This window comes from Theobroma cacao, chromosome 9 (assembly GCF_000208745.1).
Source record: "Theobroma cacao cultivar B97-61/B2 chromosome 9, Criollo_cocoa_genome_V2, whole genome shotgun sequence".
Lineage (NCBI taxonomy): Eukaryota > Viridiplantae > Streptophyta > Magnoliopsida > Malvales > Malvaceae > Theobroma > Theobroma cacao.
Genome location: NC_030858.1, coordinates 28,122,722 through 28,194,810, shown reverse-complemented (window position 1 = coordinate 28,194,810; position 72,089 = coordinate 28,122,722). Strand labels below are relative to the sequence as shown.

General features: G+C 32.6%; 6 protein-coding genes across 7 annotated transcripts in view; all 6 read left to right on the top strand.

The window, feature by feature from the left end:
- On the top strand, window positions 4,639-5,313 carry LOC108663282 (leucine-rich repeat extensin-like protein 5). The gene is made up of 2 exons (XM_018126880.1): window positions 4,639-4,807; window positions 5,138-5,313. Exons 1-2 carry the CDS (start codon window positions 4,639-4,641, stop codon window positions 5,311-5,313), a joined length of 345 nt encoding a protein of 114 aa, XP_017982369.1.
- LOC108663281 lies at window positions 21,174-22,729 on the top strand. Its single transcript, XM_018126879.1, has 3 exons — window positions 21,174-21,427; window positions 21,636-21,931; window positions 22,482-22,729. Exons 1-3 carry the CDS (start codon window positions 21,174-21,176, stop codon window positions 22,727-22,729), a joined length of 798 nt encoding a protein of 265 aa, XP_017982368.1.
- On the top strand, window positions 26,894-30,637 carry LOC18589767. Its single transcript, XM_007014884.2, has 7 exons — window positions 26,894-27,447; window positions 27,951-28,142; window positions 28,232-28,375; window positions 28,479-28,598; window positions 28,683-28,769; window positions 29,282-29,721; window positions 30,426-30,637. Coding segments are annotated over exons 1-7 (1,332 nt in total). The 5' UTR covers window positions 26,894-27,099; the 3' UTR covers window positions 30,427-30,637.
- On the top strand, window positions 45,622-51,585 carry LOC18589766. Its single transcript, XM_018128286.1, has 4 exons — window positions 45,622-46,473; window positions 48,649-48,932; window positions 49,926-50,153; window positions 50,794-51,585. Exons 1-4 carry the CDS (start codon window positions 46,050-46,052, stop codon window positions 51,301-51,303), a joined length of 1,446 nt encoding a protein of 481 aa, XP_017983775.1. The 5' UTR covers window positions 45,622-46,049; the 3' UTR covers window positions 51,304-51,585.
- Window positions 64,037-64,739, top strand: LOC18589763 (histone H3.2). Its single transcript, XM_007014880.2, has one exon. The coding sequence runs from the start codon at window positions 64,149-64,151 to the stop codon at window positions 64,557-64,559; it is 411 nt and encodes a 136-aa protein (XP_007014942.2). The 5' UTR covers window positions 64,037-64,148; the 3' UTR covers window positions 64,560-64,739.
- The window catches only part of LOC18589762, a 14,471-nt gene continuing 7,581 nt past the window's right edge, over window positions 65,200-72,089 (top strand). For both annotated transcript variants that reach the window (XM_007014879.2, XM_007014877.2), the window contains exons 1-9: window positions 65,200-65,351; window positions 65,440-65,539; window positions 65,651-65,704; window positions 65,816-65,868; window positions 66,870-66,903; window positions 67,864-67,954; window positions 69,146-69,237; window positions 70,179-70,253; window positions 71,591-71,682. In XM_007014879.2, the coding sequence (XP_007014941.2) occupies window positions 65,215-65,351; window positions 65,440-65,539; window positions 65,651-65,704; window positions 65,816-65,868; window positions 66,870-66,903; window positions 67,864-67,954; window positions 69,146-69,237; window positions 70,179-70,253; window positions 71,591-71,682 (728 nt within the window). In that variant the 5' untranslated portion in view covers window positions 65,200-65,214. The remainder of the gene's footprint in view (window positions 65,352-65,439; window positions 65,540-65,650; window positions 65,705-65,815; window positions 65,869-66,869; window positions 66,904-67,863; window positions 67,955-69,145; window positions 69,238-70,178; window positions 70,254-71,590; window positions 71,683-72,089) is intronic.

The window sequence follows — 72,089 nt, the reverse complement described above, 5'->3', positions numbered from 1 at the left end:
CCACTTAATCGACTAAGAAGGAAGTTAGTCAACTTAGTGCTTACTACCAAAAACTGGGATCAGAAAATAGAAATGGCTTAGTCAACTAAGAGCGCAGTTAGTTAACTAAAATTATTCTGTCAGAAAATTTGAATTGAGACTAGAAGACATATTAACGACCAAAACTGCCACCAAACTGTTTCCAACGTCAAAAACTGCCTAACACCTATCAGAGCTGATTTTTCAAGTATTTAAGAGGCTTCCAACGGTTAGAAAAGTAATCAAGGCTTTCAAGTCCAAAAAGAGCTCAAAAACCAGTAAAAACTCTCTACACTCTTACTGCACTTCACTCTTATCTTTGTATTTGAGATAAGCACTTCACTTTGTACCATTTAGATCAAGTAAATGATCATAGGTACACATTTATTTCTCTTCTCCTTGCATACTTAAAGTGTGCGAGACACTCTAAGGGATTTATTCAAGCTTGGATTGCTTGATTGAGTGTATAGGTTCTAACTTAGCCTAGAAAAGTTAGTTGTTGGGTTTTGGTTGATCCCGAAAAAAACCATTGTGAAAGGTTTTGGCTAAGCCTGGTAAAAGCCATTGTAAAAGCTTGGTGAAAGCTTGTGAATTTCTAACTAGGAAAACAAGTTAGAACATCCTTCAAAAGTAAGAAAAGTGTGTCAACCTCTAGACCACTAGAATTGCTGCACATTGATCTATTTGGGCCAATTAGTACAACTAATCTAGGAGAAAAATCATATGACTTTGTGATAGTTGATTATTACTCTAGGTATACGTGGGTCTACTTCCTTGGTCATAAGAATGATACACTACCAGCATTTATAAATCATTGTAGGAAGGTTGAAAATGAAAAATGACTGGTCATAGTTAGTATTAGAAGTGGTCATGGTGGTGAGTTTGAAGGAGATGAGTTTGAAAACTTTTGTAATGAAAAGGGGTTGGATCATAATTTTTCTACACCTAGAACACCCCAGCAAAATGGAGTTGTAGAAAGAAAAAATCGAACCTTAAAAGAGATGGCTCGAACTATGCTTTGTGAGAATAATTTATCAAAATATTTTTGGACAGAAGCTGTCAACCCAGCAGCATACAATTCTTAATAGAGTCTGAATTAGAGCCATGATATCAAAGACTCCATATGAACTTTACAAGGGTAGGAAATCAATCATCTCTCATCTTAGGAGTTTTGGTTGTAAATGTTTTGTATTGAACAATGAAAAATATTCTCTATGATAGTTTGATGCAAAGAGTGATGAGACAATTTTTTTAAGATATGCATTAAACTCAAAGGCCTATAGAGTTTTTAACAAAGGACCTTAACTGTTGAAGAATTGATCCATGTAGTTTTTGATGAATCAAATGCCTTGCAGAAGGAAATTCCTGGTAATGAAGATGATACGGATGATCTTGAAAGACAAATGGAATAAATGAATTTAGATGACAAGAAAAACAATGAAGAAAAGTCCCTAGGAAGAGAAACAGAACCTCCACCTTTAAAATTGAGCCTAAGAGCTTTGAAAAAGCAAAAAAAGAGGAAAGCTGGGTAATGGCCATGCAAGAGAAACTTGATCAATTCAAAAGAAATCGTGTGTGGTCATTAGTCTCTAGGCCTTTAAATCACCCTATTGTTGAGACAAAATGGGTGTTTAAAAATAAGGTAGATGAGCAGGGAAATGTTATTAGGAACAAAGCTAAGTTAGTGGCTCAAGGATATAACCAAGAGAAAGGAATTGACTATGATGAAACCTTTGCACCTGTTGCTAGGGTAGAAGCTATAAGATTGTTGCTTGTATTTGCTTGTTTTATGAACTTTAAATTGTTTCAAATGGATGTAAAAAGTGCATTTTTTAATGGTTTCATTCAAAAGGAAGTTTATGTTGAACAACCCCCCAAATTTGAGGACTATGAAAAACCAGATTATGTGTTCAAACTTCATAAAGCTTTGTATGGACTAAAACAAGCTCCAAGAGCTTGGTATGAAATACTCTCTAAGTTTTTAGTTGAAAAAGGTTATATTAGAGGGAGTATTGATACAACATTGTTTATTAAAAAATACTTAAATGATTTAATTGTTGTTCAAATCTATGTGGATGATATTATTTTTAGTGCAACTAATGAGGCTTTATGCAATAATTTTGCTAAAAAAATGCAGGGTGAATTTGAGATGAGCATGATGGGAGAGCTGAAATTCTTTCTTGGGCTCAAAATCAAACAAAGTAAGGAAGGAATTTTCATCAGCCAAGAAAGATACATTCAACACATGCTCAAAAAGTTTGACATGCTGAAGCTGAAATCAATTAGCACACTAATGAGTCCATCCACCAAACTTGAAGTTGATGAAAAGGGAAATGATGTTAATCAAAAGCTCTATAGAGGTATGATCGGATCACTATTTTATTTAATAGCCAACAAGCCTGATATCCAGTTCAGTGTATGTTTGTGTGCTCGTTTTCAATCTCAACCCAAGGAATCATACTTAACCGCTGTTAAAAGAATTTTTAGATACCTCTTAGATACACAAACTTTAGGGATATGGTATCCTAGAGAATCATCCTTTAATTTAGTTAGATATTCAGATGCAGATTTTGCTAGAAGCAAAACTGATAGAAAGAGCACTAGTGGAACCTGCCAGTTTCTAGGTAGTATGCTTATGTCATGGTCAAGTAAAAAACAAAATTCAGTTACTCTCTCTACAGCTGTAGCCGAATATATTTCTCTAGGTAGTTGTTGTGCTCAAATCTTGTAGATTAAACAACAACTAAAAGACTTTGGGGTAACAATGGATAACATACCAATATATTGTGATAATATAAGTGCAATCAACATTTCAAAAAATCTTGTACAACATTCTAGGACTAAACATATCGAGATTAGGGATCACTTTGTTAGAGATCATGTAGTGAAAGGTGATATTAAGATTGAGTTTGTCAATACTCTACAACAATTAGCTGACATGATCACGAAGCCTCTAAATGAGGAAAGATTTTGTGAGATTAGAAGAAATTTAGGAATGGTTAGTGTGCAGAAGCTTTAAGAAAAAATTTGAAATTTTCTCAAAAGACAATAGGCACTTAGTTGACTAAAAGAGTTACTTAATCAACTAAGAGCATTATATCTCTTTAAATAATAAGACTCAGTCATTTTAAGAAATGAGGAATTAAATAATGAAAAGAAACTGCCAACCGGGTGATGGAACAGAAAAGAAAAATCACTTCACTAAAAATAAAATTTAAGAGGGAAATTTTTAAATTTTAAAAGAAGAGGTTACTAAAAATATTTAAAGAGGGGGAGACAAATAGTTTTGATAGAATTCAACCTCACTTAACACATTCTCACTTCATTTTCTCTCATCTAAAATCAACCCTGCTGAAACAAAAATTCTTCCTTCTTAAACCCACAAAACCCTAAGCCATAAATCTCTCAAACCGAATGGCAAAATCATCACAGACTAAAAAAATTTTGGAAAAGAAAACAGGGTAAATGACCAGTGGAGGAAAGTAGACAAGTTGAATCTCAGAAGAAGAAAAAAAAGAGTATGTTCGCCTCTGAGGTCCAGAAATCTGAGAAAAAGCAGATCATGAAGGAATACAAAATAGAGAAGAAGAAGAAAAAAATGGTAAATCCTCCAAGAAAGGTAATATTCCGTTCTCCAAATTTAGGAATAAAGCCCATGAAGATAGATTCAAGAAAATAGACCAATTACATGTGAAAAATTCATAGATTGGAATAGCTTTAATGAAGCCCCTGAAATTCAGGTTATTTTATCAGATTATTTTGAAGAAATGAAACTGAAGGATTTTAGCACTTTTAAGAATCGAACCTATAATGCTAGTTTGGTGAAAAAATTTTATGCAAGCATAGCATTAGATAAGGGTGAACTTGAAGATTCTGATGATTATATTGATGATGGTCTGAATGTCTTTTTAAATGGAAAGGAATTTGTTGTGACTGTTGCTGATTTAGGAAATCTGCTTAAAATTTAAATTGAAGATGGTGACTATGAGATGCTTGAAACCTATGATCCCACTTTTTTGTGGGAGATAATTACAAGGAGGAAAGAAAAATATTCATCAAAAAGTAATGCTGGTTTGATTAAAAGTCCACAAATTAGAATTTTACATTATTTTATTGCTGTAAATATTTATGGAAGAGATGGTAGTTTTAGCTACATTAGTCTTCAGGACTTATGGTTAATGGAGCATGCCTTCAATGGTGCTCCACTAAATCTAAGCAGATTCATGATTGAAAGAATGAGAGGAGTCTGTCTACTAGAAAAAATAAATCTGCCTTATGGAAATATCATTACATCATTGGTACAAAAAAATGGAATTTGGAGCTCTAGATATGAATTGGATAAAGTAAAGAGTAGGGATCAAGCTATTTACCTTGAGAGTTTGCTTAAGATGGGGTATAAGCTTGATGGAGAAAAATTTATTAAAACCCCCAAAGTCACTCTAAAAAGAGAGTCTTCTCTCCCTGCTCAGTCAAAGGCAGCCCCTTCACAAATCTCAAATGAAATGGTTTTCAATCTACTCATGAGAATGGATGGAAAGCTTACTGACCAGGCTATGAGGATGTAGAAAATTGAAGAAAAATTGGCAAAACTGGAAAATGTGTTAAAGAAAAAAAGGAAAAATGCCTCTTGAACCTGCAACTGCAAACACCTCTGCCACTCTAAGCCCTGCACCAGCAGGACAGGATGTTGAAGGCTCTACCTTCCAGGGCAAGGGTCATGAACCTGAAGTTGATAAATCAAGGAAATCCCCCTCACCTAAGCCACAAAAGGAAGCAAAATCAGAACAAGGTACTGAAGTGCTTGGCTCACTTGGTGAAATTCCTCCATCCCATCATGAACCTCAACAAGAGTAGACAAAGGAAGTCTCAATAATGGATGTCTTTCACCAAATGGTTAGAGAAGAATAAGTTGAAAAGGAAGCAATTAAAGGGAAAGCACAAAAGTCAGTATCCCTAAGAAAATCCCCTGAACCAGCTTCAGTTACAAAGGAACAATTTAGGAAACGAAAAGAAAAAGCTACTACTGCTCCACAAGCCAAGTCTAAACCATTTGGTAAAGGCATGAAGACAATGGCAACCAAGACCAAATTCCTCAAGTGATGAAAATCCTCTAGAATAGCTGAAAAAGCTAGACCATCAGCTATCTCTTCTCCTCAAGACCCTCTTGAAATTCCTGATAAATCATCCCCTGAACCCTCACCACAGAAATCACCTCAAGAACCATCTCTTGAACCCCTTAATGTTTTCTATTGCACGGATGAATCTACCCCATCACCTTCTTCAGAAGATGATTGAGCGTCCTTAGGATTTGATGATGACAAAAAAGGGGAGAATTATGGTATAAAGTTTAGGGGAGAACTAGGGGCAATTTAGGAACAAAATAATGACTACTTTTTCTACTATTTTTTGTTCTGTTGTCAGTTGAACATTTGAATTTAACTTTGTGGTTTATGTTAATGTGTTGAAAATGGGATGCTGTTAAGCTGCTTATATTATTTGTTTGCTGATGGTTAAATCTGTTCTTGAGCTTGTTTGCTGTTGTTTTGAGATTTGGTACTGATATTGGGTGTTATGATGATAACCAATTTCTATCAATGATATTGTGAATGGAATGTGAATGGATTATGTTTGTGATTGTATATGGATGTTAATTATACTATATTTGTTGGATGATAAATGGCATAGATAAAATCTGGTAACAATATGTTGTTGACAGACACAGCTGAAATATTGATGATATTCTGTCAACCAGTCACCTATTGTTGATTACTTTATATGTCTGCATAAATATATTCTGAATGTATAATGTCATTGTCTGTATGACATGAATAAAAATTTACTGAAATGAATAAGTAAAATAAGCACACACTAAGGGGGAGCACTCACTTAGGGGGAGAAATTCTCATTTTTTTTGCAGAACTAAAAATATTAAATGGACACTATACTGTTAATCAATGAATGTTTTGTCATCATAAAAAAGGGGGAGATTGTTGGCTTCATTAGTTTTTGATGATAATAAAACATTCCCATTCATTTGTGTCTAAGATTTCTACTTGAGTGTGCGGGACAAGAATTGTATGCCAATGATAAATAAATTATTCCAAGGAACATATAAAAAATTATATGTATAAGAAACCACAATTGATCAACAAAACAGAAGCTCCTTAGTTGAATGATAAAGGGTTAGTCAGCTAAAATTCAAATCAGAAGTTGGCAGGTTGAAGAGGTTTGAGAAACAAAGAAAATTTAGTCGACCAAGAAGTAGGTTAGTCGACTAAGAGCCCACTGCAAGAAATTTGGACTTTAAGACAGAAACCACTTAATCGACTAAGAAGGAAGTTAGTCAACTTAGTGCTTACTACCAAAAACTGGGATCAGAAAACAGAAACGACTTAGTCAACTAAGAGCGCAGTTAGTTAACTAAAATTATTCTGTTAGAAAATTTGAATTAAGACTAGAAGACATATTAACGACCAAAACTGCCACCAAACTGTTTCCAACGTCAAAAACTGCCTAACACCTATCAGAGCTGATTTTCCAAGTATTTAAGAAGCTTCTAACGGTTAGAAAAGTAATCAAGGCTTCCAAGTCAAAAAAGAGCTCAAAAACCAGCAAAAACTCTCTACACTCTTACTGCACTTCACTCCTATCTTTGTATTTGAGATAAGCACTTCACTTTGTACCATTTAGATCAAGTAAATGATCATAGGTACACATTTATTTCTCTTCTCCTTGCATACTTAAAGTGTGCAAGACACTCTAAGGGATTTATTCAAGCTTGGATTGCTTGATTGAGTGTATAGGTTTTAACTTAGCCTAGAAAAGTTAGTTATTGGGTTTTGGTTGATCCCGGAAAAAACCATTGTGAAAGGTTTTGGCTAAGCCTGGTAAAAGCCATTGTAAAAGCTTGGTGAAAGCTTGTGAATTTCACCATTCATAGTGGATTGGTTTGGAAAATCCTTATTTGAACAATCAAGGTAGTGGATGTAGGTCTTGGACCGAACCACTATAAATTCTGGTGTGATTGTCTACTCTATTTTTAGTTTTTCATTTATCTTTATATCTCTCTTTTGTCTTGCATTTGTCCCCAATTAGAAGTTAATTCTTGTAAGAGTCAAAAAGTGCTATTCACCCCCCTCTAACACATTTACTTGGGACCAACAACAATATTTATTAACATAGATATTATTGAATTCATAAAGCAAGCATATTGGAAACCACCTTTAAAAAGATTGGTTAGGCACAAAAAAAGTGCACTAGTCAAAACAACTACCTTGTAAACACCTCAAACAAACTAGGCATTTTCCACTAAAACAAGTTCGAAAATATAGACAAACTTCATCAACACAAGCAATGGCATGTCAATGGTTCTAGCAATCACTTTGTACCTATTTAATTTGACAATGTAAGATAAGATTATTGAAATTTTCTAAATATTTTAATCACATTCTTGTTCAGTTTTTCATGTTATTGTATGACATATTGCAAAAGTGCTTAAATCAAATCAATAAATTGTTAGAAAAATCAAAGTAAAAAATTAATCTCTTTAGATAGTTAAGTAATACATCTTTTACACTATAGAACCATAACATATTATCTACAATAATACAAAATATTCTAAAAATGTTACGCTAAAAAAATGAAGAGTTTTTATGAAAAGTGTGTATTGTATAAATGTTCAAATCGAATCAACAGATTGTAAGAAAAAACAAAATAAAAAATTATACACTTTAAGCAATTATACTCTTTAGACCATTAAGCAATGCATTTTTTACTCTATAAAGAAAAAAGAAGATAATTTCAAATTTAAGCAATTAAGCAATGCCTTTTTTACTCTATAAGGAAATTTGGGTTTACTTTATAGGGAAAAAAATAATTTCAAAATTTTAAGCAATATTTTACTGCATAAGGAAATTTTGGTTTACTTTATAAAGAAAATTTTTTTCAAAATTTGGGCTTAGAAGGTATTGAACCCAAGCCTCCAAAATTTAACTTAAATGACTTACCACTATGTCAAGCCAAATCATTTAATTTGAATTAGAGTGGCAAACTTATATATTTACAATTTTATACCTATACAAATAAAAAAAAATTAAAAACTGACCCTTTTGCCTCCGCCACTGATCACATGGGAAAATTTGGCTTGATTGCACTATTGGCCATGGGCAATATGAATTTCAAAGGATTGGGTCCAAACTACTTTAAAAATGGAAAATATGTCTTTTCACTTTTATATTGTTGAGGATAACTTGGTTAGAATATGGATATCTATCATCTTTTTGGATGGAAAAAGACTCAAAGAAAATAGCAATAAAGCATAGCCAATGGCAATATTATATTTAAATAAATAAAATAAAAAAGATGATGTTCATGCAAGGCTGAATTTTGTCTCTCAAATGTTGCTATGAAGCCAATTAATGAAAAGAATTATGGAAAAGAATTAAAAGGATATCTTTGGAGTTTAACATATACATATATATGAGAAAAGAACTTGTAGCTTCTAATCAAATTTGTGCATGAAGAATAATGTTGCTATAATTCAAAACATCCAATTGATAAACCTTATAGCTAGGCTGTCTTTGTTGCAAATTTTGAGGATAATTAAGGAAGGCGAAAACATTATTATTAGTGAAATTAGTGAAGTAATTACATGATTAAGTTGTTTATTGTTTAAATTGATTTGAAGTAGTTTAAGTTATATGACCATGTTCTTGGGTTGTGATTATTATTTAATACTAATTATGATTCTGATAATAGTAATTATGTTACCATAGTAGTCTAAAAGAAAAAAAAATCCAATAAAAGTTGAATACTTTAAGATAAAACAATTAAACTGAATAATAATTTAATTAATAAGAAACAAAAATTGAAAGCCAAAGCATAAAGCAACTGCTAGCAACAGTGTGGAAGCCATCTGTTGCAAAGATAAGAAACAAGAAGAAAGAAATCAAGAGCAACCCCTATAAACAAGACGTAGAGGTAAATAACTCATAAATTGATATGGGTATTTAGATCCATCACTTTTATCACTTTTGAAAGTTAAATAATAATTTAGTTTATAATAAAGTTGAATATATTTAGTTATTCAATTCGATTCAATTTTTGAAGTAAACAAGTTTGCTAATTTGTTTTTTTTTTTTGGATTTTTAGTAGTAAACGGACCACATCATCTGTTTACACACCCATATATTTTTATGTTTCTTGAGATTAAAAAAAATTCATTTACTATTTATATTAGTAAATCAAAATTTGTATCTCATGTTAGAAGAAAAATCACAATCAGAGAGGGATAAGAACAACAGAGCAAGAAAAAGGAAAGAAGAATTCGAGAGAATAAGAGGGGTACATGACCTAGTAAAAGCTTATGTTTTTCACCATCATAAGAATAAAAGGTAGATTGGTTGAGAGAGAAACGTTATCAAGTTCAGACTTTAGAGAGTGGGTGCTTTCAACAAACAGAGAGAGTGGGTGTTTTCAATAAACAGAAGAAATTGTGAAAAAAAAACCATTTACCCATTATTTTGAGTCCCTGATAGTACCAATCAGTATCGTATTAAATTCTATTAATTTATAAAAAAACCATCTTCAATATGCTTACCGAGGCTGCTAAAGGAGATCGGAGAAGAGATGCCCACCTAGCCCGAATGAGAAAAACAAATCTGAGGAGAGATGCTGCTGACAGAGGTGGGTGCAAGACTCGGAGGTAGCTAGCGTCAGGGACTCTTGAAGTGGAGAAAATAGTGACCGTTCAACGAGAACTAGGCAAAAGATGTTTGAAAGGTGTGAAAAGGAGTGAAAGAACAGAGTGAAAAATGGGCTGTAGAATGAAAAAAAGGAAGAGGAGGTCTTAATTTTTTTTTCTTTTAGCTCCCGAGGCGAGCCCACACCAGCTTGGGACAACCCACTGATTAAATAGGCTGGCCCATTTAAGCCCGCTTCTAATATGGGCTTGCATTTTCATACCCTAACCCACCCCACCTTCAATAAAAAATGGGTCGACCCAATGGGCTAGGCCCATTTTGACAGGTCTAATCATGGTTGTGTATTCTCAAAGCTGAAGTTTGTGCAATTTTTATGGTGGAAAAGGATTCTTGATGTATTGTAGGAGATTAACATTTATGGGCACATTATTTATTGATGCATAATAACTGGCTGTTGACTTTTTTCATAAGCTTAATTAATTTATGTACACATTGATTTGCTTCGAATATGAATCACTTTCCTTTCTAGTAGTTAACTTGATGCAAGAGAATTGTCTTAGAATTGCTAAAGCCTAGCGGTTGTGCTTTTTAGCAAGCTTTTCCCTAATCCACCCCCTTTCTCTCTCTCTCTCTCTCTCTCTCTCTATATATATATATATATATATATATATATATTAGTTGTGTTCCTTAATGTGACCTTTTTTTGGTGCCATTCCTCCGAGGGTATGATCAATTGTTTCAAGTTAATTTAATCTCAACACTTTTTATTATGAGATTTTGTCTAACTCAGGCTCAATAAATAATGCATCACCATTTTTGTCTTTAGATAAACTTGGCGGGAAATTGATGGCTCGAGGCCCAAAATCAATACAATTCATGCTCTTATGATTATTAACATACACGAAGCTTGGCCCAACCATCTGGGCTCAGTCAATTTCGATTAATAAAATATATATAGACAACTGAAAGCTGCCAATAAGTAAATTAGTTAAGTGTTTGCCAAAACAATAGCCAGTCAACTGTGTTTATTGCAACACCTTCACAAAAATGATTAGGCAAAAGTATAAAAGCTCATTTGGAGGTTGAACCCACAAGCTCTTCATGCTTGGTATGGCATCCCAGTAAATAAAATGGAGTAATGTGTATAAGCATCCAAACATCATAATAACAAATTAAACTCAAGATAATTTCCAAGTCGTCTTGGGAATTTTCACAAAAAGTTGTGCAAATTTTAAGTCTAGAAAAATTTAAAAGAACATTGCATGCTAATTTAAGGAGTATGAATTGAGTTCATTGGAAGCTATACGCTCATTTGCGAATAATTGACTTCGTTAACAAAAATGATGGGTGTCAAAGACAACATAACCTTCACAAAGCTAAACATATTATTGATGAATTAACAAAGGAATGTGTACATAGAACTTTGGACATGTTACTAACTTTTGAGTGGTGGGTGTTTTGTTGAAGTTAATGCTTGCATGTACTAAGTAGACAAAAAGCCAAGTGGTAATCCACTTGGATATCATGCATATTAATACGTGTTTTGCTCAGTGTTAAATACCACTACATGGTGCTTTGCATGCTTATAATTAGATTATGTTTTACATTTGTATAATCACCTTGAACAAGTGTTTTAATATGTTAATTATGTGATTCCTTATGCCTATATATATATATATAGTAAATGATGAATGAAAATCAAGTGTGGTTGTCACCATAGCCACCACAAGTCTTTGTTTTTCCCTGTTTGTCATACCTAAAACAAAGGCTACATTACAACAACTGATAACTCTATAATATAGAGTTGTTTGAGCTTAATTTTTTATAATAATTTACCTTAGTTCTTGTAGTAATGCATAGAAATTAGTAAATTTTATTTAATTATTTTAATTAGTTATTTTAGATGAGTTAATCTAATCATGGCTAATTTTATGCTTAATTTGGTGTTAATGTGGTTAAGACAGGTTGTTATTAATTTATTTGTACTTTTGTAGGTGTTTGAAAGAAAAATTTTAGTAAAAGAAGGAGAGCATTTTAAAGGTGCAAACTTTCACTGCATATATTTCGGTTTTTTGACCATAAATCTCTCTACAAAGCTCCAAATGAATCAATTCTTGAACCATTGGAAAGACAAGTAAAAAGCTACAACTTTCATGTTTATCACTTCACCCAGTTCGACCTAAAAGATGGTTAAAAATCTTATCGAAGATGATGCACTGTAGCAGTTTTAGAGCAATTATGATTTCTGTTAATTAATTGGGTAAAGCGATGACTCACATAGTCTGATGAGGAAATCGTACCTGAAATTGACTTCTTTCTTCACCGAACTTGGCCTAACTTCAAAGCCTATAAAAACAACCTTTCGGAGGACTTAAAAAGGAGAAAGAAAAACACCAGATTGAAAGTTGAGAGTCAAGTCGCAAAGTCATTAAAGCTGAGAAGAATGTGAAGGACTCAAGAAGACTTGGAAGATCAATACTATGATTCTTGAGTTTTATCCTTTTGATTATTCTTTTATTTTCTTAGTTTATTTTTATTGTTTAAACTTTATTCAATGATGATATGTGACTTGATGGGGAACTAAATTGTTTATCTAAGATTATGATTGAACTCAATATATAGTCTGAATTATTTATCTCTCTTTTACTTATGTTTGATAGATTTAAGTTGTTTATTTTATTTTGTTCTTAATGCTTCTAAATGCTTAATCACCAATTAGATTGAATTGAAAACCTAAGTTAAACCTTGACAAAGGAGATTTAGGTAAACCTTGAATAGAATAGCGTATGATTGAATATACTTAGTTGATTAGTTGATTTGATTTGTATATAGGGTAGACATACACTTATAAGCCATACGTAGCCAGGATTAGAGCACAAACTTAATAAATTTTTTTTCAATTTAATTTGCATAGACATATAGTAAATTAATTGGGAGAGGTATTTTTATGAGAAACTCGACAGAGACTTGTAAATAATTTAGGACTTTAAGTTAGCAACTTAATCCATTAACCTGAGTTAAGGGTGAGAGAGAGAGAGAATAATCAGGTGAAGTATTGAGGGATCTTATAATCTTGGATTTGATAGTTAAGTGAGTTTTATTTACCATTTAATTTTAGTTTTAGTTTATTATTTTTAATTTTTCTTTTTTATTTTAATTATTTAGATAAAACTAGGGTGTTATAATTTTAGTAGTTAACAGTAGGAATGAAACAATTCTCTATGGGAACGATACTCTATTTCATTACTATATTACTTGTTAACGATACATGCACTTACGTGAAAAATCAACAACCATACACCAACTTTTTCTTAAATACAACATGATATCAGAACAGACCAATGATCTTTAAAGGACCTGTAAAAGCATAACTTACTTAAAAATCACTAGTACATGCAACCATATTCCAACTGTCTCTTAAATACAACATGGTATTAGAACATACCTCTCTAAAACAGAGGTTACTTTCAATAGCCATATACCTTTCTTTCTCTAAACTTTGAAATGGTATCAAAGTTGTTTTGAGTTCTTAAAGGACCATAATTAAAAGAAAAACTACCAAAAAACCTTCCAAACAATAGCCTACTCCTTAAGCATGGCAACTAGCAGTACTTTTTCTTATCAAACACCACTATTAAGGGAGTTTGAGGTTTTGAAGATGAAGCAGAATGAAGCTGTGAAGGACTATAGAGATAAAGCTCATGCATATAACAAATCAGATGAGGATATAGTAGAGAAAAGGGTCATGAAGAAGATTCTAATTAGTATACTAGAAAGATTGGAAGCTAAAATCTCATCTTTGGAAGAATCCAAGCAGGAACGACTCAATAACCTCAAAGGCCTAAAGCTAAATATTCAAATAAGGCCTTTTTTTTTTATTGTTGAATGCTTATTGTAGATAGCAACTGAAGCTCATGGCTTTATAAAGATACTCACATAACAGACTTCTACGTATTCTTTGAAGGAAATTGAAGTTAAGGAAGAAAAAACAAATAAGGAAAGAAAAAGTCAAAAGTGAATATTATAAATTGAAAAAAAAAATTGGTCTTATATATAGGAAAAAATTAGCTATTGGAGATCATTAAATACATATTAATATTAGTGTATGGAAAATAGGAGAAATAGTTAAGAATTAATAGCATTGTGGGAATTGAGAAGTGATAAAAATTTGAGATTTATTAGGCACATAATTAAGGAAGTGAAAGAATATGTCATTTTATTAATTATATTGACTTTTGCATATTCTAAATGGAAAATGAGATAAATAGTTAAGAATTAATAGGGGTGTGGGAAGTGAGAGAAAATAAACATTTGTTAGGCACTTAATCTAAGAAGTAAGAGAATATGTAGACATTTTATTGATTATCTTAATTTTTTAATATTTTTAATATAATTAGTTATGTTAATTTAAAATTATGAGGCTTAAAGCAAGGGCTTTAGAGGCTTTCTGGTATAACCGACCTTGAATCCAAGGAACTATCAAAGTTCACAATCTTCGAAGTGATGAATGCTTTTTAGACGTTTAAGCACAAGAGGTCAATTCAACAAAATGACGCAGTGGAGAATGCTTTAGCCATGAAACTCAAAGGTACAACAAGTTTTGATACTATAGAGAGAAAGAGCAACAATAAGAAAGATAATGGTGCTTTGCATTTTGAAACACCTTTGAACGAAAAAGGACATGCAATGAGTTTGGGCATGTGGAGAAAGTTTGTAAGAACAAACCTAAGACACATGAAAAGCCAACTTAAACAATTAAAAAGGCTGATGCAGCGGAAAAACATTTGATCATTGCTATGACCAAAGCCAAACTTCCAGCTTCTGATGAATGAGTTAATGTTTTGCAATGCTAGCATTAAAAAGAAGTGTTGATCATAACGCTTGCATGCACTTTTTGGTTGATTGCCACATGGTTACTGACCTGTTCAACATGCATTTGTTGAATGGTTCCCAAAAAACAAACACCTTTACATGGTGCCTTACATGTTTATTATTTATTCTATCATAACACTAGTATTACTACTTTGAACAAGTGTAATCTTTTATGTTAATATGTTTAAAGGTGTGTTTGTATAAATCAATGAAAGTAATGAAGAAGTAGTATGTGTGTGTGTGTTCTACACCCTCTGTTCTTCCTTATTTGCCATACCCTAAACAAAGGCTACATTACAACAACCATATATTAACTTTCTTTCAAGTATAACATGGTATCAAAGCATAATAGTGATCTTTAAGGGACTTATAAAAGCTTAACTCGCTTAAAAATCTCTCTCAAGCAAACCTTATTATCAAACCATCCAATTTACCATACAATAAGAATGAATGGAAATACTGAAAATACCTTGGTTGCAAAGGTTAAAGGCAAAGTCAATGGCGAGACTACATTAAAGAAGAGACCTGGTGAGTTAAAAAAGAAAGAGAAGAAAAGCTACCAGCTTGGCTAATCACAATTCAAAAGGAACAAGTTTCAGGTTTGTTCTCATTGCAAGAAAAAGAACCATGTAGAGATTAATTGTTGGCATAAGCTCACTACAAAGTACAAAATTTGCAACCAATTTGGCCATGCAAAGAAGGTCTGTGAAAACAAACCAAATACGCATGAAAAGATCACTCAATATATAGAGAAAGCTAAGAGTAGCAAATGAGCATCTATTCATGACATTGACCAAACCAAAGGTTGCATATGCAAGTCAGTGGCTATTAAATAGTAGTTGCTCCAACCATATGACTTCAAAGGTTGAGTTGTTTGTGGAACCTGATACACAGCATCGGTCGAATGTTCAGATTGGAAATGGGACTTCCTGCATGCAATAGGCAAAGGCACAACTAGCATTCGAACCCCCTCAAGCATCAGTTCTGAAGAATAGCTCGCTAATATAATGACCAAGTCACTAAGTACGTAAGCCAAAATTTGAATATCATAGGGATAAATTGACGGTCCTCAATGCAAGCATTAAAAGGAATGTTAAAGCTAATGCTTGCATGTACCCAGTGGAAGAAAAGCCAAGTGGCAATCCACCTAGATATCATGCATATCAGTGCGTGTTTGCTTAATGTTGAAGACTACTAAGTGGTCTTTGCATGCTTATAATTGGATCATGTTTTACACTTGTGTAATCACCTTGGACAAGTGTTTTAGTATGTTAATAATGTGTTGACTTATGCCTTTGTATATATAGTAAATGATGAATGAAAATCAAGTGTGGTTGTCACCATAGCCACCGCAAGCCTTTATTTTTCCTTATTTGCCATACCCAAAACAGATGTTGCATTATAGCAGCCATATGTCAACTTTCTCTCAAATATAACATGTTTCATTTTTTTCCTGGAACGTTTACTGCATATATGTTGTACAGGTTTTTGATTTCTAGCTTTGTGGGCTGCTTCGTAATTTTTCTTGTGTGGTTTATTGTTGCAGCAGGTGTAAGTAAGTTATGTGGGAGTCAGCTAATGTATGTTGGAACTTGAAGTTAGTTTTTTATGTCAATATATGCCATTTTAGCAGATTCTAAGTAATCTTAATCTGTTCATGCAAATGGCATTTACTACCATCGTGAGGTAATTTTTTTTACCTTTGAAAGTAATACAAAACCCAACTTTTCAAAAAAAAAAAAAAAAGGACGGGTGAGAGTGAGTAGAAGAAGAGGAGATAGGGTAAAAGGCTTGGGTGAGGTGAGAGATAGTTGGAGAGAGGTAAAAAAAATATTTTTATTTTTTTAATTATTTTTGCTAAAAAATTATTGTTTTAATAAAATTAATAATATTTATTTTTAAATCTCGCCAAATTTTAAATTTATTTTTGATTGAGAGGCGGTATAGAAATTATACATTATAAATGCATCAAATATAAACCCTTATTTTCATCCAAGTAAACATTTCAATTTACTTTTTCTCATCTAAAATTTCTCTAGCAACCCCAGCTTTTCACGATTCTAACAATGAACCTTAGATCAAAAGAAGTACAACAATCGAGATGCAATATATTTTGGCTCTTCTAATTTCCATAAGAAAATCTTGAATCATAAAGTCAAAAGGTTAATCATGGTTCATGATCGACACTAGTAATTTTGGGTTTTTGGCCGGTAGACTCTAGGCAACAAAGATTATTATTAGAGCATTGTTATATTTTATCCGTTGGAAGATTTGAAAAAAAAAAAAGTTGAAAAAGTTCAAGAAAGAAAAAGTTAAAAAATGTAAATGGATTTAATATTTTCATCTCAATTTGTTTAGCAATGGCTTGCCTTGAAGTTTGTTGAATGAAATGGATAAATACATTAAGGGCAATTAGAAAAGAAGGAAAGAAAAACAACTGCAACCCTAAAGAAATATAATTGCTTTATGAGAAATCCAAAATCAATAAGTCGTACAAAATTTTTAATATGAATATGCGTGTTTGAATGCAAGTAGGAAACAAATCAATTTGTACATAAGAATCCTAATCAATTTGGATTTGCTAATGCCACAATTTGTTGTTGTGGCTTGGGGGTGTTAGAGGCATCATACTTGTGCAACCAGTTCTTTTGATAGTTTAGTCCCTATCTCTTCTGTTTGCAATATTTCAATTTGTTTGAGCTCTATGTTAGTGTTAAAAAAAAAAATTAAGAATCTAGGGTTTCAAATCTATTGTTGTTAAGGGAATGAGATGAGAAGATTAAGCAAGGAAGAGTTGGAGAGAGATAAAAGAATTGTTTATCATTTTTTGAATTTTTAAAGAAAATTAGTAATATTTATTTTTAAATCTCTCAAAATTTTAAATTTATTTTTTAATGAGCTTGGCATCATCCAATGTCTTGACCGTGTATAAAAGATATACACAGTTAACGCATCAAATAGAAATCCTTTAATTTTATTGACTAATGAGATGGTATGTTTTTTTATTGACTGACAAGGAATAGCATATATACATTAACAACGTACCAAATATAAACTTAATGTCCATTTGGTTATCGGAAAATAACTTGTTGAGAGAAAATTTTTTTCGCATAAAATATTTTACAAGAAAATTTAATGTTTTTTATTGTTTGAATAAACTATCGAAAACATTTTCTATTATTTGGATCATCCTATGAAAAGTATAAATTTTGAATAACATTGTAAAAAATATTTTTTTGATTTTAAAAGATTAATATTATTCAATTAAATTTCTATAATAATAATAATAATTTCAAAATCATCTATATATTTATTTTTGTGCTCTAAAAGTTGTGAATTTATTAAGGATAAAAGTCTATTATCCATGGTACGAATTGAAGCTCACATTACGTTAGCCTACTAAGACACTACATCTCCACAACATTGAAAAGCAAATCCACTTAATCCCAAGAATTACAATTATAGGACTTCAAGAAGAAAAACACCACATTACACCACATTATTTACACCACCAGCATATAACAAAAAAAAAAACAGCTTATCAGCATAAACATCAGGAAAAAGAGAATTAACCCCCTCATGGTCAGGAAAAAAAATATTTCAGTCTTCTCCACTCTAAATTATGTACAAATTAATACAACATTTGAAAAATCCATCCAAAATCTGAAAGAAAAAATTGAAACCCATTAAAAAAGAAACAAAAGCCGGTGGACTTGTCTTTATCCAATCTTCAAACTCTGTTTTTCAATCTCTAATATTATAAGATACAAACAAAATCAATAACTCTAATATTATAAGATACAAACAAAATCAATAACTCAAATAGATAAGTCACCAATAAATTAATCAACAGATCCTTCTTTATATTTTTTTATTTTCTTTTGGGTCGATGGGTCTCCACTGATAAGGCTACCAACAACAAAGCTTCAATTGTTGCAACTTGTTAGTTTATGATAGAAGGCTATCTTGGTGATGGAAAGGAAATGGAGATTTGCTGGCAAGAAAGTGTAAATATAGAAAGGGAGACCATTAAGGGAGGAAGGAGGTTGTAGAGGTTTAGCTGGAATTGTGGTTTGTGGGGATTGCTGATAAAGGAGGTCGACAAAGGAAAAGGTTCAACATAAAGAGGAACGATAAGGGTACGGGATGTCACAGTCTACAAACCCGTGACCAGTCCAATCTGACACTGCCGACCCAGCAGCACGCATGTCTGCTGCCTAGCCCACAAGCACGATTGGGGCAGGGAATTCATTGAGAACTGCAAGCAAGCAGCTCGCAGAATAGGGGTTCCAAACAGTCCCAACAACAGGGTGGCCGGGCCACAACAGCGGCACACAAGCCAGCAGACAGCATACCCTGAAATAGTTCAACCAGCATGGCCAGCCAATACGACAGGCTGAGCTAGCACAGCCACACGACACGCACATTCCACAGATCCGCATGCCAGCTGCACCAGCAAATTTGGGCCACACAATCCAAGCAGCGCAAGGCCTTGTAATAGGGGTCAGTGCGCACACAGGTCGCACACATTTCAACCTAGCAGGAGGAGGCTGAGCGCACATCAACCCAGCACCATCAAGCAGAGCAAAAGAAGCCCACATGATCCTCGCAGCGCAAGCAGCTCACGCACGGAACAGCAACGCGCATGGGCTACATGACAACAACAGTGCAAACGGGCAGCACACTCTCAATGCTCACGCTCCAGAAGGGCTGCACACGGGCAGTGTACTACATAGCCCAATGGCAGGAGGCTGCGCATCACTGGGGCTCGCACATGCCGAGTGTCCATTAGCAGTGGGTGCAGGCCAATTCCACATGAGCGTCGCGCACCAAGCCAGCCAGTTTAGGAGCCGCTTGTCCATAGAGTCCGACCCCAAGGAAAACCACGCCTTAGCAGGCATCACTTTGGAGGACTTGACACGGACACCAGTTAGGTCACCCAGGAGCAGCACCCTAAAGTGCGCTTCGCCAAACCACAATCGCACAGGGCCATGGAGCTTTGCAGAGATATGGGCCACCCATAAACAGGTCATTCACACTAGACCAGCAGAGTGTTCCAGCAGCCCGGCATGCACTAGCAGGCAGTAGTAGTAGCCCGCACGCTTAGCACATAGAAGCATAGTGCTGCCGACTTGGCAGCTAAGCAAGTTTCTTGGGTTTTTAGAATACTTGTCAATTTTCCTTACTTGTGAGGATACTTGCTTACCAAGTAAACCTAGTTTTAGGACTTGCCTTTCATGCAATTTTAAATTACTTGTACACCAAGTTTAGGTCAAGTAGACTATTATAAATAGCACCTTAGAAAGTTTTTGTAAGGCATTAAATTGTCGAGTCATATCATCAGTAATCTACTTTGTGCTTAAATTCTAGGTATTTTATTTTTCTTTCATTTGAGTAATAATATTTATTTATTCTTCTCAATTTCTTTCTTTATATTTGTTTACTTTACGTTTCCGCGTCGTTCATCAAGAAACCTTGTTTAGGCTTGCTTGGTCTTACAAACACAAGACAGCAGCATCACACAGAACTTGGCTAAACTTCCAAGCCCGTGACACGAGACAGGGGAGAGGAAGGAAAAGGTAAGGATAAAGAAGGAAAGAGTGAGTTAGTTTTTCAACCAAGAAAATTGTCTACGCTCTTCAAAGGCGTGAGACAATTTACAAAGTCAATTGGTTATTTTTAATTGATATGCAAATTTTTTTCCTTCTTGAAATTATTTGATATAATATGTTTAAAAATTCTTAATTTATTCAAAAAAATTCAAATAAATCATTATATTTTTATTGTGTTTAATTAAGGTTTTATACTTTTATTTTGAACTAAATAAACGCTTGTATTTTTATTTTGAGTTAAATAAACTCTTATCACTAATAATTGACTAAGTTAAAATATCATTAGTCATTTTATATTGCGTTGCGCTAACATGACATACTAACATATTATAATTGATAATGATATGATATACTAACATATCATAATTGATGATAATATGACATGTTAATTTGGTATAATAGCATGATCATATAACATTTTCACCCTCGACATGTGAATATAAAATGACAAATGACATTTTGATTAATGATAATTAGTCAATTGTTATGCATAAATGAATGTGTCCATTGAATCTCCCAACCCTTCAAGTTCCATTCATAATCAATGTATATATTTATGTTGGTTCATCAATATCCACATCTATGTAAGGCTTTGTACTTGATGAAAAATACACAATCAATAATAATCAGAAATAGCTAGAAATGAACTAGAAGTTCTTATCTCATGAGAAATAAACCAAAAGTTTTTTTCTCAATTCTTTTCTAAATTCTTCTCTCAATTATTTTTTTAGTATATCTTTCTTTATATTTTATATCACGTTATTAGCACGAGTCTCTAAAGGTGATGAGAAGGTATTGTTTTTTCAATTAGATTTTTAGTTTTTTTGTATGGTCTAATCAGCCTGAAATCGATTACAAATTTAGAATATATCTTTGTCCCCCTAAAGTGGTGATAGACTGTCTCCCTAAAGTGGTGATAGACCTCTGAGAACCCCAATCTAAGGGTCCAAATTTTTTTGTATGTAGTATTATGGTAAATATCGAAAAGCTCAAGTTCCACATCCTAGAAGTGAGTGGAAACAATTATTTGTCCTGGTACCTTGATGTTGAGATGCATCTTCAAAGGCAAGGTCTTGCTAATGCAATTATTATATATGGAAACGCAAATGACAAAGATAAAGCGAATGCTTTGATTTTTATTCATCGTCATTTGCATGAGAGCTTGAAAACTCAATATTTATCTGTCCGAGATCCTCAAATACTGTGGACGAGATTGAAAGAGAGGTATGATCATACAAAGATTATTATTCTCCCTCAAGCACAATATGATTCGTAATATCTCAGGCTGCAAGACTTTAGATCAGTGTCTGATTATAACTCAATCTTATTTGATATAGTTTCTCGGGTAGAGTTATGTGGTGTTAAGCTCACTAAATCAGAGCTATTAAAGAAAACTTTCTCTACTTTTCATGCTTCAAATATTGTATTGCAGCAGCAATACCGGTAGCTATCAATTTAAGACGTACTCGGAGTTGATTTCTGTCCTCTTGACTGCCAAGCAAACTAATGAACTATTGCTCAAAAATCATGATCTTAGACCTGCTAGCTCAAAAGCATTGCTTGAAGCAAATGCTAGCTTTGGTAAAAGTACTGGCAGATTTAATGGCCGTGACCACAGGCTAGTGCATAACCCACGAAATGGTGGCAGAAGATATAAGCACCCCAGGCAAATTAATCTTGACTTGAATCATGATAACGGCAAGAAGCCTAAGAATGAGCATGATGAAAGTATTTGCTATCGTTGCTGCATGACTGGACATTGGTCACGTACCTGTCGTATGCTAAAGCATTTTGTTGATTTATATTAAGCATCCCTAGAAGATAAGGGAAAGCGAGTTGAAACTCATGCCATTAAAAATGTTATGACCAATGTTGAGGTAAATAATACCTCTGTTGAAGTGACTCTTCCTGTTCCTATAGAAGCAAAAACATTGTTGGATGTCTCTAATTTTTTCGAGGACCCTGAAAAGGCATAAGATTGGTGAGAGTCAGCTCAGACTTTGGATCTAAGAATTTTTAATGTTATTTTCAATGTATTACTTTTGCTTGATTGTTTATAAATAAAATTATTATCCCATAATTGATTTGTGAATTTTTGACACATAAAGTTGTTAATACAATTGACACTTGAAGTTGTCAATAAAAGTGCAAATGGGAACCATCGAGAAAAAGAAAGAAGTCTGTTTGCTTGATAGTGCAACAACACTTACCATTCTTTGTGATAAGCATTTTTTCTCGAGTATGACATTATGTAAGGTAAATGTCCATACAATATCAGGTCCTGTTGGGATTATTGATGGCTTAGGGAATGCCACAATCGTTCTACCAAATGGCACCACTTTGCATATTGAGGATGCATTGTTGAGCAGTAGATCGAAGAAGAATCTACTTAGTTACAAAGATGTACGCCGTACTGGGCACCATCTTGAGACAATTGATGAGCAAAATAAAGAATTTCTTTGCATCACCTCTTATAAGATGGGCCAGAAGACCATCCATGAGAAGTTGGAAGCTTCAACTAAATGATTGTATTATGTCCCTATTACAGCTATTATGTCCTGGAGACTAGTAAATCCCAATGAGTTTGGCCTTTGGCATGATCGTCTAGGTCACCCGGGAGCTACGATGATGCGTAGGATAATCCAAAATACTAAATGACACCTTCTAAAGGATAAAAAGGTTTTGTTGTCCAAGGATTATACTTGAAAAATATGTTCACAAGGAAAGTTCATTACTAAACCTTCTATGACAAAGGTTAATCTTGAATCCCCTTCATTCTTGCAAAGAATCCAAGGTGATATTTGTGGATCAATACAACCAACAAGTGGACCTTTTCGATATTTTATGGTATTAGTGGATGCATCCTATAACTGGTCCCATGTTTGTCTATTATCTACACGTAACGTTACTTTTGCACGCTTACTTGCACAGATTATAAAGCTCCGAGCACATTTTCCTAATTATCCAATTAAGAGCATAAGGATGGATAATGCTAGTGAATATACATCAAAGAGCTTTGATGCGTACTGTATTTCATTAGGAATCGAGGTTGAGCACCCAGTTCCATATGTTCATACTTAGAACGGATTGGCAGAATCCTTGTTAAAACGCATCCAAATTTAGCTCGTACTCTATTATTGAGAATAAATCTCAATTATACAGAGTGGGGTCATGTTGTTTTGCATGTGGCGGCACTAATTAGATTATGCCCCACTGTTAGTCTCCTGCATTCTTCCATGCAGTTGGTTTTTGGTTATGAATCAGATATTTCACATTTACACACCTTTGGTTGCGCTGTGTAGGTGCCTGTAGCATAGCCAAAAAGGACTAAAATGGGTCCCCAACACTGTTTGGCCATTTATGTTGGGTTTGATTCACCATCCATTATTTGGTTCGTGCAACCATCAACAGGTGATCTTTTCATCGCCAGATTCATAGATTGTCATTTCGATGAGACTGTGTTTCCATCAATTGGGATAACTAAGGCTTCTATGGCTAAGAAGCAGAAACCAATTGAGATTTTCTCCTGATATGAGAAAAAATTATCCCATTAGACCCAAGAACTCCTGAATGTAAAAATTAGGTGCAGCGTATAATCCATTTACAGGATATTGCCAATAGACTTCCTGATGCATTTAATGATGTTGCCAAGGTCATGAAGTCTCATATTCCAATGGTGAATGCTCCAGCTAGGATTGTTGTTCTTGAAGAACAAGTTGAAATAGATTAAAATGGTCTACACTTGAAGAGAAAGATCAATAGGATCAAAAGAAACTATTCCTCGAAAACAAAAGGGGAAGAATCACGAATCCGCTTCAGAAGAGCCCATTGCCCCTAAAGAGGCACGAATTGTTTCAGAAGAGCCCATTGCCTTTAAAAAGGCACGAATTGCTCCAGATGAGCTTATTGCCCCTGAAAAGGCACAACCCCATGAAAAGATCACTGACCCTAGGAATACTAAGATTTTCATTACATATTGTAATGAGATTTGAGATCGAAATGAGATAATCATCAATGATGCTTTTGCATTCTCAGTTGCTTATGAGATTATGAACGATGATTATGAGCAACGATCTATTATTGAATGTCGTCGAAGGCAAGATTGGCATAAGTGGGAGGAAGCAATCCAGGTTGAATTGGCTTCCTTAGCTAAACGAGAGGTTTTTGGGCCTTAGCTCAAACCCCATACAATGTAAAGCCTGTTGGATATAAAAGGGTCTTTGTCCAAAAACGAAATGAGAAAAACGAGGTCGTGAGGTATAAAGCCCGACTCATTGCCCAATGTTTCTCTTAAAGACCTAGGATTGATTATGATGAGACATATTCACCTATAATGGATATGATTACTTTTCGTTTCCTTATTAGCCTAGCAGTTTCTAAAAAACTGGAAATGCGTCTTATGGACATTGTGACGGCATATCTATATGGATCATTAGACTCTGATATTTATATGAAAATTTTCGAGGGATTAAAAATGCTTGAAGCATACATTCCCCGTAACTTATTCTCATTAAAGTTGCAAAGATCTTTGTATGGGTTAAAACAATTCGGTCGCATGTGGAATCAACGCTTAAGCGAGTACCTAATTAAGGAAAGGTACAAGAATGATCCTATCTACCCATGCTTGTTTATTAAGAAATCAGAAATCGGATTTGCTATAATAGCAGTTTATGTCGACGATATGAATTTGATTTGAACTCTAGAAGAGTTATCTAAAACTGCTGAATACTTGAAACGTGAATTTGAAGTTAAAGATTTGGGTAAAACCAAAGTTTGTCTTGGTCTAGAGCTTGAGCATAAAGCAAATGGAATACTTGTCCATCAGTCAGCATATATTGAGATTGCTTAGATGTTTTAACATAGTCAAGGCTCACCCATTGAGCACCCCTATGGTTGTAAGGTCTCTTGATCCCCAAAAAGACCCATTTCATCTTAGAGAATCTGATGAGGAAATACTTGGTCCTCAAGTACCATATCTCAATGCTATTGGGTCTTTGACATACTTGGCATAATGTACGAGACCAAATATTGCTTTTGCAGTAAATTTGTTGGCCCGTTTTAGTTCTGAGCCAACCCGAAAACATAGGAATGGGATAAAACATATCTTCCGTTTTCTCCGAGGAACCATAGATTTAGGGTTATATTATTCTAAGGATTCCATTAACTCTAGTTTCGTTGGATATGCTGATGCAGGATATAAATTTGATCCGCACAAAGCTCGCTCTCAAACCGGTTATTTATTTTGCTATAACAACACCGTCATTTCTTAACGCTCTACTAAGCAATTGCTAGTAGCTACATCCTCCAACCACTCTAAGATTATCGCTCTATATGAAGCTGGAAGAGAGTGTGTTTGGTTAAGATCTGTTATAGCACATATTCATAATTCTTGTTGTTTAACACTAGTTATAAATTCTCCCACTATAATTTATGAAGATAATGTTGCTTGTGTTGCACAAGTTATGGGGGAATATATTAAAGAAGATAGGACCAAGCATATCTCAATGAAATTTTTCTATACTCACGAACTTCAAGAAAGTCGACAAGTTGACGTTGAACAGATTCACTCTTCCGATAATCTTGCAAATCTTTTTACCAAATCATTGCCAACGTCAACATTTGAGAAATTAGTATATGGCATTGGAATGCGACGAGTTAATAGGATGCAAGATTAATTTGCCCTTGAAGCGACAAAGTATCAAATGCCCCAAAAGTGGCAAAATGGCTCAATTGAGAGGGAGTAGATTATGGACTATCAATTGTACTATTTGTCCCTTATGTCCGATTTTTGTCCTACTAGGTTTTTTCGGCTTAAGGTTTTTAACGAGGTAGTTTGAAGAATGTCATGTGAAGCCCTTGAAATGGTGCTTCATTTAAGAGGGAGAAATTATTAAGTGCTCTGTATTTTTTCCTTTTGTCTAGTTTTTGTCCCATTGGGTTTCTCGGTTTAAGGTTTTTAATGAGGCAGAATTTTAAAGCATTGTTTTCATGTTTTCATGATACAATGGACATTCAAAGGAGAGTGTTACGAATAAATGAATATGTCCATTGAATCTCCTAACCCTTTAAGTTCCATTTATAATCAATGTATGTATTTATGATGGTTCATCAATATCCACATCTATGTAACCTTATAAATAAGGCTTTGTACTTGATGAAAAATAGACAATCAATAATAATAAAAAATAGTGAGAAATGAACCAGAAGTTCTTCTCTCATGAGAAATAAACTAGAAGTTTTTTCTCAATTCTTCTCTAAATTCTTCTCTCAATTATTTTCTTAGTATATCTTTCTTTATATTTTATATCATTAATCATTATTTATAAGGTCTTGTTTGACCTAAAATAAAAATATAGAGATTTAATTGAATGTATAAAAGAATAAAGATTTATTTAAATTTTTTTTAATAATTTAAACATTTTTTTGAACATTATACCAAATTATTTTCAATCTTCCCAACACTCGAAATGGCTGAAAATATTTTCTGAAAACCATTTTCACTTACACCAATAAGACCCTTAAAAAGAAAAAAAAAAGGTTCTTTGATATTTGAATTTGAAGATTTTTTAATGGTAATAGCAAAAAAAATGACAAAAAAGAAGAAAGCAAATTTGTATTCTACACTTGTCGCAATCTGAAAAGGCCAACAGGGCAGTCTAACGTTCACCTTCCCCTTCCAGATCAAAAACTCTTGGCTTTCCCTCTCATATCAAAAACATTTGAAATTCCAATTCACAAATAAGAAAACAAAAACCTCACAATAAATTCTTACTAAAAAGGACCGAAATCAAAATTATTTCCAAAATTCAAATTCCAGTCTTATACTAGCAATTGACAAAATCAATCAAATTCTTACAATCCAAACGATCCTCTTCTTCTTTGTGTGGCCACTGGGGATGGAAGAAGCCGACTCAACTGACATGGCACCTCCATCTCTGGTGTCTCTTTCCCCATTCTCTCCTTGTCCACGCCGTCTTTCCACCAACTTCTTGCAGCCGAGCCGGCCGGTTGTTTCTTCGGCTAGGCAACTGGCTTGGGTGTCTCTCCAGGGGCGCCTCATCAACGCTGAGGAAGCCAGCTCGGCTCGTGCTATAGGAGGCGGCTTCAGTCGAGACGAGGAGGTGGCCTGGGAGCTCTTTAGCCCCATTGAAAGGTTCTTGATCGTGGCGGTGATCGGCGTTGCAACTGCCGAGTCTAAGAAGAATCGGCTGTTATGCCAACTCAAAAATTCGATCGAGCTAAGGGTTTGTTTTCTGCTTTGATTTTAGTTTCTCTTTAAATATAGTTAAGTTTAGTTTTACAGTGTGCTACGTAAAAATTCTATAATAATTCTTACGGACTCGAGTGTGTGAGAATTGAGATCATTACTCAATTGGGTTTTTATTTATTTTCTGTGGAGTTGTAATGTTCAATTAATTCAAATCATTTGTTAATCTAATGAAGTTTATTCTGTTGTGTATGATATAGAAAACGTTTATATTGCTATTCTGTTTTTGTGATTACATCATCGCTCTATTAAAGGTACTATCAGTTACTAATATATTTGCTCATGTTATTTGCCTTGTAACCTGTTTTTGCCTTGTAACCATGGTTAACACTTAAAAAATTCAAATTTAGAGCTCTCCGACTCAAATATTTGCTGCCTATCGCGTATAAATTTTTTAAAATCCAAACTTTTTGTGCGCGATCTTGTGTGCAGAATTGTCATGAACCAAACTGATTTAATTTTCTATAAATGGATTTACAGGATCAGGTGCTTTCAAGCATGCAGCAGAAGGTAGACAATCTGTGCGAACAGCTGAATACCGCTGGGAAGCAGCAGGGAACAGGGGCCAAAACCAATGTAGAATCACCATTGAATGAAAATTTTGGCTCTGGGAGTATTAAGTTTGTTGATTGTGGCTGTTGGATTTGCGATCAACATCGTGAGCAATTCAAAGTAAGAATCTGATTTATGGCAGTTGCAAAATAATTACCTTCTTTCATCACCTGATTGAACGGATTTTAATTTCCCTTGTTTATTGTCAGGGTAACTCCATTATGAAGACGTCTGGTGGGGATGAGACACTCCAGTATAAAATGGCATTGTCAAATGAGACAGAACAAGAGGAGCGCCGCATGTCTGATTTGTCTGACTGGGCTTCAAGCGTCACATCTGCAGCTGAAATCCAGGTGATGGAGGATTTATGTCATTTGGAGTGCCAAATTTGATTTATGATCATTGACAATGGCTTCAAGTTTCCTTTAGTTTGATGTTGTGCATACTCTTTTGCAGTTTAGCAACCTTGCAATAGAACAAGATATATTCAATCTTAAGAGGGAGTGTGAAGAGAAGGATGCGGTCATAAAGGAGCTAACCACTTTTGTCCAGTCATCCAATTTGGCTAATTCAGAGGTAATGTTCCATTTGTGTTCACGATTTTGGTGTGCTATACTTCGTCCTTCATCTACTTTGAGTGTAAACTTTTCCTAATAACAGAGGATATCAGAGTTGGAGGACATCATACGGAGGAAGAACACAATAATTACAAGATTGAAGAAGGACATGGTGGTTCTAGAACAAAAAGTGAGTAGTTGTTAGCAGCTATATTTTTTAAGTTTAGGGAATAAATTGAAAATAACTAAACTGATCTGAGAAGATATTCAGCAATTTACTTTTTCCATTTTTTCCTTCTAACCAGGGCAATTCTTTCTTTCATCAAGTTATATAGAACGATGCAATCAACTTTATAGATTAATCTTTGATTAAAAATATCGAATTATCATTTTTGGTGCATAATATGGAAATTAAGGATATGAATCAGTTTTTGCACGTATGGAAAGAAAAGATTCATGAGCAATTGTGAATTTTCAGAAAAATTGTAAAAATTATGGCTAGTCTTTATAATGTTCACGTATCATTCAAGTATTAATGGCTTATATGCAACAATTTCTGGATTATGATTAGCTTGTCTCAATGGCATTCTTGTATGATTGATGTATTAGTGGATCAAATGCATCAAATGTCTGACTCAATATAATTCATATGATGTCCATGGTTGTGGTTTCCTGGACTCGGATCATACATTTTTACTACAGGTTGTCCACCTGACAAGGCTTCAGAGACCTTCCTCTACCTCAAGCTCAAACTGTTGGCAAATTCCAGTCATGACAGATAACCTCCTTTACGACATGGATAGTACTACTAGCCCTTCATCTTCTGATTCAGATTGCTCGCCAGAGAATCATTCACAAGCTCCAGTTCCTAAAGTTGAGGAAGGTACTTTCCAGAATGGTGACTTTGTTTTAAAGAGAGAGCACAAATCAGCACCTGGAAAAGTTTCAAGCTCTTTTATGGGACAATCCGAATGGCATTCAAATTCTCGACCAGCTACTCCTCTGAAAGAAATATCAATAAATCACAAGCCGAGTGCATCGTCAGCGCAAAGGCATGTATCGGCTAGTCGAGATTCAAACAGGATTAGGAGGCAAACTCAAAGTGCATCCCAAAATCCTACCCGAAAGAAAAGATGGGCTTAGTAAGTATTTTGCAATTGATGGTTTAGAACCTGTTAGTTCCAATTTGACATTTTGGATGGAACACAAGCCCAGCTAACCTGGACTGGTTAGCCTGGTGATCCAGCCACCAACTAGGACGAGGCTTCTATGTGGACTATACATGAATTTGACCCGGTCAAAAATCAGTTGGCCCACTAAGTTTTGAACCAATCCAAATGGACCGTAAACCCTTTATAATTTCTTTTAACCTTGCTTTGATTTACCTACATGCGTTGATGATTTTTTTTTTTTTAATTCTTTTTTATTAAAAATTTCTGTTATTTAGATGCACTTTCAGCTGTGTTGTTGATACTTTTATTTCGATAATTTATTATTACATCTTAATGTTGCTAGAATTTTATTATAATATTGAAAAGAATTTCCCAATCTGGGTTTTAAAACTATGGTTTCAAATAGTATTAATTTTATCAAAAAATTAATAGTGAATTACTAATTGAAAGCCTAGCATTTCCTGTAACTCCAATATTTGTACGACTGTTATATACTTGTTTTGGCGGTTAGTAGAAATTGGCCAAATGAATGAGCTTCAGAACTTTAATATGGATATGTTTCGATTTTCACTGCAGTCACAGAAATCAAAACTTTGTAGTATTTGTTTTAAGATGGATAATAGTTTTGTAAATTTACCATGTTCTGAATTTATTTATTATACCTTTTCTTTTAGGTTGCTGCATTCAATGCCTCTGTAGAGGATATATGCCCAATTCAGATTGATGTGTTGGAGATATATTATACACCAGTACATATCTAAATGTTCAGAAAAGTTCTGCTGTATATGTTCATTGTTGTTACCATTTGTAAGTCCTATGAATTTTGGAAGCGTAGTAAGTTGAATTCAGTATATCTTAAAGAGTATATTTGATGGTTGTTTCCTGGTTATTCTCATACAGAAATGTAGTTATGTAGTTATTCTATCATCTGGTTAGATTTTAAGAATTTTAGAACCATAGCATGCTGAATTGGGTGCATAGTTATCTTTGAGAAAATTAAAAATTGTCCATAAATGAACATTTTCGGGTGATTTTTGTGTTTGATAAATGTCTTGGCATTTTTTAAGACATCTTATGAAAAATTAAACTATTTCCTTGTGTTTGCTCATGGCTATTTCATTATCCAAAGAAGTGAAGTTTATAATCTTACATGTTTCTGCTGCACTGTTGCATTTCGTACCTATTTCGCCATTGGAGAATTACCCATGTCAAAGTCCATGATTGGATTGCCAAAGTTAAAGGTAAATGGACAGGTACTGCTATGAGCTTAGCTGATTACTATTTGAGATGATCTTAGGTGGGTAAAATCAAAATTTGTTCTTTCAAATGGATCAAAAGGATCAACACATCAAGGTCATGGTTAACAAAAAGCTCCACTTGATAGAAAAGGAAGAATCAATTTTTTTGGTCTAAGCTCACGAAGGTAACATGATTTTGTTTTTCAAATCTGTGCTCTTTGAAAATCAAAATTTTTATCAAAAGATTTATTTCAAATCACAATCAATTTTTTACACTTTCTAGGCTCATCATGTATGGCATTTTGATAGACATCAAGACCAGCTTTAAAAACTTAAAATTTACATGGTTATTTTGGAAGAGAAAGATTAAAAATTCAACATTGATTTTCTGACAAATCTTGGATCTTACATTCTTGGATATTTTGAGGGTCTTCAATGCATTTTAGTTGCTTTGAAATGATATCTTTCTTGTGCTTCTTGTTACAACCTCAGTCAAAATCATGAATAATTTCATAAGTTTTCATATTTACTCTAGATTGCTCTTACAGGCTTTCACCCTAAAGTTCCATTTTTCTCTTTTTTTTTTGTCAATTTTTTTTTTATTTCATTGACCGTTCCATTATACATTTTGAAAAAATTCAAACTATTTTCAAAATGGATCGATGGATTCAAATGGGTAATCTTGGTAAAGAAAAGAAGAAAAAGCCTTGTTTTCAATATAAGATTGTTTCTTTTTTTTTTCCTCAAAGAAAGCTCTTCCATTTAAACATCCACACTGGATCAAAATAAACTTTTTTAAGCATGTAATACAAGTTAAGATTAAGGGTTATGAAGAATGGATAAAATGGCCTAAAAATGTACATAACGGTGATCAATTCAGAAATTATGTGGAAATCTTTTGAGACATTTGTCCTTTTGATTTTCAAAGCATGCCTTTCCATCAATTTTTTTCTTTTTCTTTTTTTATTTTTTTCATCACTTTTTCATCATTATCTTTTTTTTTTTTACATTTTTCATTTTGATGGATTGAGTTCAAAAAACCTTTAAAATTCAAATTATTTTACATTTGTCTTTTCATATAGGGTGTTTCCTTTCTTAAAATGAGATCTTATTCTCCATGCTTTTTGATAAGATTTTTCTACATATATTTGCCCCCTAATGTGAGAGATTATTCTTAAATGAAGAGCAATTTAAAAAAAGTTCAATAGACTTAAAGGGGTAACAAACGGATAATTTTTCATTTGTGAAAGGGAAATGAAACATGGTCATTTTTCATCTCAAGTATAGATGCTTATAGTGAAAAGCAATCCCTAAAAGAGAAAGATTTTGAAGCAAATGTTGATTTTTCTTTGTTTTTTTCGTTTTTGTTTTTGACATCATTTGAATATCTCAAGTGCATGATATCACTCTTAACTTTCTTCACCATTCCTTTTTTTTTTCTTTTCTTTCTCTATTTTTTCTTCTTTTTTTTGGTTTCATGCCTTCACAACTCAAAACTTGACTCAAATTTTCTAAAATGAAGAATTCATCGACGATGCCTTTCCTTAATCAACCATTTAGATGAAGGTTCATATAACAATTTAGAGCAACAATGACCTTTTCAAAATCTTTTCATCAATCAAATTTCCTTAACATGAATTGCTCATGTTATCTTTCCCCAATGGGAGAGAAACAAAGTGTATCTTACAAGAAATGGTGTTCTTGAGGTATTGAGAAATCTTTCTTCTTTTGGTCATCCTACCCCAAAGCGTAGGTGAAGGATAGTTTTAGACAATGGGTGAAGAAGTTCACATCTTAGACCTAATTGAAAGAGATCAAGTGGCTTAGGCATATTTGAAGTTTAGCTAATCTTGACACTTATCAAACTACTAAATTCATATTCTTTCTTAGAGTGCAGGATTTGCTTTTTTTAAAAAAAATGAATTTTGCAAATCATCTTATCACAACATTGATCATTACTTAGACAAAGATCATCGTCCCTTAGTGTTACATGATAAGGTTGATGAAATTTCAAAACTTTTGCTTCCTTTTGGATTCAAGCCCTTAAGTGGCCTTTATTCACTTGGTCAAGGCACTGACCATGTTTGAAAATATGGTTTGAGAATGCTTTTTAAGGATGGGCTCATTTGTAAATAGTAACCACCAATTCTTTTGAGATTCTTTTCACCATGTATTTTACACAAACCTTTTTCTTCTCTTTTCTTTTCTTTTTTTTCTTTTTCTTGCATGACTTTAGAAACAAGCAATGCAAGACTTTATTTTCAATCAATTTTAAATTGCCAATGTTCTAAAACTAACTCCCTTTTTGTTGAAAAGAAAATAAATAAATAATAATCGAAAGAAATTTGAGCAAATTTCAAAGACTTATGTTTATAAACTTAATTCAACTCATGGCAACATTTTATGATGCTTAAAAGTGAAAATTCACTCATCTCCAATTATATGATTATGCATGAAAGACGAGTTCATATTCCCAAGAGTTTATGCTTTTGAAATATATGCATGTACAAAATTGAAAAGTGATTAAGGATTACCCTAAATTGGCATGCCACTAAATTGTTCCAAAATCTAAGCTTTGCATTTATAACCCTTTACTTCCACAATTGTAGAGAAGTTATCTAAATTTAATTGGGTTTGCATTGATTAAAACTTGAACCTTGTTCTTGAATGTAATGCAATACTCCATGGAATGACCTTCAACCCCAACAAGGTAATCACATTTAGCATTTGAGTCATACCATCTTGGGTAAGGAGGTTTTCTATGCTTTGAAAGAATTATGGAAATTTTATGGTTTTGTACCAACAAAAGAAAGAGCTCTATATAAGACACTGGTAGTGAATGGTACATTTTAGCTTTCTTTCTCTTGTTGTTTTGAAGGTAATTTGGATGATTCCTTGATCATTTGAAGCGAACATATAGGGTCAAAGAGCTGGCACAAATGGTAACTAAGTGTAAGAACAAAGGGTCGAGGTAGATCATGGACATGTGGTGATGGGTGCAAATAAGCGCCCATAGGATCTCCTTGTATGTCACAAAATTTCCTTTTGTTTCTCTTTTCAAAAGTCATTGCTTGAACTTTTTTATCAAGAGACTCATTTTTCCTTTTGACGATATCATTTGTTCAAGTGTCTACGATCTTCCCTTCTTTTATCCCATCTTCAATCTTTCCCATGAAGAATATCAAATCCGCAAAATCTAAAAAAGCATTACCCATTAATTTGTCATAATATGAAAGAGAAAGAGTATCAACAAATAAAGAATTTAATTCTCTACTAATATGGGATGGTTGGACTTGTGATGCTACCTTTTTCCACTTACAAGCATATTTCTTGAAACTTTCAAAAAGGCACTTTTCCTATTTTGAAGGGTCATTTGATTGGGAATTGCTTTTAACATGTGCACGTATTGTCCCAAAAATGCTCAAGCCAAATCTCTCCATGTGCAAATCTTATTTTTTTTCCAACTTGAAATACCATTTGGTGCAATACATCTTGTTGCAATACAAAGCCCAATGTGCCTTAAGGCATTTGGTTCCATCATACTTTTTGAAATCCATGACTTTGAACTTGGGTGGAATAACCACATCAGGCACCAAATCCAATTCGATTTGTTTGATGCATTCATAGACATCCATCCCCTTAATGGCTTTAAGGCGCTCTTCTAAAAGGTCATATTTTTATCGCACTTTCAATTCTTCTTTCGATCTTGACAAGTCCTTTTCCATTTTTCTTGCTCTTTAAAATCCTCCAAGTTTAGTAAATTAATTAGGTCAGAAAGATTTGCCCTCATAATTGACATAGTTTCCCTTGTGCAAGCAATTAGCTTAGATTTTGCGAACTTAATCCTCCAATAGTTCCTTTTCCCTTTACTGACAATTATCATCTCCATTAACTTTGCCAACTATTCCCTTATCTTTTCTTGATGTTTCTCGATCTTTTCCATCCGTCGTAAATGTTCATCTCCCATGATTCTAACTTAAGCCCGCATATTGCAGAAACGGTAAGTGAGTTCCCTTGAGTTTTTTCACTTTTTACAAAATGGATAGAAATTAGACCGAGAGACAATTCATACCCTACCAAAGATCTTTCTAAATATAGTTCTTCTTCATAAAAGACTTAGAGAGAGATCCTTTATCCTCTAGAATCAACAATATTGTTGTCTCTTCTTTCATTGAATGCAGTAAAGTCAAATGATGTCATTTACAACAAAAGTGAATGAATGAATGCATGTGTATCAAATTGATGGACGCTTGAATGCATGATGGGATGCTTGAACACATAACAGGACGATTAAATGTATGTGTGAGTCAAGGGATGATGAATGACTTGAAACACAAAAGCACTTGATCATGAATGGCAATGAAACTTTATATGCACGATGAGATTATGACAAATTCTAAGTTGTATAACACATTTATTTTTCAAACCAACTCTTTTTCATCTTTTTATCTTTTTCCTTTTTGGAAATTCCTTTTGCTATTATGAAATAAAATTTAGAAGAAGTTTGAACAAAACCTTCAAAAGCCAATATTGATACATTTAGTCCAATCCATGACAACACTTTGTATAATTCAAAAGTGCAATCTTAAACACATTCATTTCCACATTAATACTCACAAACATAAACCTATCCTTACGAGATTCACAAGAATTTAAGGATTGCCATGGCTAAACATTAAAATCATAGTCTCAAAAAGCCTTTACTAGAAAACAAAAAAAGAAAAAGAAAAAGAAATCATACTACAGTCAATTCCTTTTTCATCCTAACACTTAATGGTGCTCCCCACAACCAACCTCAATTATATTTGTTGGATCAAACCATTTAGCATCTATTAATGTTTGTACCCAATACTTGAAGGAGTCACAATCTTCAATGGAATATCTCATAGCTCCACAATGATAATCACATCTTTCGTTTGAATTATACTACTTAGAGTATGGAGGTCGCAACTAGAGGCATCGAGACAATGAGATGATCATGCACCAATTGATAAAAGAGTTCTCCATAGGTAATAGGAATGGGGTCAAACTCTTTTTTCTTTATGAATTGTTTTTTAGTGTTGCTTAGGCTAAAAGTAGAGGTCATTGACAATGGTGTGCGTGATTGATTTTGAAGAACTTGTTGAAAAAGCTGTTGAAATATAGTTGAGCGGAGGTACGAATTTAGACGCAAATTAATGCTCATGGGTTAAAAGTTGGTCAAAAGGTGATAGGTTAAAGATATGTGTTTGGTTGCACACCACTATTTAAAGGTTGTGTGCGACCCAAAGATCTCGTTTTGAGCATGATTATCTTCAATTCAATCATCATTGTATTCAACTCATTCATCCCTTTCATGACTTTTCCTAAACCTTGATCTTCTCTTGGGCCATTAAGCAAAGTGTTAAACCCATCAATGACCAATTGGTTTTCATTCAATGATTGTTTGCGACATGATTTGGTTTGAAACGACATGGATTCCTAATGATGAATTCTTTTGGTTTTGTTGAGAATTTCAACCATTTTCATTAATTTGGTAATATGTCTTTTCATCTCTTGAAGGTAGTGTTTAAACTCATCTTAATTGTGCTCCAGTGAATTTATCCTTGCTTCCAATTAATGTTTCATATCTTTCAAACCTCTCGACCCAAACCAAAGTAAATTAGGAAAAGAATAAGAAAATTAAAACTTCGTAAAAAAAAAGAATTTTTTCACTAAAAAAAAAAGATTTGTCCTTTTTCCTTTAAAGTTGACCACATTGTAGGTTCCTTTCGTATTAAATAAATATAACCAAAAGTGAACATGAGATTAATAAATACATATGATATGTGCATGGATGCATGATGAAATGCAATAATGCCTTTTTGAATGATATGAAGGGATATGAAATGAAAAAGATATTTGTAGATTTTACTAAAATTGAAATTTTACATGCAATGTGGGTACAATGAAAACCACAATAGAAAAATGATGTAAAATGCGAAGTAAAGAAATTTATTCAAAATGAATTGCCTTTTTTTAAAAAAAGAAAAGTAATCATCATTTCAATTTTTTTAAAAGTTTTGGGAAAAAGCATAAATCAAGGCTAGCTCTTGGGTAAGGCCACCAAAGCAAGGACTTTAGGCTTCAAATTTGGAAGGGCTTCATATTTTTATAATAATAATAGTATAATTAATTATATTAAAAGTATATAAGTTAAGATAATTAATGAAATATTTACTTATTCTCTCATGCCTAATAAATATTTATTTTGTCTCACTTCTAGATCCCTATTAATTCTCAACCAATTATTTTATTTCCCATTAAAAATATGTAAAAGTCAAAGGTAATTAGTAAAATGAGATATTCTCTCACTTCCCTAATTATATGCCCAATAAATCTTCATTTTTTATCACTTCCTAATTCCTACAATACTATTAAATCTCAACTATTTCTTCTATTTCCTATCAATAAACAGTAATATCTATTCAATGATCTTCAGTAGCAATTTTTTCTCATTTATTTCTCTTATTTCTAATCAATTAACGATAATATGCATTTAATATTTCCAACAACTATTTTTTTCTTACATATAAAATTAATTTTTTTCAATTTATAATATCCACTTTTGAATTCTTTATTCCCTATTTACTATTTCTTCCTTTAATTTCAATTTATCTCCAAAAAATACATAAGATGTCAAGCCCGACTCTACAATATGTTTATTATGCCATTCTTACATAAGAATGCATATTTACTTACTTGGGTACCTCGAAAATCGTTAAAGGACGGTATTGTACCAAATGGTACAATTAAGTTGAATTAAGCCTCAAGCTAGTCCAAATAGAGATTTTAAGATGAAATTGAGAATTTAAAACCCCAGAATGACTTAAAATGGTGATTCGGAGTTCGATGACCGATTTGGAGTCAAATTGAAATTTTCATGACCTAGGGGTAAAATGATCATTTTGCCATCCGAGGTTAAAATTGGAATATTGGAAGAAGTTTTTGATCAAGATTGACTATTTAGAACATAATTTGAGTTTGAGAAGTGAAAAATTTTAATTTCGACATTTTTTCGAGCATAGGGGTAAAATAGTCATTTTGCCACTCCAAGGGCAAAATTGTAATTTTACACCACCCAACACTTGTCCAGCACATGGATTTTACCCAATATTATCATGGATAATTGAGAAAATTTAAGTGGTGGAGAGAGATTGCTTAATGGCTAAGTATGACACATGGACCAATGGAATGGTGACATGTGTCAAAATCTCATCCATTTATTATTTAGCTTAAAAATCAGCACATAAACTCTCCTAACTCATTTCTCATGGCCGGCCATAGCAAGAACAAAGGAAGAAAAGAAGAACAAAAACCCTAGGTGAAAAAATTCAAGGGAAAAGTGTGAAAATTCAAGTAATCAAGCAATCAAAGGTAAAATTTCTTGATTTTGACTTGTGATCCACCTTTTCCATGCATTCTTTTGCATTTTTCATGGTTGAATCACATGATTTCATGATGGGTATCTTGCTGGCTGAACATTTAGAGAGAAGTTTTGATGCTTGATTTGGTTAGATTTTAAGATATTTTAGTGTTTTTAGTTAGTTAGTGGTGTGTAGCATGAAAATCAAGTAAGAAAAATTCATGTTCTTCCATCACCCATCATTGGCCGAATTCTCCATGTGGAATATTAAGGATAATTTTGATTTTATTTCAAGTGATTTGGTTAGGAATTAGTGATTTGTGGTGTGAGGATCAAGTAGGAAAAATTATAGTGTTGATGCACCCATCATGGCTGAATTTTTCAAGAGAAAATGTGAGGATGATTTTGCCATATTTCAAGTTATTTAATTTGTGTTTGATGATTTGGAGTATTGGGAGAAAAATGAAATTATTTGGAGTTGAATTGGACGTATTGATCAATTAATCGAGTGATAGATCGAATTAGGCCAATACTGTTTAATTTAGGTACACAATTGAATTTGTGTAGAACACCATGTTTAGACAATAATCTGAATAATTTGCATCCCATTTCATACATTAGTATAAAACCTGAATTGGTTTTATAACAATTTAGCACAAATGTAGTAAATGGCTTATTATGCATTATGTCTAGATGGTGAGCATTTTGGCAAAAGTAAAGAGATAGTATCCGAGGATCAAGAATCAGAGTATTTGGAATTTGACTCCCGAAATAGTGAGTAACCTTACTATCGTCTTAATTATCTAAAGTAGTTTTATTCGATTTTGTGAATTTTATGAAAAATGAATTAAATGATTAATTTTTCGGTTTTATAAACAAAATGTGATTTAATGAAAAAGATTTTATAAAATTGTTTTAAATTTGAATGATGGTTTGGAAATAGAGTAATTGGATACTATTTTTGTGTGTTGTAAATTCATGATTCTAATTGATTGGCTTCTGGAAATATTGGCATGAATGGTTGATTTGATAAATGTGTTGGAAATGTATAAATTGTTGATTTACCTTGAAAGGCTGTAAAATAAAATAAAATAATTACCATGTCATGTTATTGCAAATTTTATTGTATGGTGGGTTTAGCTTGCTGTAGTGGGCTGGTTCTATGGATCAGCCTATTAGAGGGGCACGGAACTTAGTCATATTCATACCTCATTGGAGAGGAGAGTAAGGTAACTCCCGAGGTATAACTTTAGAGTTCACTTCACACCAAACCACCTCGTGATGATGAACTCCGCTAACGCCAAGGAACGACTATATTTTTAAAATAAAAACATGATTTATGCGTACATAACTTTTTAACAACCTTGACGGACTTGATTGGGATAGCCCTTGATCAAGGCATCCCTGATAACTGGGTACAAAAATGATTTTGGCATGAGCCAAGCTTTTAAGAAATTCATAAGCCATGTTGATTACTCGATTTATATGAATGGATTTTATTTGGTTGAAACAAGTTGTAAGGTGATGAATTATAGTATGTTAAACTGTTTTATCTGTCTCTATTTACTCAGCTTTAGATATTTTAGATGGTATTTGTTTACTCACTGGGATTATATAATCTCACCACTCTCCTTTCCACCCATTTCAAGCTCAGGATAGTCTATAGATAGCTGATTTCATCGATGACCACCATTGGATTTGCATCTTCCAAACTATAGGTTCACAATCTTTCTTATTTTTGGTTATTCGAGGGCCCACTTGTTACTGTAAATTAAATTAAATACTCTGACTTACTGTATTACAATATATATGAATTTATTTTGCTTTTACGCTGTAGAAATTATTTATGCAGTGTTTTAAAAATATTATTTTATGAGAAAATTAAATATTTTTTTAATATTTTTATTTTATTCTAACAGTCATAATTTCACTTTAAACGAATATTTTAAACATCTAAATTTATTTTCGATTTTGAAATATGTGTTATGCACTTATATACTACATTATTAGCTGGTATTGAAATTTTCAAGAAAAATGACCAAAATACCCCTATGAGATGAAAATTATTTTTTTTATTTTTTTATTTATTTTATTGTTTTAAGTTGAAAATAGTTTAAAATCTTCTAGAACGTGATATTTGGCAACTGTTACTCACAGGGGAAATGAGAAACTGATATTAAAGCCTTACGGGGTTTCGATTGGCATTTCGGGTGATGAGTGTCTATCGGGACACCGCGGCGGTTGTCACGAGTTCGAGGGGAGTATCGGGTCGTGACATAAGAAATTTGTTTTGTTATAATTTTCATAAAATTGTGAGTCTCATTTGTAGTCTGCAATAAATATTCAACAATTAAGTACTGTCATTTGCGGTTTGTAATAAATATTTATATATATAGGAAAAAAAAGAATCCACTCTCTTTTTTCATGTTTCTTTATTTTTTGTTTTTTAGGAGAAAAGACAAAAAACTACACTTTTCAAATTTTGAAAGAAAAAGCAAAGAGAAAAATATTCTGAAAATAGAGATAAAGAAATAATGAATATTAAAAACTTTATCCTCTTCTTTTTTCATAGGATGGAAAAAGCAGAAAAGAAATATTTTTTTGCTTTCTCTTTTTTGAAAAAAGGTCACTTTGACAAAAAATTATACGAATTATTATTTGTTTTATCTACCATCCAGCTGCTAGGACAAAATGGTTCCTTTGTGTGTCGTAATTCAAGGAGTTTCTATGAAAGAGATTAATATGACTCTACATAAAAATTAACTTCCTACTGTCTTTTACATGCTAAGTTTAGATCTCTTTTACATGCTAAGTTTAGATCTCACTCGAAAGTTAAAAAGTTTTTAAATTGTTTCTTATTGTCATCTAACATGGACTAGTAAAGCACTCTGGTGCTCACCCGTTACAAGTCTCAAAAGGATTAAATTTAATTTGAGTGGAATCGTTTTGCTATTTTATGCAAAAGTTATCATCTTACGAGAGTGTAAGTAATTAATTCTCTTCTAATAAATAATAGAGTTTGAATAGAAAGCTTATACATAAATACAAACGTGTCGTGTGTGTGAAGTAACATACTAAGTCAATAAAAGTATTGTCAAAGTACAAGGTAAACGGACAAGTACTGCTATGAGCGTAGCTGATTGTTATGGTTGAGTTTGTAATTAGTTAGCATCTCTAGAGAAGATATTTTAAGAAATTATTTATTTTCCTTTCATTGATGCTTATCTATCTTTTGTGAATCACACCGGCCTATATTTTCAGTCATTTGCTTTGCTTTCTTCAGATGTTGATATAGGATCTTATCTGCTTTCAACCAATAAGACACCATACTCAAGTAATTATTTTTTTACTAATTTTACAAGTCATCTGTAACAATCAATTTTTCTCAAGGCCATCTGTATATAACATAAGTTTTTGAAACGATCAAGTGGCCAGAATTTGCGTCTCGCACTTATTTAATTCCAATTATTTTACTGAAAGGCGCTTTGGGTTTTCTGAGAAGATCTATTTAACCTTGAGGCTGGAGCATTGGTTTAAGTTCCATTGTTGCAGAAAAGCAAGAGATGAAAACAGAAAATTTAGTGCGTGCCTTGGTCATAGGAGATATTTTTAAGGTAATGAGATTATTGAGTTGAGTTGAGTTGAGTAGATATGGACTAAAGTGAATGGGCATGTGATATATGAAGACTTTTCTTGTCGAGGTGACGGACCCATAAATGGGAAAAAGGGCAAAGCCATCCCACCAGCACCAGGTTCACAATCATGAGATACATGACATTGCGTGGTTGTACCTCCAATCAAGAGGCAGAGAAAAGGAAAAGTGAGTTTGAATTTTGGAGCAAAAACCAACTGGTGAGACTTTATTCTGCTGAATAGCTTGGGTGTATCCGGTCAATTCTATCATTAAGAATCAAATAATGCGAATTGTGTAGTATTCGCAGTGAAATGTTGACCCCCAGCACCACCCCTTCCCCCCACAAAAAAAAAAAATAAAATTATATATATATATATATATATATATATATATATAGTTTTTGTGATTACAGCCTTTTTGGGTCAAGATTGTAAATTCCATGCTTGAAATATCCCTCAATTCTCACCAAAACCTTTCTCATCGTTGCGTTTTGCTAAAATCGTAGCTCCAACTGATCAATCTAATTCTAATTCTAATATTATTATATATTTGATTTTAAGTTACACAAGGGTTGTATTCATGACACCCACCTATTAGTTGGAATTACATTAAATTTAAAAGATATTTTGAAGTTTGAGGAAAATTCAATGGTAACTTTTTTCTCTTTTTTTCCTTCTTTTTCTCGTCATTTCGATTCATACGAATACATATTATTTTTAAATATTAAAATAAAACACATAAAAAAATCAAATAAAAATAAATTAAAAAATAGAATAATTTAGTACTTGTAGTCAAGGACGGAACCTCCTTATGTGATGGGGCCATGGCCTCTCCAATACTTTTTAAAATTTTTTTATAATATATATTTAAAGTTTTTTGTATATTCTATTAATGATCTCTTTAAAATAATTTTTTATTTAATAATTAAAATAAATAAATAATAATAAAATAATTTTATAGATCTCATTTAATTTTAATTTTTTAATTTATATTATTATTTTTATTTTTATTTATTTATTTTATTCATTTCTATTCCATTTGTTCATATGTTATAAGTTTTTTAAAATTTTTTTCTCAAATTTTTACAAACTATTAATCATATTTTTTTTCATTTTTGTTATGTAATATGTGGTATCTACCTTCTACTTGTTATATTTTTTTTTTTTTATGTTACACAGATTTTATTTTTTATAATTTTAATTTTTAAAAATTAATAAATTATTATATAGTTCTCAAATATAAATTGTAGTGTTACATTATTACTTCAAATTTCATCAGTGTATCATTTTTTTATTAATCTTGATTATGTAAGAGAAAATTAATTTGAGTATATTTTTTTATATGCTTTACGTTTTATATTTAGTTAAAATGAAATTATCTTGAATATATAATATTTAAATAATTTTGATTGTATAAGAAGAAATTATTAATCTTATATATCGTTTTTAATTATTTATATTTTATAAATTATAAATTTATATTTTTATTATCAATATTTTTATTGTTGATTGAATTTAACATATTAATTTTTAAAAAATTTTAATTTTAATTTTTTTATATTTGACCTCTCTAATAAAATTTGATGAACTCCGCCCTGCTAGCAGTAGTATTAAAATTATTACACATTCGCATTGAGTTGCTCTTATCTTTACCACTTTTCTTTAACTACTTTTTCATCCTTTTTTCCCTCATTTATTTCTTATTTTGCAGGATTATGTTCTCCATTTTTCGTGCCATTTTAGCCTTACGTCAGCCAAGGGGTCAGTCCTGGTAACGTCAGCAGCTTGGACAATTTACAACCACCGAAGCTCATCCAAACACGGACCAATAGTCGTGGTGAACTTGGCTCATGAGTCAAAACACGTGGTTGCATCGTGAAAATTCTGTCCGTCATTGGGAGCGTGGTAATGATCTACTGCGGTTTGTCTTGACTAAAATCATGGTACTATGCTTAGAAGCTTCGCCTTATTATCATTCTATTAGCTTATACGAATTTTCTTTTCTTTTCTTTTTTGGGCAATGTAATGTGCCGACTAATTTAGAAAAAGAACATTATTTTATATATTATTTACACACACACAGATGATGATTATTTTATATAATATATATATATATATTTATATATATTTCTGAATTTGGGATCATTTAGCATAAAATCTTCGTCATTTTGGTATTTTTGGCTTTGGGTGCACATTTCGTCAACAAGGGCATCATCGCTTGCCCTCTTTCTTCTTTTGTTTTTAGGGAACATTTTGTGGTTGAGGTTCAAACTAGGCATCAGTCGGCGCTTGACAAAATTGAGAATTGTACACACATAATAAACCAACAATGTCTCTTTGTTTTTAATTACCTTTAAATTAACTAGGGTTGAGTTTACATATACTGAATCATGTCATTTTAAAGGGGTATGGTGGTCTATTCAATTTATAACTTTATATTAGAATCTTATTAATTTATCTTACTCACCTCACCTTCAACCCTATTAATAAAAAGTACTCCCTTCCTCTTCTTTTTATTGTCTTTAATTGATTTCTAAGAGATTTAAAAAAAAAACTTTTTGAATTTGATGTATTTTATATTTAATTTTAAAATTTCTAATATAAAAAGTTTAAAAAATATATCTACAAGTATTTTTTTTCAAAAAAAATACAATTTTAAAATATGCAAGAAAGAAAAACATGAGCAATTGAATCAGAAATGAGACAAAAAGGATAACTTAATTTCATCTTTGTTTATCAACAGAAGTGATTTTTTTTTTTGTTGTCTTATTTATCATTATCTTAGTCTTTTATCCAAAATCATACTATTTTTTTTTGCATCTTATTTTTTAAAATAAAAAATAAAATTATACACAAAATGACAAACGTAACGTTTTTCTTTACTTTTGGTAGGTAACATATGAGAGATTGTGGTAATTAGCAAATCGACAAATACTACAATTTGTTGTATTTAAATATTAAAAAGTTTAACAATTTCGATAGTTCGTTAGCCTTGGTGAATCGGTGATATGGTCATATATACATTTAATATTATTTTGAATAGATTATTATATAGGTATTTTCCATTATATCAAAAATAAATTTAATAAATTAAGATGTGATGCCTAATTATTAAAATTTATAATGTGATCATGTATAGGTCTATATTATTTATTCATATGATGTTACAGTTGTCACTCTCTTTATCACATAAGCGCTGTGTTAATTTGATTTTTTTTTATAATACAATTTGACTTAATTATTTAATCAAATTAAATCTTAATAAAACATATTACTATAAAATTACTTTATTTAAAGTTTTGAAAGAGTATTTTTAAAATTTCAATTAATAAAAAAAGATTAAAGTTAAAAAAAAAAAGCTGATGAAAAAATCAAACTGAAACACTGATTATAAAACAAAAAGATGATGGCGTGATAATTTATAATTATAAATCGTAGTTTATAAAGAGAAAGATAATAGGAGAAGAAGACAAAGATGGGGCACTTTTTTGACTGTAGGATGTGATTAAGGAGAACAAGTTACTTGGCAGACAGATATGGAATTGTATTCTAGTATGAATCTAGAAGCACGCTGGCTACATGACACACACCAAACTGTGTGGTTCATGTCGTTGTTGTACTGTTAAACTTTGACCCCGCCCCTCATAATCTTTCTTTCTCCTTTCATGATTCCGAATCACTGCCTGCGCATTCCCCGAAATTAAGATTCCGTACCTTATCAATATTCAACAGTTCGTTTCCATTCTAATTCTCCCCCTTGACTTCCCCCTCCCTCCATTTTTCTTTCTTCTTCGAGCCATGTTTTCCCTTTAAAACAATATTGAATATTCCATCATTTCTCGCTTCTTCTTTCTCCAAACCCCCCCCGTTCCCCTTCAGAAACCCTCTCTCTTTCTCTCAAAAACTTTTCTTTCTCGAAGAAAGCCCTACAAGTTTTCTTATGTTTTCTCTTCTCTTTAATATGAGGTGGTGATCATCCAGAGTTGTTTTTTTTTTGTTTTCTAAAAAATTATAAAAGTTTTTCTGTTAATTTCGACCCGAAAATGCCCATGGACCGAACCCTACAATCGGAGAGCATGAGATCGCCCACCGTACTCTCAATCGAGTGTCTGAGAGGGAGCTCAAAAGCCGACGAATGGACCGGAGATATGCTCCAAACAGGAGATATCGTCGAGGAGATTCGAATTGGATTCGGGTCAAGTTCGGGGTCTAGTCTGACCCATAAGGCACCTTTTAAAGGCGGGAAGAGCGGAGTCCAGAAGATTCTTCACAGCTCGTATAAGAACAAGGAGACGTCGATTCTCGTCCGAGTCAGGCGAGGAGGCGACGACTTCGCTCAATTGCAGGCGTGTATCGTGCCTAACGAGTCTGGCGGGAAAAAGCATTATATGTTGAGGTCTATAGCGGATCCTAACTACGCCGTCGGGTTCTCGGATCGGACAGAGTCCGAGTGCTTCGAGTTGCAAGGTTCGTTTTTTTTTTTTTTTATTTTGACCCACCGAGTTGGCTCGACAGAGGGCCTGATTTTTTTGTTTATCTTTTTATTGTTTAAATAGAAATTCCGAGTTTTTGCGTGGACTTTGAAACTTCGATTTGGTCGTTGGATTCCCTCTTCTCTTCTCTTCTCGTCTGTTTGGTAAACGCAAATGTTGTCTTGACACACGTGTACTACTTGTGTATTTCTCCCCAATTTTTTAAGTATCAGAACAAGTTTTCAAATTTTTTCTTTCGTGGTTTCTCTTTTTTAAAAAAAAAGTCGATACAATATTTAGATAAAGTTGCTGTCGGATTTTTGAGCTGACAAATGGGTTCCCTCGCTTGTTGGGAAAGTAGTTTCCCTAATAATGACATACGATTTCACTCTATTTGGGCCCCACTTGATATATATTTTTTTTTATATAGAAATGAATTTTATAATTTATTTTCAATATGATATTTTAATGTCCAATCCCTTTAACTTCTCTCCCAAGTTTAGGTCAGGTCCAGTGTTACATTCAAAGTGTGGATGGTGCTCTAGCTATATTTATTTATTTACTCATTTATTGCTTTGATGTAGTAGGGGATCATTTAATGCTCCATAATTGAAATAACTTAAATGCTCACACGTGATTTTGAACGGTTTGGTGTAGAAAGTCAGTCGCTTTATTTGTTAACCTTATAAGCCGAGTATGAACTGAAATTTCTTGACACGGTAGTAGTGTAGATCAAGCTCTAGTCAGGGTTCACAGAGGCCCTCCCTCTATAATGGAAACTTTAGCTTTTTTGGGTTTTGATAGTCAAACTTGTTTCTTTCATTGCTGGTGAACTTCTCATTCTCATGGATTCGTTTTTCTCAACTGCGTGATACGAATGGGATGATGTTTCTTTTGTTATGCTATTTCACCTATAATCTTGCTTTGCTTCATTTACCACCTTTGGTCGTTCAACCGCTTTTCAACATCCGCTTATCACCTTTCACACCTGGGTTCCATCGGTGGGCTCTTCGAGTTCACACCAGTAGGGATTACAGCTTGAAAAAATATGCTCCCAGCAGGAAAACTTGGAAATAAGTTGGATCTTTGTAGGCTTGCACTAGTCTTTGGACTTCTAAAGCACTGATCAATGGTTAACTAGGGCCGTACATGTTCTGAAATGGAATTTATCAACATCCTTTTAGTCTCTTCTTGGTTTATAATTTCACATCTTCCAGTGATAGAAAACATGAAGATAAATTTTTGGCAATTGGTGGGAGTAGGGACACCCTGCAGAAATGCAACCTTAACCTGAACCATTGTAGTTTTATGTTAGTTGAAAGATGTGATGATGATGTCCTCAAGCTGAAGACCAGTGCCCACAAATGATTTGATTATTAATTTAAAAGCATCTTTTGTAATTAGGGGAAAGAGCACCTTTGTAATTAGGGGAAAGAGCACCTTTGTCTTTTCCATCGTAGATGGTGCTTTCTCCTGATGCAAACTGTTCTGGTTTAGTGGATACCAGCATGATGTGTGATATTTCTTGAGGTATTTTGCTCTCCTTTAACATTTCATCATACATTGTATTTAAATATTGCCCCAATCCATGACTGGGTTTAGGGTCTTGTCCTTATTCCTTAAAGTGGTGTGTAACATGCCATAGGACAAGTTAGTCCATACAGAAAAGGAAAGATGTTAGTTGGTTCTCTGGCTATTTAAATATCCTGTAATTGTTAAGGACAGCCTACATCTTTATCCCTTCATGGATCTTTTACCATTCCTTATCTCTACTGCAATCAATGCTAATAAGATATTTGAAATCCTAGTATCGTATTATGGATGTAAATTGTAACCTACAAAGTGTGCTTTGATAAGTTCTAAATAAGCATACATGGTCCCGCCATAATGCCGCTTGAAGGTCTCTTCAACTTATCTAGTAATATGGTTTGCTGGATTTATAGTTTTGAATAGAAAAACTGAATAAGTAGATGAATGGAGTATTGATGATGCTTTCTTTTTGACCCATTCTGCCCTTGGATGATCGCTATCCTTTAATCATTGTGTAGAAATTCTTAAGAAGTATCATTAAGTGTTCTGCATCGACCCATAACTTGTTGAAAATAAAAGTTTGAATCTTCTTCTATACTCTTTCTAATTTCTGATGCAATCTTAAATAATGAGTTTGCAGCTTCAAGGAACTCCAGGATGGTCAGTGAACTATCAAGGACACGGCTTCAGGATGGATATGTCTCGTATCCATGGGAGAGAAGGATGCAGGAGGTGCTATCAGTTCCAAACTCAAGCTCTTTTCTTTCTATTCTCCTCCTTCCAAAAGCTTCAGATCGAGTGGCTTCTCGATACAATGACTTGGAGGATACTCTTGCTCGAGCAAATGCTTGGCTTAATGCATCGCAGGCCTCTGGGGTCCCCATTGTTTTCATGAATATCCAGACGGAATCTCTGCTTACTAAGGTACAGTCCTTAGCCTCAAAAGCTTTACAATACAAGCTGAAGTGAGTCAATATCTTCAATGGGAACATCACAATGTTGTTTCACCACTAAATTGCATGCCAATTTAGTATTTACAGTGTTCTAAAGGACATGTTACAGATTATTAAAAAACAAAAATAGCAACATGATGCATTAATAGCTATATGGAGCTCTTCCTCTGTACCCAATAGCCGATGGTTGAACTGAGCAAAAGAGACCTGATGCCATTTGCAATTGCAGTATCTTTTTCTGTAGTACAAGTACTAGGTGAAAGAGAGGATCATACATGGCATTACGGGACAGAGTAGCTATTCTCAGTGAACCAAATGTCCACAGCATAGATTCTGCGTATTCAATATGTATACATAATATTCCCTGCGTTACGCTGTTTGGTCCCCTTCTTATTCTATTTCTAGAAAATAGTTATTCCATTCTCCCTATAATACATGACGGTATTTACTATGTTAATGCATAGAACAATGTGTAAAGAAGAATTCCTGGTAATTTAGTATTCTTCCTGAATTTATGTATCATCCTTGCATCTATAAGCAATTCAATTAACTCCATAAAATACAAGAAAGTAACAATATATTCCTAATTAAGTAGTTTAATCCCTCAATTGGATTCTTTGCATTCTTCATCATCATACCTTCTTATCATGCAAAAATTGTGAAAGACTGCCATTGGTATAATTACGAAACATGAAGGTTGCCAAATATGCTATAGTGCCTTGTAAACTAGATGTTAAATGGATGGTATATAACTTTTAACACTGTAGAGAGGCTTCATTCAGGTGCTGTTCCATGGACATTAGTGGCCAAACACATATTTAACTCTGAGATATGTCACAAATGATAAATTCATATACGTCTTCTATCTAGGAGTAACATTCTCTCAGGTGGACCATTTAGCGAAGATTGTACATGTTTATGTGACTATTGAAACTGAATTTTTTTTCTTTGATTTTTGGAGCAGATCTCAGGAGAGACAGCCTCATCTACTGTAAATGCTGGGTCATTATCTGATTTATCAAACCTAGCTAATGCAAGCCTGTATGGTTTTGAGGACTACCATGGGGTTGACATTGGAGTTGTTCGAGCAGTTCGTCTATGGTATGCTCCGCTTGCAGAAGAAATTCCAATTGAGATCAAACTAAAAGAAGATGATACAAAGCTTGGGTTTGCCATTAGCCGCACAGAAGAGGTCTACTATCTGAATCTCCATGACTCTATTCTAGGGTGAAACTAGGATTTCATTTGAAGGGGCTTCAAATAAATTACAAATATATTTTTCATTTATAACATCTTAATACTAATTTATAACTTTAAAAATTATAAAAAACAGGATAAGCAAAAAGTTTTTGATCAATAGTTTAGCAAAATAGAAAGAAGAAAGAAAGACATTTTTCGTTGATCTTGATCCAAATGAAAACATGATAACTGTTCATAATTTTTAAGTTTGGTACATTTTCATCCTTATTTCTTATCATACTATTCGCTGAGCTTAAATTTGCTGAAAAGATGAATTTCACATTATTAATGCAGGGATATGATAAGAAGTAATAGGAACTCATAGTTTTACTAAATAATTAAAATACTTGGAAAGGAAAACTAGTAAAATCTTAGCTATAATCACAAACTGGCATATGCCCTTACTTACGAAGGCACATAAAGTATTATACTATCAGGAGCTAGATTTATGAAAATAAAAACCAAGAGTTATAATGGAAATAGCCTTGAAGAGATTATACTAGGGGAGTTCGGCATATGCTGTATCCTATAGTTAAAGGATAATATGAAGAAGTTTATACATTATTTGCTTATTGTTTTGTGTGTAATAACAGGGATTCATCTATATTTCTTCCGTTATGGATGGTGATGAAAATGTGCCTTCGACGAGATCAGGACTCAGCAATCTTTACAAAGAATCAGTGAGTGCATCTAGGCTCCTGGTTGTCTCAAGATTGTCAAACCAGAAGGTTCTTCCATGGATGGTTTCTTCAACCGGAGCTGTTCGATGCTTCGATACCGTTTCCCTAAGCCAGAAGCTCTCACTACACCGGCATGCGAACGTGCCAATTCTTATGCATGTCTTTTTGTGGGATCAGTCATTGGTTTCCCGAGGTTTTGGCAGTGCCAGGCTTCGGATTCCTTCTCCATCAGTGTTACCATTGCCACCTGAAGTTAGATTAGCACACCAACCTAATGAAAATCAAATACTGCCTCTGCCACCTGAAGAACCAAATGAGAGCATAGTCACAGGCGAGCAGCCAGAGGTGAGACTACAGCGAGATACAGCTGGGGAGGTGTCGTTTAGATTTCATGATTTTTCACTTCCTAACAATTGGGTGTGATTTTTGTACCTCGTATGATGATTCTCTGCTTCATTGTGTATATATAAAAATTTTACAAGTAGGCGAGTCCTTTGAACAGAAGCCAGTTTCAATCAGGTAGCTTGTTTCAATCAGGTAGCTTGAGCAAGAAAATCCAGAATAAAGTTATAGACAGAGTTAACACAGGATAGTCAGATATGGATACATGGTTTTTGGGTGTACTCTTTCTTTGGGGGTGGGTGCATATAGGATACAGGAACTTTGTGGCATTCACATTTTTGTATGTTTGTTGGCATTTCCTTATTTGTTTTTATACCAAGCATTTGGGGCGTAAATGAGCTACTCTAGCTTGGGTGGGGCCAGTTTGAGTGGCTTATAAGTTAGGTTATTAATTTTTAATGAAAATATAATTATTATTATTTCAATAAATAAGGTTTAAAGACTAATTAAATAATCCCATTATCAAAAACCTTTTTTGTATATAATTAAATTAAAAAGAATTAATAGCCTCCTGCTTGCTTGTCGTGTTTTTGGTCTTGTTCCTCCTATTTCTGCTAAAAATGAGATTCCATCTCTTCATTAAAAACATAAAAAGAAATTCAAGTCTCATGCTTTTTCCACCATAATATTTGTATTTATAAAAATACTTCTATTATTCTTTATATATATATTAGCTGTAAAATTTTTAAACTCCACGGGTAAATCATATATGTCAGCTAGTTAGCTTGCGCCTTGGGCAATGCAAAAGATGGTTTTGCCTACTTAAATATTTGTAAACATACCAAAATTAATATTCTATGCACACTTATATTTAATTTTCAAATATTATAAAATAATCTAAAATTCAAACGGAAACTATCATTAAAAATCCAAACTTTTTAAAAACACATATATGGTAAGTAGTACTATAATTATAATATATATATATATATATATCTCTTTTAATCTTGCCAAAGTTATTCATTCGTTCTAACCTTTTAATTTTGTTACCAAACTCTTTCTTTTATTCAAAGTCATTCTTACTAATTAAACTTAGTAGTTACATTTGAAGTAAGTTCTAGGTACTTGAAGTATGCCATTAATTGTAGCACAATTTAAATGTCTAAGTATGACTTAACAACTTCTTTAGCCTTTTTTTTCCTTATTGCTTAGATTCAAGTTTCTTTAAGGATGTCTCATATCAATCATAGGTCAAGAAAAAATTATTGAAACATAAATAAAAGTCTTATACTTTTTTTTTTATAGCAAGTATTAGAACAATTTAACTACATTAGTTTAGGCCATGCAATACTCAAAGTATCAGCTAATAACAAGGAAACTAAACCAATAGGAGGGGATTCAAATACATGTAACCCCAAAGATAAATTGTCATTATGGATGGCCATCTAGTTGGCACATTGATTTGCTTCACGATGAACGTGAGACAGTAGGCATTCTCAATTCCTTTGAAGCAGTATCCAATCCGGTTATATAGGGTTAAAGTACCCTATAATCGTGCTCGAGTAGTAATTTTACTTCCCGTATCGGGTTTAGGTAGGGTTCAAATATCACCCCTTGGGTACCCGATACCCGAACTCGATTATATATTTTTTTTTACTTTTATGTTATTAAAGACAAACCCATATTATTAATGAAATTAATTCATAAAACTATGATTATTAATTAAATTGTAATATCTTTTAATACATATATTTTATATATTATGTTAATTTATAAAGAATATAATTACAGTTGTATATATACTTTTAGTATATATACTTTAAATATAAACATGTTTACTTTCTATTTTGTGTTAACGTTATAGAAATTATAACTTCTAAAATTATTGCTTATAATATATACTTTTGTGTGTATAAACTTATAAAATATATACCTATAACGAAATTGTAAGATTAGAATAATTTTTTAATATAATTATTTTTTTTAATTTCATGGACAAACCCATATAGTTAATTAAACTTGTAATGTTTAAGTTGTTGTTTGAATATTTGTTTTTAATTATTTAAGTTGATATTTGAGATATTTGTTTTTGATTATTTAAATTTAAATTTTATTATTTATGTGCTTTTATAAATTTAATTATTGGTGAATTATATGAAATATGGATGAAAATATTATTACATATAGATACGAGTACGGATTCGGGTTCAAGTAATTGGGTATCCATGAAGAGTATTTTAATAATTTTTTAACATAATCGGGTTTTTAAACAAGTTCAGATAATTATCGAGTAGTGAGTATGTATTAGGGTTTGGGTTAGGGTAATAAATTTAAAAAATATTCAGGTAATTATAATGTTCAGGTACTCCATTTTCTAATCGGGTTCGAGTACCTCAAAATTAGAGGGTACCCTACCCGTTGACATCCCTAAATGCATTACTCTACTTGTACAATTTTTGGAGAGCTATCAAGGAGTCCGTCTCCACTTATACCTTTTTGAAGCCTTTTTCCCAACAAAGTTTTAACCTTTGGTAGAGTGCCCATAACTCGGTTGTCAATGAAAATAAGACTCCAACTTTATATGTGAAGCCAACAATCCAGTTGCCTTTATCATCACAGATTATACCTCCACCAGTTACTTCCCCAGGTTGGCCCTTCGCACTGCCATCATATGATGGCCATGGCTTTTCCCATGCAATCAGCACCTTGAGCTTAACTCTTCGTTGTTCACGGCTATATTGTCCCATGCCTCCTTAGCTTTTGTTTAGATTTGCTTCCATGCATTACTTGGCCAGATAAAAGACTTAACATAAATAACCAAGTTATGCCAAAACCATACAAACCATATAGTATGCACAAAAATCAATCTCCATGTAACATTCTCAAAGGATACATCATTTGATATGTTCCCCAACATCCAATCCTTCAAGCTCAAATCAAAGAATTCACTATTAATAAGTTCAGGTCTAATCTGAATCCATAAACACTTTGATGAGATACAGTCCCGCAAAGCATGTATGATTGTCTCCTCAGCAACTCCACAATTTGGACATGAAATAGCTATGCTTGTGATCCTTCTATTTTAACCAGGAGAATGTAGGGAGAGAATTGTGCATAACACACTAGAGAAACATGCAAACCTTCATGGAGCTTTTAAATTTCTAGATTTTCTTCCAATAATTTTCAATAATTGTATTAGTCCTCATTTGAATCTAGTATGCTGTCTTAACTGAAAATTCACCATCATTTGTCATAAGCCAAACTTCAATATCACTATCATCACTCAAAGGATCTATAAATGTAACGGCTATCATATGAACAATATGAATAGGTAAGACCTGTTCAAGGTGATGAAGATTCCAATTTCTTTCTTCATCATAAAAACTTGCAATATGTAAATCGGCTTCTATGTCAAAAAGCTTTATAGTGGAAAAGTTTATCAAAGGTCCACATCTTAGCCATACACCTATCCAAAACTTGGTTAAGTGACCATTACTGATGTTCATCCCAATACCTTTCTCTAACATTGATCGTGCCTTTAAAATGTTCCTCCATATACATGAGTCTGTAGGCTTGGCTTACACTATCATAAAGTCTCTTACTCATAAATATTTCATCTTTAAAATTTCCACCCAGAAACATTCTTTATCTTGCCAAATGTTTCACCCAAGTTTAACAAGTAGAGCCAAATTAAACTTCCTAAAGTCTCTAATCTACAATCCACCATCCTCTTTTGATAGATAGATTTTTTCTCAGCTTATAGCATGAATATTCTTTTTTCCTTCCAAGTGTCCCCAGATGAAATTTCTGTTGAGACAATCAATTTCTTGAATAATGTTTCTAGGAATCAAAATGGTTTGCATTAAATAAGATGCCATAGAGTTAGCAATATAGATTATACCAATGCAACCCAACCCGTTAGTGATAAATTTTTATTACTCATTTTGGACAATTTTTGCTTCACTTTGTTCACCAAATCCAAGTAAGTTAATCTAAAGACTTTGTCATGAATCATAGGTGCCCCAAAATATTTACCAAAATCTTTTATGAGAGGAATTTTGGCTACCTTGCTTAATAGTTTAGCTTTTCTAATGTGGACATTAGAGGAAATTAGTATCTTGGATTTCTCCAAGCTTTCCTTTTGTCCCGAAGCTTCACAAATCTATCAAGTATATTCATTATAATCTTGACTTGATTTTCTATAGCTACACCAAATAGCATCAAATCTTCAGCAAAGCATACGTGAGAAAGACTAGGGCCATGCCTTGTAAAATTGAGTGGTTTCCATTACCCTTGTTGCACAGAATATTCTATTAAATGTGAGAGTTTCTCTAAACACATTACAAATAAGTAAGGAAAAAGGGGATCCCCTTGCTTGATTCCTTAAGATGGAGAGAAATTTTTTGTATGACTACCATTCCAAATAATAGAAAAGGTTGTAGTCTTTACGAAGTGCATAATTGTATTTATCCAAGAAGATGGTATCCCAATTTCCTCTAGCACCTTTTACAGAAAATGCCACTTCAAACGATCATAAGCCTTCTCTAAATCTATATTTATAGCTAAGGCCCTTTGCTTTCCCTTCATCATTCTCATAGTATGTAAAGCTTCTTGGACAATTATAATATTATCCATCATCCATCTCCCTGGTATAAAACTGGTTTGTGTCTTGGCAATAATTTTGGTCAGCAATGATTGTAATCCATCAATAAGCACTTTACTTATAATTTTAAGTGGTACTGTACATAGACTTATTGGATGAAATTGTGTAATTTTCTTAAGTAAATTAATTTTTAGGATAAAAGTGATTAAAGTATGATTTAAATTTGGGGAAAAGTACCTTTATTATATGCCTCATGGACAAACTTTACAAGATCCAGACCAATGCTCTCCCAATTTCTTTGATAGAAGCTAGCTAGAAACCATCATAGCTCAAACTCTTATGTGGATTCATATCAAAGATAGCCTTTTTAACATCTAAAGTAGAAAAAGGCTTTGAAACATCAAACTCATCTAGCCTCTGCCACGAACTCTTCAACAAGGAAAACTTTACTCCATCGTCTGCATATAGTCTCTTATAAAATTGTAGGATAAGATTCTCTAGCTCAACTTGGTCATAACACCATGTGTCATCCTCGCGCTTAAGTGTTACAATCTTCCTTCTGTATTGCTTTCCATTACCTATCGCATGATAAAATTGAGAATTAGTATCACTATATTTCAACCAGTCAATTTTGGCATTTTGCTACCACATAAGCTCTTCTTGATAAATAATTAAATTATACTTTTCAACTAAAGCAACTTCCAAGTTTTTAAGATAATCATTTGGCTTTTTGTCAAGGTGACGTTGAACACCTTGAAGTCTTACCAGTAAATTTTTTTTTCCTATTGGATAAATCACCCAAGGACTCATATTTTCATATGTCCAATGCATCTGTTAATTTCTTCAAGGTTAAAGTAAGATTACTATCTTTGAAATTCCAAGTTTCTCTCACAACTTTATCAAATCCTAAATAAGACAGCCAAGCCTCTTTAAATTTGAATCTTTTGTTCTACTATTTGTATGATGAATTACTTTGGCACTGCACTAAAATAGGATGATGATCAAAGTGAGCTCGATGGAGGTTTAATACTTGAGTATATGAAAATAAATTACACTAGTCCTCGTTAGCCACTGCTCTATCCAATTTTTCTCTAGTGTACGCCAAGACATCTCTTTTTTTGCTTCGTGTCTATTTTAGTCTAGATGCACCTAAATTGCAAAAGCTACAATAATTTAAGCAGTTAATCATCTAGTTACATTAAGAAAAATTCACGTTATGCCTCCCTATCTTTTCATCAGCTGAAATAACTTGGTTGAAATCTCCCATTATCAACCAAGGCAAATAATGTAGTTTGCTAGCTACGCATAGAGACTGCCAGAGCCTTTTCTTCTCTCCTACCTTAGGACTTCCATAAACTGCTGTTAAAAGCCATTTACCTTTTGATGTTGTAACTATAGCATGGATTAATTGTGATGAGTATGCCAATATTTCAACCTTTAATGAGGCTTCATCCCACAACAACCATATACCCCAAAAAAAACCATTTGCCTTTACTCTAAAAAAATATGTAGAAATCTAATTATACGACATATCTTATTTGCTTTATCATAAAAAATTCTTGGCTTTAAGATGATTACCAATTCTAATTTGTGGATTTTTATCATATTCTTTACATTCTTAACACTTCTACAAGAGGCTGTTCCTTTCACATTCCAACTCAAGATATTAGTCATAAATAAATAAGTAAAGAAGAAGAACTAGTAATAATACTATCAAAACATCAATAAGAACTAATCTTGCATAAGAACATGTTTTTCTTCTTCCAACTCCATAGCTGTTGATGAGGAACAGCCAAATGTCTCATCCATAGGATCATTTTTGGTTTGGTTAGTTTCTTTTTCACGAGTAGTACCATTTACTCCCACCCATAAGTTGTTAGCAGTAGCTTCAAAGGGTAAGGTATTAGTAAGTGCAAGATTTGGCCTGGCCATTTGAAGGCTTCCATCTGGTGACTTATTTGTACCTGCTTATTTATTCATTAATTCATGAGACAAAGTAACGACATCTAGAGGTCCAATATTGTTCTGGATCTTGGCAGCATTATTCAGTATCGAATTTTTCTCTGAAAAGGCTATTTTAATGGCAATAAGGTTGATCTCTATTTGAAATGTTGGTTGATTGTTGCAAAGATCTCTTCAATTCTTTTTATCAATCAAGCTAGTTTTAGTTTTATGAGATTTGGCTACCATTGGCACATGGAGTGTTTGTTCTAACAATTCAAGGATCACCTCCTGTTCATCATGATCATCCTCAACTACATTAGCAAGTAGAATCTCGAGCTTGACTTTGGGTTACTTGTAGTAATCTCTTCATTGCTAGTTTGCTTCCCTCTAACCTTTGCTCCTTCCTCCATTCTGTTAACAACATTCTTTCTATAGCTCTTTTTGGCTATCATCCATGGACCAAATCTAGAGGTATTAACATCCTTCACAAGGTTCTTACTTGATTCATCCATCTTTAAAGCTTGTTCTTCAGACAAACCTTCATTCATTCTTTGTTGCACAAGACAAATTTCTGTAATATGACCAAACTTGCCACAATGAAGACAAAGCATTTTGAGTTCTTCATACTCAATTCTCTACCATTGCCCACTAATGTAGACCTTGGACACTAATGGCTTAGTAAGATCCAATTGCATACACATTCTGACAAATTTGCCTCTAGTGGCATAAGAAGTTGTCTTGTCTATCCTTAAGGTTTGTCCCAACTTATTTCTAATTCTTGATAAAATTTCTCTGTCATAGTACCTAATTGGAAATAGAAGCTTCCTCCGTACGAAAGCCTGAAGATTATTTTTTAATGGTTAAATAGTGATCCGTAATGATCCACAGACCTTTAGAAAGAACATAGTTATAGTCTACTCTACTATTGAATCTAAAACAATGGTACCCATTATCAAAGTCCTTTACCTGAAAATCACCAATCAAAGACCATAACTGCTTGACCCTATTACAAAGATAGGTATAGCTAATGCCCCTCCCAAGTAGCTTAACAATAAGAGTATTTCTCCATGGTCCCTGAATTCTTTTTTTCTCTTCTCTATTCAATTGTATGTAAAGGCCTTTGATCACGACTTCATTGGTTTCTTCATTCGAATCAAAATCATCAATTAGATCTCCTTCTTTTTCCGATTCCTTATCAGGCTGTAAGGTTTCTTGGTCTTTCTGCATAAGAATTTTGCAATAAAACGATCTGGCAGTGTTTCCTGCATCTAGAGCCTGATCAGCATCATGGGAAACATTTTGTTGAGTTGAATCTGCATTTGAATCCAAGTGAAACCTTCCTCTTTCTGATCCTACTTTTATTGCATTTAGTTCTTTATTTTTTCTTACTGGCATTGGTGGATCCTTAGTTGGATCTGCCTCCATGAGGCATGATGTGCAAGATTTTCCAATATGGTGTAAGATAGTGACAATCTCTTAATGTGAGCCTATAGAGAAAACCTAAGTCATTAGTATTTTTAATCTTATACTTTTTTAAATCTATTGTATTTTGAATTAGATAAAATAAATTACTGATTTCAAGTTAATAGATAACTAAATGACACCTAATATGAGTGGAAATGCTCTTTTGCAGTGTAAATTATATCTTAAATTTCAAATCATTTATAAGAGAAAGATAAGAAATACAATTGAAATTTTAATATTTACACTCAAATATATTTTTAAATAGTTTTAAATTTATATTCTATATTAACTAAAAGATTTGATCTTTTATTATATTTTGAATATAATGACTTGCATAATTTTAGGCGTTTTTCTATACAATGATTTGATGTTTTATTTGAATTTGGTAAATTACAAAATTATAGGGATTTTCCTACGTGACTAATAGAAACTACCAACATAGTCATTGCATTGCCATTTAAAGGTTTCACCCGATTCTTATGTCGAAATCAAGAATCGGATATATAAGCTTCAAGATCACAAGTTTTGTCGTTACCAAAGAATTTAGTTCGAAAATTAGGAATTGAGTAAAAAAATGAACCAACGCTTCCAATCTTATTGTGATTAGATCAGCCTTTACTATTTACTATGAATCACCTGGATTTTGGATCAGAGTCAAAAAGCACACCCCACATTTACTTAGTATCTCATGCAATTATAAATAGATAATATCTCAAGCTATGATGCATGCATCTAAAGAGGTATATAGTAAAACTTTTATAAATTAATACCTTAAGGACCATAAAAATTTATTAATTAATTGAGATAATATTTAATCGATAAATTAATAATTTATTAACTTATATATTAATTAATAAAAAAAATTATCAAGGTTTCTTTGTTTTTCTTTTCAAAATATTGAACTTTATACATGTGTTGTGTGTTGTGATTATATGAATATTACCTAATTATCGAATTATGAATTATTATTATTTGTAACAAGCAAATGATTGAAAACGTTATGGGAAATGACAAAAAAGATGAAGTTGAAAATGATAGTTTGTATTGGAGCCTGTCTAACTCAAAGATACACTTAAAACAATAATCACATTGCATAATTTTCTCTTACAATATAAGAACACTATACCAGAGTTTCTTAATGTATTAAAACAAATTTAAAGATGAGGTCTAAGGAGATATCAATTTCAAGAAGAAACAAGTAATATTGGAGTTATATTTTATAAAGATCTCCTAATTAAATTATATATATATATATATATAATTTTGATATATAAAGAGATTATTAATTTATTTATCAGGTGAGACTTATGTGTTTTTTTTAAATGTGTTATCTTCTAAATTTAGCAAATTATTAATTTACCATGTTAGCCTAAAGTCGTGATCGATGAAAAATATTATTTAATTGAGATTATTAATTTATCAAGTATTGATTTGTAGAAGGTTTACTAAAGATAACAACCTTAGGTGATTTATCGACTATTAAATGATAAATGCAATTATCTAACTACTTAATGTAAAACATGGCAAGACGTAAAGGAAATTAACCATTCAACATAAATAACATTTAAAGCTTACTATCATACATATTCTGCATCACCTGTAAAATTATAAAAATAGCCCTTATACTACATGACATGTCAAATGATGAAAATTAAATATTTTAAATTAAAAATCATAAATTATAATTAAAGTTATTTTTATTATTTTATCACTTATTTTTTGGTTATTCGAAAACTCTTTTTGCCAACCAAATATAGAAATAATGTCAGAATAAAAATTATATTTTATAAATCAAATTATATAATAGTTATTTGGGTAAAATATCCTTACCCTCTTAAATTTTGATTGAAATTATACAGAAGTATATTAGTTTTCGAAATAGACACTAGGTAATAAAAAAATATTTTTCGATGGACATGTAGGTTTAGTCATTAGTCAACCATTTGTATTTTTGTCAACTTGTTGACTTGGCAAGAGTAAAAAGATAAATTTATCCTTCATTAATTTTTATAATTACTATTATATTTTTTATTAATTAAAAAAAAGCTCACCATGTGGGATCACCGGAGCTCCCCTAGGGAGCCCCGATCAGGCTCCTCAAAGGGAGCATTGGTGCTCCCCTCCCTCCCCTTTCTTGGTGAGTTGGAGAGCACCAATCGTTTCTCTTTTTTTTTTTATAAATATAATAATAATTTTTTAAATTAATGAAAAAAAGCATTTTAGTTTTTTCATAACTTTTATTAATGGTGTTTGTATTCTTTTGGCGAAGTGTTCATTTTGAAAAATAATGAATTTTCATGTAATTTCGATCAAAACTTAAGGAGGTAAGGATATTTTACTTTAGTTATTTTTATCTTATTCTATTCCTATAAAATAACTAACTTTTAAACTTTTCATTTAATTCATAAGTGCTTTATTTATCGAAAAAAAATTTTTGAATATGTTTTTACTTATTCTATTCATAAACTTGTTACTTTTAACAATACTCTTTATAACATATTGAGTTTGGCTTCTCCAAAATTCATTTCGATTTTTTTTTAATTTTAACATTGTTTGTTTGGATTTTTTTATATAAATATAGTTCCAATTTCCATAAGTTATAACTTCGAAAAAGAGGGATAAAATTTTAAATGTTTTTTGTGGTAGGAAAAACAAGTACTAATCATTCAATCAATAAGATTATATTTTCTTACATTAGTATTTCTATGGTGAATGTTATTTGAATAGTCGAGAAAATATTTAAGTAAATTTATTTATTTTAAAATATATAAATAATAAAATAATATTGAATTGTTTTTTTCAAACTTAAATTCTAGTTAAAAGATATTTTAACTCAATGTATATTGATTGGCGGCTTAACTTTCAATTATAGTTGGTTCACTGGTTATCCTAATTTGGACTTCGGTAGTGTTTGGCATAATGGAATTAGAAGCACATTTCCTACAATTTACTTAATTAAATTAAATTACATTATAGTATTTGTTTTGCAATAAATTACTGTAATGTAAGATTGCAATACAATTATATTATAGCCAATGGATGTAATGTTATTACAATTAGATATAATATGATTGCAGTCCAAAATTAATGCAATTAGATTGCATTGCACTCTTCAATGTTATTAAAGACATTTTTACCTTTTAACTTTATTACTTTGTTAAATACATTTTGCAATGTTATAATTTGTTTTTTATATAGATGTTGAGAGATGACTCTTTGTTACTCTCATTAGCCATTTTCTATTGAATGGTGGATGGTGATTGTCAATCAAATTTATATTGTCATTTAAAAAAAATTAAAATAAAATATATAATACAATAAAATATATTAAAAATGAAAATAAAATATATAAAATTATAATAGAAATGAAAATAAAATATATGATATTAAAAATATATTTAAGAGATGATATTATCTAAAAATTAATAATAAAAAATACAAGTATATTAAACTTGTATTTTAATAAATAAGGGTAATTTTGAAAATTGACATTATATTCCAACAAATTATTTGTAAATCAAATACTGCAATGTTATATTTCCTACGTTTTAATCATTACTTTGTTTATATACCAAACATTACAATGTTATCTCACTTATAATTGCATTGTTATAATCATATTACGGTAGCATTTAAAATGAAAGAAGTGAAAGCACATTCCATGCAATATATCCAATTAAATTATATTGCAGTATTTGTTTTGCAACAAATCACTGTAATGTAAAATTGAAATGCAATCACTTTACAGCCAATGAATGTAATGTAATTGCAATCCCAAATCAATACAATCATATTATATTGTACTTTACAATGTTATTAAAGACATTTTTATTCTTCAACTTTGTCACTTTGTTGAAAATATTTTATAATATTATAATTTATTTTTTTATATAGATTTTGAGAATTTTTTTATTATTTTTAGTAGCCATGGTTACTATCGATAAAATTTATATTATCTTTTAGAGAAAAAAATTAAAATAAAATATATAATATAAAAAATTATATTAAGAAATGAAAATAAAATATATAAAATTATAATAAAAATAAAAATAAAAATAAAATACATGACATTAAAAATATATTTGAAAGATAATATTATATAAAAATTAATAATAAAAAATACAAGTATATTAAACTTGCATTTGAATAAATAGAGGTAATTTTAGAAATTAACTTTATATTTTTAGTAAAATACTTGTAAATCAAATGCTGTAATGTTTTCTTCTTTACATTTTAATCATTATTTTATTTATATATCAAATACTGTAATGTTATATTTATTACAATCATATTGTTTGCAATTACATTATTTACAATTATAGTACTTGTAATTATATTGCATTGTAAAATATCAAACACCAATTACTTGTAATCACATTATATTGTAAAGTACAAATACTAACTTTGGGTCATATATTGCACATTGTATCAAAATTTTGGGGTTTTATAGTATGCTTACTACTATTGAATAAAATACTCCATAAACCATGCTGAATGAACAAGAAAACAGAAATTACTGTCACGGATCATGATCCGTGTGACTTCCTTCTTCAGAGTATTAGCCGTAGATTTGTTATCAATCTACAGCCCACGTCTTTTTATTCTCAAATCTATGCACCTCCAAGGGGCGCTTTGATATTCATATCTTATTGGTTCATTTCCACCAGCACACGGATCGCCGACTCCGACAAGAATTGACAACCGTCGATGAATAATATGATATAATCTGACCGTCCAGATTAGTCACTAAAAAATTTCGAAGTTGCCGCGCGCTCTCTCTCAACTTCCTCAATATATGCACCCAAATTCACTTCCCCTCGTCGCCGCTCATTACTGGAATCATCAGTTTCCCTCAACTTTCTCGGTAGACAAACACAGTTTCGATAATCTTTTTCACCTTTCCAGCCAGATAACGATGGCACGTACAAAGCAGACAGCGAGGAAATCAACGGGAGGCAAGGCGCCACGTAAGCAGCTGGCAACCAAAGCCGCCAGGAAATCAGCTCCAGCCACCGGAGGAGTGAAGAAGCCTCACCGTTTCAGGCCTGGAACAGTGGCGTTGAGAGAGATCAGGAAGTACCAGAAGAGCACGGAGCTGTTGATTCGGAAGCTTCCATTCCAAAGGCTGGTGAGGGAAATCGCTCAAGATTTCAAGACGGATCTAAGGTTCCAAAGCAGCGCTGTTGCCGCTCTCCAAGAAGCTGCTGAAGCCTATCTGGTGGGGCTCTTTGAGGACACCAATCTCTGCGCTATTCATGCTAAGAGGGTTACAATCATGCCTAAGGATATCCAGCTGGCTAGGAGGATCAGGGGAGAGAGAGCCTAATAATGTAGAAGTAAAAAGCTGTTTCTCTTCTTTCTGGTCTCGTTGAAAGATCTGTTTCTAGAACATCTTTGTTTAGGTTTCTTTAAATGTAGATCTCTTGTTTTAGGGTTTTTGTTCTTGAATTGTTGAAATGCAAGGTTGTGAAATCTAATCAGAGTACTTGGATTAGTTTAAATTTTCGATGGCCTTCGTCTTACTCCCTTACAATATTTGGGTTCCAGTTCATCTGTTCATATTTTCGGTGGCATGTTGTGTTTATTGGCTTTTGAGTTGGACCAAATTTGCAGTGGAAAACGATAAAAAGGGCTTCATTTCGTTAACATTAGCAGGGTTTCGAATTTCAATAGATTGATCGATTTTGATCGTGATTCCTGGAGAATTTTGGTCAAATTTTGGTTTGATTATTGTAATCTTTTATTGGGATTAGATGATAAAATTTTTAGTTGAAGAAGAGAAAAATCAGTTCTGAGACACAACGATAAGTTCGGCTGGGTAACGTGGATTCAAAGTTTCTTTTAGTACCTGGGGCTTGTTTAATTCGTCCAGAGGCCCAACCCTCTACCTCCAACCTGACCCGAATCCAGCCCACCCAACTTTGCGCGGTAAGCAAAAATGCGAAGTATGGCACAAAATCCCCAAGGCGGGAAAAGGGAAAATGCAACAAAATAATAAAGTGCAAATCTCCACAAAAAAGAAATTGGATCGATTAGCTGTCTCTGTTGTGTTTGTTCTAATGGACAAATTCTTGGTTCCTTCCAAACCCTCAACTGAAAGCCCTAAACCCAAGCCAAGGTATCTCTTTGTTTCTTTCAATCTCTACTTCTCTGAAATTTGGGGTTGAATGATTGATGCAATTCAAAATGTTCTTTTGAATCCAAAGATGTCGTCCATGGCAAAGAAGCATACTCGAATTGAACGGAAAGTTCGATCCTAAGTACCGCCACGACCTCTTTGGCCTCCTCATGCATTCTTATTCCGAGGTCTTTCAAATTTTCTTCTGCCTTTTTCTTTTTTTTAATTTTACTTTCATTGTTATTATTTTTTAAGGTTGATTTTGTTCAATTACTGATTTTTGTTTTGTGATAGCTTAGATTGGGGCATTTCCGCATTTTTATCACATTGATGGAAAGCCGTGTCAAACCCATGTATGCATCAAATTCTTTAGGGACATTTACAAATTTTTTTTTTGAGAACTGTTTCCCAGCTTTCCTTACTCTATTTAATCTGTTGCATAAACTTAGACATCTGTTTTGTAGATTAATCGGATAAACAATGCTGTGAATTCAGGTGGCCAACTTCCATTCAGAATGTTAGTGGTTCTTATCTCTCTTTTTTCTCCCTTATTCTTTCTAGTGAATATTTATGTAACTTGGTTACAATTATCACTTCTGAATTCTGATTATTATCTCTGTAATAGTTTGTCATTGGCTATTATTAGTCATATTTAACTCAAGAAATATCTTTGTGCAATGTAATTTCCTCACTAAATACTATTTTGACAGGGATCTGTTTCACTACTATAATTTGTGTATAAGCATCCGTTGTACATAACCCATCTGCTAGAGAGAGCTAAGTATTATGACAATTTTTATCTGAAAAAAAAAAATCAGAAATAACGATGCCTGCAAATTGATTTTCAAACCTTCTTTTTTGTAATGATGGTGATACTGTTCTATTGTTATTTGTTGTTAGAAAAAGGTGATAATAGACCTGTAGAACAAAAAATAATTAATTTTTACCTGTTGGAAGCTAAATGTCAGTGGCATGAGCTAGTGTTTGGATCCGTCACACCTTTCTAGCTGCATTGATAAAAGTTGGGCGCAATGATTGGAATTTTGACCAAATGCCATTTAGTATATTTTTTTAAATAGTTACAATCTCACTTTTTGAGTAAATAAAATTTTAGATGTTTAGATTTTTTTTTTCAAGTTATGGTGTTAATTGCGAATGACTCAAAACTACAGCTTTTTCCCTTAGACTCGAGCTGTTTGCTAAATATTTCAATTTAATTCTTAATTCTGTAATTATTTATTTTTGTTCCAAGTGAAGATCAGAGATAATTTGATTTGGCCTCTCTTTCCAATGTTAATTCCTTCTACAATTACCAGTTACTACTTACTACAAGTAGTTCTCTTGAGAATTTCTATGATCATCCTATTTGTTTTAGCATTCAATTGTGCATTTTCTAGATTCTTTTGAACAAGAAAAATTGTTGTTTGGTGAAGCCTTTGATATCCTCTCTCTCAGATATTATTTATTGATACCTCTTGTTTCATTTCAAGAGATAGTTTAATATGATTCTCTTTTCAGGCAAGGAATATCTGCAGTTGACTTTGACAACAAGGTGATACCTCCCATTAATATCTCATTAAATTATAGCTTCTGAAATCTTTTGATGATAAATTTACCCTACTAATTGTGTTTCTTGACTTTTTTTTTTTAGGTTTATACAAATTTCTTGTAATTGTAAAGCTAGTCATTTAAGAATGATATATATATGTATATATTATATTGATTTGGATGAGTAAGAATGACATATTTTGGACTTATGGTTCAACTCGAAGTAGGGGTTGAGTATGACCCTAGCTAAACTATTTAAACTTTGGTTTCAGAATAGTCTGAACATATTTAGAAATTATCAAGCCATGTTTTGAAGTCAAAATTTGATTTTATGAGAAGCCAGACACTTATTTGAACTTCCTGCAAAATAACAGTCGCATTTTAAGGTAAAAATAGGTGACCATTTTTTTGGGTACATGTTACTTGGCTACACATGGGGAGCTAGCTCTTTCTCATCCTGTAAAGTCCACCCTCCCATCTCCAAGATTCGAACTTAAGGCCTCCAGTTTGAATTTTCAAGTTCTAACTACTCGGTTGTCCCCCTGGGCACAAAAACACATGATCATACTATAACACTTTGTCAAATTGAAACTACTGTTCAAGGGCATAGTCATAGGCATGAAGATTTTTCATTGGGTTAGTATGTACAATGGGTGTTTATTGCAGAATTATCGTGTCCAAATGTTAATGTGATATCTGCAAGCATACTAGAAACCATTGTGTCTACAAGGCCTATGCATCATGCCACTAAATAGGCGAACTAATTTGAGTTTTACTTATTCTGTTGCAGTTGGTGTGACTAAATGCGAGTTAGCCAGTATGAATAAGAGATACTTGCTATTTCTTAATTTTCTTCCCCTACCTCACCCTTTGCTTTCCATTGCAACTCCTACTATTCTTTTTGTCCTTCTTTCTCTTCCCTCTCTAACCTCCCCTAATTTTTTTCCCATATAATTGTCTCCAGGGAATTTACTTGGTGGCTGTAACAAAATCAGGGTGCTTAACAGTGCATGACTTTGAGACTCTATATTGCCAAAGTAATGATTCACTGCCACGTAAGTTGATCAACTAAAGGCTTGCTTTGCCTCCCCCCCTTGCCTTTGTGTTAATCTTCAGCACATGTATATGTTGGCAGAGCAAAACAGATGCTTTTTTTTTACTTGGGTCTCTACCATATTTGCTATGCTTACGTAAAACTATAATGTACATTATGCCTGATTTTTGTGCACAAGTTAAATTGAAAATTGCATCATTAATATGCTTTTCTGACAATATCCAGACATTTGTGGGTAACACATGCATGTATGTAGAAACCCTAAATAAAATTCCTGCAGTTAAACAATGGTTTTCTGAATTAGGAGAGAAACATCAGACAATATTGTTCAAGTGGCATACCTATTTAAACATGGTGGCTTTGTATTCTTAGGTAATTTGCTCATGATTGGACTGAATATCTGAAACCATGGTCTGATGTGCACCTTTTTCCATGTTAGGGGTAGGGTACAGTTATGAAAGAGCAGAGGATAAGGTCTACATACTTACTCTATAATGCTTAGTAGTTGCTCATTTGGTAATAATGTGCCATCCGGGGATTTGGTTTAGGTGTCAGTTTGTCATGATGTAAATCTGCCACTCGAGCCTCATCTTCTTGAATCGTTGGTTATACAGTTATTTTCTCATCATTCACTGGGTAATTATATGTCATCCAGGAAATTGTTTTGGGGTTCAGGGTGTCATTGTCTAAACCTGCCTGTTTTACAGTCAGAACTCATTTTGGCAGCCCTTCTGCATAGTTGCCATGTGGTTACTCATGTTTAGGTCCTGCTCATGGTGTTGGGTGCAACAAAAGAACATATTGCATCCGCAATGTCTTTTGCATAATATTCTCAACATCTATGATGGTCGTTGTTAGTTGATTAGTAGGTCTGTTAGTTACAAGGATGATTGTTTCACCGTATCTCAACCTTAATGATCCTGGATAAGGATGCTAATGAACTTGGTGGCCAAAAAAAGAAGTCACTTGTTAATCACTCTTCTTTAGATTTTGAATTTCAAGTGAAAGGTACATCGTTTCAGTTTTTCCGATCTGGACATTTTTTAAGAGTATAAACATGTTTTATTTTACTGTTTCCTTGTTCGTCTGTTTTCATTTTCTTTTATGGTTTCCTATCTGGATTCATACTTAGGTTCAGCTATCATGTATTCTTGCCAATCTATCTCACTTGTTTGTTACTTCTTTGGAATAGGCTTAACCGAAGATGAAAGTAAGCACTTACTGCACCTCTATTTGCGACAACAACTTGATGTTGTTCGGTGGAATCTTGCTAACCAAGATGAGGTTCAGTTCAGTTACATATCCACAAACTATTATATGTTTAGATATTGTAGATGGTCTAATGACATTTTACTTCACTGTAATTTGCACTTGCCATATGTAAAAGGAAATGGTTAGCATAATGTTCTTGTATATATTTGACTCCAGCTTATGGGTGGTAGTATAACTATAGAGTTTACTAAATGTCATTGGTCAAAATTCAGTATATAACTAACAAATAATGTTTCTGGTGGATTTGCTGTTTTCTTAATTTGGATATTTTCCTTGATGATGACATTTCCAACTAGTGTGGCAATAACTATTTCTGTTTTACTCTTTAGTTTTGTTCTTCTTTATGCTGTAAATGTTTGCCTTAGTTTTTATTTATTATTATTATTTTGTAGCTTTTTGTACTAATCAATTTCCAACATCTAGGGTTTTAGGGCATGCATAGATCTGGCTGTCAAAACTTTGTAGCTTGCTTATTAAGGTTTCTTGGCTTCAGGAATACACAAGTGAAAACCACTGTTTGAATTATTTAAGAAATATAGCATGTACATATGGATTAAGCGGAGTGGAATATTTTTGGATTATTAAATTTCACTGATATGAGTTAGATCTGCATTTACTCATGTTCACCTCTAGATGCATAATGTTTCCAAACATGAGACATACCTTTTTTTTTTTATGTCCAAAGAAACTCGAATTTCATACTTGGATTCTCTAGGCTATTATTCATGTATGGGTGGTCAAGAGTTTAGAGTTCTGTTTTCCTCTATTTTTTGTCACTGTTTTTCTAATTTGATTTCAACAGCACTGATCTAATTACTTTATGTGTCTGGTTTATATAGCATTAATTAAATTGTGAATGCTCTGATGGATGGTGCGTAATGTGGTTGTAACTGGGTTAATATCATTTTTTATCTTGGACTTCTAACTTTTGACATGGTTGTTTACTTTTCTAGGTTGCTTGTACTTCTGTGAAAAGTAATGAAGTACTGATCTTTGATATTGGTTACATCTCTTCTAAACCAGTTGAGGTAAGTTTCTCTTTTGGTTTTCCTGTCATATATGAAAAGTATCTTTATTGAATGTGATATTACCAAACTCCTATGTGGATTAAATAATCATAGATTCGTTTCTATCTATTATGGTCGAAAATAGTTTTAGCATGTTAATCACACTGATATAAATAAATACAAACATCTACTACTATATTCATTATTATCTACAAAGACCAGCTAGGGCATTGAATAGCAGGAGCAGAATTTCTGGTATTTTCTATAACGAGGTGTCAATGTATCTCTGGAGAGAGAAAGAAGATTGGCTTTGGGGACTTGCAGAGAAACTTGAAGTGTTTAGTTGAAATTAATGTAGTTTCATTTAGAAAGCAACTTTTAACAAGATTCTGAGGGCCATGATCCTCTGCTTCCATTGCTGACCCATAACCATACTATGACACTGCTTTTGCATCGGCACAAAATTTCTTCTACCCCCTGATATGTCACCATATTGACATTTGGTGGTTGGATGTACAATTTGGCCTGAATTTATGGGAAATTGCTGACATAGGAATGGATATGTTTTCTAAGGTAAAGAGAACTTTTGAGTTCTTACTAACTTTAGGGTGAGAGAAATTGAGAAAGCTATTGGTCTCAAAAGGAGTTTTGAATGTATGGCATTGACAGAATAGGGTGTGAGGGAACAATTATATAATTATTGAAGTTAGTTATAAGACACTTGGTTTGGAATAATATATCTGACAGACACGGACCCATTATCTGGCATTTATTCATGAGACGAGGAATGAAAGAGGAACTCTTCCACATCAGGTTGATATTCCCAATGGGTTGTCGTAATGGAATTATGAGTGACTGCATTTAGAGATTTGGAGTTTAAGCCTGATAAAGTATAATGGAGTTTAAATTCAACAATAGTTAATGTGATTTCCTTGCTGAATTTCGACAGGTTGATATAAATTATCTCTTGCTTCCTTGATTCTCTCAAATTTGGACCTCTGTTCTGCATTTATTCACTTCTAGCACTGCAGAGTTTCTGTGGTAGCTACTTTTGATGCACTTAATGTGAATTCTTATAATGTTCAAATACATGTATTTGATCTGAAATTTTTTATGATCATCCCCTCTTAAGCTCCAATCTGATCCTGTATTAGGATATGTAAGTAAGAGACTTCAAATAGTTTTTATTAGTCATATAATTTCCAAGTATGTGATAAACTGATTCAAATAAATCAGTACAGTTGTCAGTTTTATTCTTTTGTTCAAAAGTTAACCATCAGGGAATTATTTTAGTTTCCTTATATCTGGTAACATCCTCATTTTAATGTATCATGATAATTTGTTCACTGTTAATTCAGGTGTTAAGAACGAGACGCTCTCTCTCTGTTCTTGGTTCTGAAGTCTATAAGGGTCTATGTGATATAGCTTTTACGGCAACTGATGATTCAAGGTTTGTAAAAAGCTGAGAAAAATATTTCCCCCCTCATATTGGATATGGATTTTTGAAAGATGAAAAATAAATACGAAATTATGAAAAAATATAGTAACTGTTCAGGCTTATCGTGAAGAAACCTGAACTTGGTTATTGAAGTAGAGTTGTAATATTGAGTTAGTAAAATTGACCCTTTCATATTGAGAAACCACTTTTGTTAACAAAGTAGAAAGGAACACTAAAACGTCATAAATTTTGGAGACAATTTTGAGTGGGCTGATGTCAACCTGAGAACTGCATTTAAGATTATTATTTTTTGTTCTGCTGTGGCACAAGAAGCTTAATAGTTTATTAGAGGTTTGCCTGGAACATTCTTTATGCCTTTCCTCTGCATATCTGGTTCCTTCATGTTAAAGTTATGCTTT

Coding starts and splice junctions, on each gene's coding strand:
- LOC18589763 (XM_007014880.2), top strand. CDS start 64,149: ATGGCACGTACAAAGCAGACAGCGAGGAAATCAACGGGAGGCAAGGCG.
- LOC108663281 (XM_018126879.1), top strand. CDS start 21,174: ATGGTAAATATCGAAAAGCTCAAGTTCCACATCCTAGAAGTGAGTGGA. Junction 21,428..21,635: donor TGGACGAGATTGAAAGAGAG/GTATGATCATAC, acceptor ATTGTATTGCAG/CAGCAATACCGGTAGCTATC. Junction 21,932..22,481: donor TAAGAATGAGCATGATGAAA/GTATTTGCTATC, acceptor ATACAATATCAG/GTCCTGTTGGGATTATTGAT.
- LOC18589767 (XM_007014884.2), top strand. CDS start 27,100: ATGGAAGAAGCCGACTCAACTGACATGGCACCTCCATCTCTGGTGTCT. Junction 28,599..28,682: donor CCAATTTGGCTAATTCAGAG/GTAATGTTCCAT, acceptor TCCTAATAACAG/AGGATATCAGAGTTGGAGGA. Junction 28,770..29,281: donor TGGTGGTTCTAGAACAAAAA/GTGAGTAGTTGT, acceptor TTTTTACTACAG/GTTGTCCACCTGACAAGGCT.
- LOC108663282 (XM_018126880.1), top strand. CDS start 4,639: ATGCCTCTTGAACCTGCAACTGCAAACACCTCTGCCACTCTAAGCCCT. Junction 4,808..5,137: donor GGAAGCAAAATCAGAACAAG/GTACTGAAGTGC, acceptor CCTCTAGAATAG/CTGAAAAAGCTAGACCATCA.
- LOC18589766 (XM_018128286.1), top strand. CDS start 46,050: ATGCCCATGGACCGAACCCTACAATCGGAGAGCATGAGATCGCCCACC. Junction 46,474..48,648: donor CGAGTGCTTCGAGTTGCAAG/GTTCGTTTTTTT, acceptor ATGAGTTTGCAG/CTTCAAGGAACTCCAGGATG. Junction 50,154..50,793: donor CCATTAGCCGCACAGAAGAG/GTCTACTATCTG, acceptor GTGTAATAACAG/GGATTCATCTATATTTCTTC.